This window comes from Gouania willdenowi, chromosome 14 (genome assembly GCF_900634775.1).
Source record: "Gouania willdenowi chromosome 14, fGouWil2.1, whole genome shotgun sequence".
Classification (NCBI taxonomy): domain Eukaryota; kingdom Metazoa; phylum Chordata; class Actinopteri; order Blenniiformes; family Gobiesocidae; genus Gouania; species Gouania willdenowi.
Window position 1 is genome coordinate 4,591,348 of NC_041057.1, and position 62,841 is coordinate 4,654,188.

Sequence of the window (62,841 nt, forward strand, 5' to 3'; positions counted from 1 at the left end):
TTTGTGTCTCATGAATAGATTTTTTTCCATAGTTTTTATAATTTCCGGTCATCTCCCACCTGGTGGGACCAAGACCAACCCTTGTATTTTCACTTCATGTTCTAGTCAATATTATTTCCATCATTATTATGATTAGCAGTGACGTGCCGTGAGCACTAGGGTTGGGTAGGCAGGGCGTTGCAATGACACCAATGACAATTTCATATGTTTCTGCTGACAAGTGTTAATCTAACAAAATCAACATTGTAAAACACCATTAAAGAAACAAACAATTATTCAATAGCAGCCTCCATACTCTCCCAACAAGATGTATCTCATGACACGGCAGCGCATCCGTTGTTTGTGTTGGAAACACAGAGAAAATGACAACAACAACAACTCAGAACAGACTCCGTGAGAAGCATCCACAAAGCCAATCCTTCCTTTTGTACCATTCACTGTAGAAAATACCGACAATTTTCTGACCTTACCTTTGCTGAAGGTCTGGTAGCTCAGGTGTTGGTCTCCCAGCTTTTAAAAGCTGTCGTTTTTCCTCAAAAGAAAGTTTCTTTATCGTCTCTAGCGCTATCATCCTGTCTGTAGTGTTATCCCGCCCACTAGCTAGAGAACGTAGCTGCAGCGGTTACGTGATATCAATTCACTAATGCACTGTGAACGTATACGTATGGCATTTAGCATAGAACGGTTACGTCCAAAGGCAGCTCTCTACGCTGCCTTTGGACGTAAATAGTTTTCATCTTGGGGATCTGACTGCATATGTGCAAACACAGGCTATGAGGGCCAGAGGCAGAGCAGCAATGTGCTTTTGGGAGAGGGTGTGGCCTCCTCCTCCTGCCTTACAGTGGAGTGAGACTGTGCATAGTGTACCAGGAAAAGCACAAAATGCTGACACTTTCAAAATTATAGGTACTGTAGGCTATCGGAAATTGAAAAATAAACTAAATTTATATTATAATTAAAACAAATAATCAAAAAATGAATTCACCCTTGGGTAGGCACTGCCTACCTTGCCTACCCTGACTGCACATCACTGATGATCATCATTTTTAACTAAAAAATAAACATTACAAAACCCCATGTTTTTGTTAATTTTCCACTTTCTCTCTCTCAAATACCCCCTGTAGTGCCATCGCGTACCCCCATTTGACAACCACTGGCTTAGTAGACTTCACACATTACATTAACAGATGATTAATATGAGTCTGCATTATAGTGTAATGTCACCATCAGCACCTATAGAGGATGTTGTATTTACAATAGCGCTCTTTATTCTTCTCAATGATGGATGCATTCCCACACCTAAAAAAAAATAATTCAATGTGGAAGTAATCCATTCCAAGTAATCAGATTACATTACAAAATCCATTTTTTGGCCATGTAATCTTTAACGGATTACATTTTGAAAGTAACCTTCCCAACACTGCATCCAATAAATAGAGAATATGGATTTTTGACTGAATACGAGTGCAGACGCACAATGATCACAACACTTAGTATTGGAGCAGTATTTCACGTCCAACAGATAGCTGCTGAATTTCAATGGATGGTCAGTTCATTTGGCATTCACTATTCTCTAATCAATTGGCTCAGTATAGCAGTGATTTGTGTGTGTGTGTGTGTGTGTGTGTTAAGGCAGGCGCTGCTTGAGCGGTCACTCTGCCCCTCGGGCGATGGAGTGTGTTTGGAAGGGAATGGATCCTCCCTCAGGAGAGCTGGGAGGAGAAATGTGTGAATGTCCCTACATCACTTTTTGCTGCAGTTTGTCCGATGAAAACGTAACCATACATAGGCAAAGATCGACGACGTCCGAGCACATACAGAGTCGTCACAATCGCTGCTCTATTCTTTAATGAATATGAGATCATCCATTCCAGTTGTCAGGTTCCATTCCCAGTTTACCTTGTTCAACATTTATGTCAGCATTGAGAAAAATGACCAATTTCAGCTTTAACGCAGGGAATAACAATGGTTTTTGTGTGTTTGTGTCTTCCTTTTATGTGTTTTTGAATTTATTAAATCTATTTATTGAATTTTGTGTAATTTTGTGCATTTTTTGGTCGTTTTTTTGTGTTTGTAGAGTCATTTTGTGTATTTTCGTAATTATGTGTATTTTTGGAGTCATTTTGAGTATTTTTGGAGTTCTTTTGTGTATTTTCTGGTTATTTAGCGTGTTTTTGGAGTCATTTTGTGTATTTTTGTAGTTCTTTTATGTTTTCGGACTGATTAGCTTGTATTTCTTGTTGTCCTTTTCAGTGTTCAAAGTCATCTGCATATTTTTGTTTTCCTTTGGTGTATTTTCATGTCATCATGAGTTTTTGGAGTCATTTTTTTGTATTTTTGTAGTTTTTTTGTGTTTTTGAACTCATTATTTTGTATTTTCAGTTTTTGGAGTCATCTTTGTGTATTTGTGTTTTCCTTTTGTGTATTTTTGTTTTCCTTTTAGTATTTTTCTATCATCTTGAGTTTTTGGTCTTTTTTGTGTATTTTTGCTGTCCTTTTCTCTATTTATTTGTCATTTTGAGTGTTTTTGGAGTCATTTTGTGTATTTTTGTAGTTCTTTTGCATTTTCTGACTCATTATTTTGTAATTTTTTATTTGTCATTTTCAGTTTTCTGAGTCATCTCTGTGTACTTTTGTTGTCCTGTGTATTTTTGTGTTATTAGTCATTTTTGTTGTCCTTTTGTGTATTTTTCTGTCATTTTGTGTGTTCTTAGTCATTTTTGTGTATTTTTGATGTTTTTCTGTATATTTTCTGACATGTTGTTCATTATGTGGCCCCTAGGCCACCAGTTACAGTTTTGTAAGCACGATAACCTTTAACATAAATTTGGGATCGTTGTTAAATTCTACATTTTACGGAGAACTTTAATGAACATTTCTTTGTTTTCTTTATTTAAGACATTTAGCTTGGAGCGAAGGTGGCAGTGTTTGGTCTGACGACAGAAACAAAGAAATGCATTGTTTCTCCTTCTAAAAATTCCATTATGTTAATGCATGGATAATTTGTGATTGTGTGTATTTCACAGTTTAACATCACAAAGGCGACGTCGGACCATTGGCTACCCCAACACTTTCAGCAGGGTAGTTGACATTTGGAGGACTTTAAAGGTTTGTCGGAATAGATTAGAATAAAAACTGATCTTAGATGCTGACTTACATTTGGAACTCAAGCAGTGCTGCATATTTTCTCGTAAAATCTGAATTTCTGCGCTTTGATACCAATATGAACGCCTACAAACACTTGTAGAAGTGATTCGCTGTGTTTGCTTGTCAAGCTGTTACAGTCAATTCTATGATAAAAAGCTTTTTCTGTTACAATGTGAGACACAATTCAGCAAAATGTGTATGTAATGAGGTAAAAGGTTCCTTTAGCTTTATCAGTGGGAGGTGATTCTTTACATCATAGCCTTGGCTGCCGAACAAAGACCATCCCTGGGTAAATGGGACGGTAAAAAGCTTTGGAGGAGGAGGATTTCACGTCACTTCACAGCAGTCGAATATCACCGTCACGTAATTATTTTTGTTAGTTTCTGAAGTATCTAAACAATGTATCGTCTTATCTGTCCACCAGGCTTTCCCAGCCGTCACTCAGACACATATTATTACTGGAGCAGCTGTTCCTACTGCGTCTCAACCATTTAAGCTACATTATACTCACAAACACAAACATCATGTCATTATTAGATATTCCTTCATTTAGAGCATGTATCAAACTAGAGGCCCGGGGGCCAAATCTTGACCTTTAGAGAATCCAATTCGGCCCGCAGCAGGAAGCAAAAAAGTCAGAGAAGACATGAATAATTGTGTAAATTACCAACTACATCTCCAAATTAACAAACAAATTTAATGAAACGTCACAATATTAGAAAAGTTCAGATTTCCTTATATCACATGATGGCAGTTGTTTTAATCTCAAATTGTTAAAAGAACTACATTTTTCCCAAATCCGGCAAATTTCTTCAAATTATTCCACAAAATTTCCCCAAATTACATAAAATGGTGTCATAAAAGCACAAAATAAATGTAAAGTGAGCATCCAACAGGGACTGATATGTGTCACTTAATGCTTTGCTATTATTAGTGTCCTACATATTCTATCATTTATTTATACCTCGAAGTGCAAACGAGAGCACAATAATGACAAAATTACTAAAAACTGCAGCCCACTCCAGATAATCTGCTCCGTATTTGGCCCCTGGACAGTAATGTGTTTGACACCCCTGATATCGGACTCATGACTCAGCAAAACGGCCTCAGGCTTCAAAATAAAAGTCAACAGACTCGACAGGCCGCCTCAAGCCGTCGAAAGTACACAATACACAATAAGTGGAAAAGCCTTTCTTTCCTTTTATCTTTTAAAAGTTAAGATATTTCAACATATTGTTGCATTAATAAATACATAGTTATATTAAACGTTCAAAAACTCACCAAATGACAACAAAATATACAAAATGACAACAAAAATGTACAAAATTACGCAAAATCACAACAAATTTACAAAATTACAACAACAATACACAAAATTACAACAAATTCACAACAAAAACACACAAAATTACAACAAAAATGCACAAAATCACAACAAAAATGCACAAAATCACAACAAAAATTCACAAAATTACAACAAAAACACACAAAATTACAACAAAAATGCACAAAATCAAAACAAAAAAACACAAAATTACAACAAAAACACAAAATTACAACAAAAATGCACAAAATCACAACAAAAACACACAAAATCACAACAAAAATGCACAAAAAGACAACTAAAAATCATTAAATGACAACTGTCTCTGTGGTGTGATGTGAATAAATGAGTTTTGATGATGGATGTTGCGGTTGGTGATGAAATTGTTTAAAAAATTCCACTGAACACAGACAGGTTTTGTTAAGTGTTTGTTAAAATGGATTAAAAACACCATTGAAATATTATCCAACATAAAGTCAGACACATTTAATGTGACTTCTGGTTGAATGTTGATTGTTGTAGTTTGATTCTACATGCACATCCACTCAAATCACAAGCACAAACAATAATATTTAGTGTATTTTACCAAAAATGTTTCAAAATCAGCACTAAAGTGAAACAAAGGCATGAGAGCATGTATATTTTACCTTGTGCTTAGTAATGATGATGCATAATATGATCCTGATCATTTAACTGGAGATCTACAATAGTGAGGGGGACAGAATGAGGGAATTTAACCATTTCTTCACGAGTATTGCCTCAGAGAGTTTGTAAAGCTCTTCTGGCTGACAGCTGTTTGAGATACGAGCACCTCATAGGAGCCGCACTCTGTGGCCCGTCACACATGGACGACTACAGCAGACACATTGGACTGGGACACTGTCACCCTCTGCAGAGCTGGTCCCAGTGGACGTGGATCTTTGAGGACATCCCTGTCAGTTGCTGGGTTAGAAGAAAGAGCCAAGAGAAGGTCCACAGCCAACCCTGGGAGAAACAGTCGAAAAAATATGGTTTCAGAAAATATATTTTACATCTTCAAATGAAACATATCTCATATATTTGTTAGTTTTTTGCTTTTGGTTGCATTTGGAGTTTGGAGTTTCTACTTGAATACTCCTTTCTTTCTGTTAATACATCAGGTTCATCGAGGCAAATAAAATATTTAATAATTGGTAAATGACAAACAAACACTAACCATGTGTATTTCACGTTGTATCTTATTTTATATTTTGAAAGTACGTCATTTAAATATTTCAATTGTCTTATTTATAAATCTGTCTGTCCATCTATCTATTTTTTATCTTTTTTTGCCTGGTCTACACATGTTGTCGATGGTCAACACTATGGAGTGGATTCACTCAATGTTTAGTGGTATTAAAACGTGTGCAAATGTGACTCCACGTGCTAATAAGGACTACAAAGCCCAGGGAATCAGGGAATTCCCAATGTGCTCTCAATCCATTTAGGGCGTTTCCCCCTAATGAATATGCATAGTAGGCGGATCTCCCAGGGGGAGCAGAAATATGGGAGGAAGAAATGCAAATATATTTATGCAGGGGGAGCAATGTGATTCATGAAATCTGGAACTGTTTGCGGTGAAAGAAGTGCAAACAGGTGCAAACACACGCAGAGATCATCGCTGCAGTAAATGTGCACAGAAAACACAGCGGAGATGAAAAAAAGGCTCCAGTTTTGTGTGTGTGTGTGTGTGTGTGTGTGTGTGTGTGCAGGTGTGAGAGAGAGAGACGTGGGTTCATCTCTCCACCGCCAATCACTGTCTCACACAGATGCACGCGATCAGCTGCGCGCATGCAACCATCCATCACTCACAGTCACATCCACGCACATTTCTCCATCTATCTATCTATCTATCTATCTATCTATCTATCTATCTATCTATCTATCTATCTATCTATCTATCTATCTATCTATCTATCTATCTATCTATCTACTGTATCTATCTATCTATCTATCTATCTATCTATCTATCTATCTATCTATCTATCTATCTATCTATCGACTGTATCTATCTATCTATCTATCTATCTATCTATCTATCTATCTATCTATCTATCTATCTATCTATCTATCTGCTGTAATTCATCCATTTTTTCATTAGTTTCCTCTACTAACACCTCCAATTCTGCTGCTTCACTTTTTTTATTTTCGCTTCCGCACACTCATGTTCACCCTCCATGTTCAACACAACACGTACAAAACGCTCATTTAAATAAGGGCGGTCTGCACCAGTTCTGCACGTGCACTAGTCATTGCTGCAATCCATAGTGAATTCCGTGCAGCAGGTGAAGTAACTGTGTCACTAAAAGATTTAGGGAAACAACTGAATTACTGCCCTTTATTTCAGATCTTAGTGACTCCGCCCCTCAATGTTGTGCTATCTTTTTCAGACAGCTATCGAGCTATGCATGTTTTATTATTGCAATTCAATCAGTACATTTATTTTGATACATAATTGTGACCATCACCAGCCCTCCCTAAGGAAGGGTAGGAAACACTTTAATAAAGGGAGAATAGAAAAAGAGAGGGCATTGTTACACCTTGGTGAGAGTGGAGGGAACAGGGGAGAGGGAGTTCGGGTGGGACAATTTTATGGTAAATGTCAGATATAAATTGGTAAAGCTGGTATATTCCACACTTTTTACATTTCTGACTGCAACCAAATGTTGAAACTCCAGCTGATGTGTTTGGCATCACTGCTGCAGGGTTGTTTAGTTGGTTGTTTGGATGTTTTCACACACACTAGCTGCCCTTTTTCACTGTGTTCCACTGCATCCTAATGGTGTAAAACTCCTACTTCGCCACTCCAACACTTTAAAGCGCTTCCTCTTGCCTGATCCCTTGATGGACTTTTCTTTTTCTCCGAGAGCGGGAATCGTGCTTCTCTCCGTGTTGAAAGATGCCAAACACCCTCACAACATTAAGTTATAATCCTATTTTGATGAAAATCTGTGTTTAGTTTGCTTTTAATGTAACATGAACCAGGGTGTCAAAACAAGCCAGGTTTTGCTCATCAGCCCGTGAAACATTTTGCCAAAATATCGTCTGAAATATTTGGAAATATAAACGAGTGGAAACGCCTTGGGGTTTGCGTTCGACTGTAAACAACTTTTGTTTTTGCTTTCTCTCCAGTCGACGAGTCAAAAACATTGTTTTACTGAATCAAGTGAGGTCTACACGTCCATGGATTTCTGAGACTTCTCATGGAGAAAGTTTGAAACCTTCAGCAGATGTTCACCATTGAAGAAAATTTTATATTTCAGTCTCTTTTCTTGGGTTTAGTCCGATTTTTCTTGGACTTTTGGCTGAGTAGGGTCTTGTGGTAACTTCTGAAAAAAAGTGGATTGAAGAGGGGATTTGATTGAGCTGAACAGGTAGTAATCAGCTCCCAGTGTCTTGTCTTCATACGACCAGTTGGGCAGTTTTTTTGCTTTTTTCTGGTAAGAGTGTGTTATTAACTGGGCTGATGGAGGGAAGGAAGTGGACATTTTGGGAAGAGATATATATATTTATATATATATATATATATTTTATCAAGCTGGGGATAGCTACTCATTTCTCTCTAATATTATGAAAAAGTTCCATATTTTTTGTCACTCATTTCAGATATATATGGAAGGTGATTAGTGCCACTGAGAAAAAAAACAAAAACCAAGGTGCAATTTTTGTTATTATTTTGAATGTTCTGAGAAAAAAAGTCAGAATTCTGAGATTAAAATCAGAATTCATAACTTGATTAAATGAATTAATTGAAGGGATTAACTTCTGTTAATTCAAACTAATGTTAATGTCATACATTGACTGACTCACAGTTAGAGGTATAAAGTGTACTGATATGTTCTACTCATATAGAAGTACTGTTGCTTGATTGAAATTGTACTCAAGTCCAAGCACAAGTAAGTAAGTACATAAAATACTGAAGTACAAGTAAAAAAAAAAAAAAAGCTGAATTTAATAGTACTCAAAGTAAAAGTTACTAGTTACTTTAATCCATAATGTTTATTTTTGGTAGTAAAGAAGTAAAGATCTCATGTCCAAACAAAACATTACACAACACGACTGTATAGAATACAAGGTTTGTCAAAATTATTATTATTTTTTTTTTTTAAATAAAATGACAACAATAAATTTAATTAAAAATAAAATTTTTCCCAGGCACTAAGTATAAATACATTTATGAACTCTAAAAAGGCTATGATGTGATGCATATGATGACTTCTTTTAAAACTTACTTAAAGCTGCTATCTGTAGTTTCTGAGAAACGTCTCTATGTCCCGCCCTAAACAGCTCCACTTCCTCCCCCTGCCTCTGCCAATCTACCAGAAGCCACGCCTCTACTTTTCTGCACACGCATCACGGACATAAGAAGATTGCATGGGGTCACATTGATATAGGTCTATGGGTCAGGTAAGAGCCAAAATCATATTTACCTGTTCGCTGTTGTGACGCGTGGCCTTGTTTACGTGAACAGTTCTGCGTTCACTTTGATTGACAGTCTCAAAAACAGGAAGTTGAAGCCTATTGGCTGGGTGCACTCGACAATCATTTCTATTTGTATAGGGGTCTATAGGACGAAGGAGGGACTTATAGACATTAATGTAATGACCACTGGCAGTAGACCATAATAAAAGACTAGTTAGGTATTTTTTTGCATTACAGAAGAATCATACATAAACATAAATTTCTCAGAAAATCTGGATATCAGCTTTAAGTACAAGTACAATTTGTGATTTAGAAATATACTAAAGTACAGTTAATCAGTTACTTTCACCTCTGCTCACAATCGTGCTTAGTTGATATTTAGAATATGAATAATATTCACCTGCTGCCGGATTGGTTGGATTTATAATGTAGCAGAAATACTGTATCACATCACTGTTTTGATAGCACAGATGTAAACATGACAGACAGCCAAGGTCCTCTTAAAGTAGATCCCCCCCCCACCCCCCCACCCCACACACACACACACACACACACACACACACACACACACACAGAGAGAGACACGCTGAGCCCCTGGCTTGTCCCCCTGCCCACTTCCTCTGCAGCCTATGGTGTTTCTGCTGTGGTGAGACGGTGCCAGCTCCCTCCCTCTGCTTCCCAGTGGGTTCCTGCCTCGCGGCATCTGTCAGGGCAGCTGTCTCTTCTCACCACTCTGCACTGCACCACACAGGCCTCCACACAGGAGCTATCGTCTCTACGCAACATATCGTAGAGACTATAGGACACATTAGGACTCAACTGGGCGTGTCGCATGGGTGGAGTTCGAGGTTCTTGCCATGAGGGGGGGGGGGGCAAAAGCAAAATCAGAAATAAATATACAGACCATCTCAAGATTGGCACCAACCACAATGTGTGTAACATAATCAATAATGCACAAATGATAATGTTGACTGCAAAAATGTTGACACGCCATTTAATGCTGTAAATACATGATAAAATCAGGCCGGTGGCTGCTTTCTGCTGTTTTTGCTGCTGTACCATACATGAACTGCTGGGTGCAGTGTCACTTCACCATTTACGTTGTGAAGAAGAATTACGCAACAGAAGAAGAACCAACCTAAAGTCTCAAAAGTTTGGGAGCGGTTCACTGAAAACTTATACTATACACCTGAGGTAGAACTAACATTATGTGACATGAAACTAACAGTAATATGTTAGAATTAAAGCAGTACATGTTCACTGTATTAAGAATTGTATTTTTCCAAATTATTTTGGGAAAAATGTAATGAAAAGTTTTGACCGCTAGGGGGTGCAATGGTCCCCTTGCCCCCCTACAAACTCTGCGTATGGCATGTCGTCATTTATTTACAATGCAAGGGAAAGTGGTATCGTACTGGAGTTTAACCCTCCTATTATCCTCAAATATTCATAACATATTTTACCCTTGGGGTCAATCTGACCCAAAGGATATTTGCCTCCAGAAATTTAATTTTAGAAAATTGTTGACCAAGTTTTTGTGTCAAACACTTTTTTTGTTGAATACTTAAATAAACACGCCAGCATTTAGCATAATGACCAATCTGAGCATTGATACAGGGAAGAACAATAAGTTCATGTTGTCATTTCATGTGTTTTGGGTCTCGTCTTGTTGTTTTTAGTGTATTTTCCTCTCATTTCATTTGCTTTTTGTTGTTTTTTTGTGTTCGTTTTTCTGTGTTTTTGTTGTTGTTTTGTAATTTGATAACTTTTCTCTCAGGTGGTGTTGGGTTTTTTCCGTTGTTGTTATGTCGTTATGTGTTTTTGGAGTCATTTTGTGTATTTATGTTGTCTAGTGTATATTTCTGTCATTTTTTAATGTGTTTTTAACTCATTTTATTCAATTCAATTCAATTCAACTTTATCTATATAGCGCAAAATACAACAAAGTCATCTCAAAGCGCTGAACAAAATATAAAGTCCATAGCAAAAAAGAAAAAAACCCAACATGATCCTTATGAACAAGCATTTAGTGACAGTGGGAAGAAAAAACTCAGGTTCAGAGGTAGCAACCATCCGCTTTGACTGGTTGGTTTAGTGAACAGAAGGACAAACAGGATAGGACAGAAGGATAGTCCATCCAAGTGTCCCAGACTAGTTGAGCAGCGAACCATCGATCAGTCCATCCGAGTGTTTTATGCATTTACTTCAGGGGGCCGCGAAAATTCAGAGTAAGGGCCACATGTGGCCCCAGGTCCGCCAGTGGCCCTTGTCTCTTTTATATGTTGGAATCAGGCTGAAAATAATACTTGCGACTCTGCAAACGGGAGGAGGAGGGAAAGAGGAGAAGGAGAGCGGAGATGAAAGGAGGAGGGGCCGCTCGGGTCCAGGTGTTCCAGAAGCTTCAGGAAGTAAACATTAGCAGCCGTAAGCAACGCAGGTGCTGAAAAATGATCCTTCACCCAGTGAGGCGAGGCAAAGCAAAGTATGTGCACGTGTGTGCGGAACAGGATGGTTGGGGGGGGGGGGCGGACTTTAAAATATAGCCGACAAAATCAGAAAAACATTTTGGACGAAAGAAAATGTGACAGTGAATGTGGTCCATGATTGTAGATTTGATTGAAATAATGGAAAACCCACCTCGCTGCGTCACATGCACACAGAGGTGAAAGTATTGGATTACATGTACTCACGTTACAACAATAGTGATTAATTGTAATTTTAACTTTAATAATTGAGAATGTAAATGTTATTGACTTTCAGGGGGAAAATAATACTTGTCATTTTAATTGTAATTGGATAAAATGTCGGTCAACGTAATCATATTTGAGTTGTAATCAAACATGGATAACTGAACATGTAATTGTAGTTTAAAAATATAATTGACCCCAACCCTGGGAGGCACCAGAGGTGAAAGTAACAGATTACAAGTTCTCACGTTAGTGTAATTGTACTTTTTTTTAAACCAGTAATTTTACTGGTACTTTATTACATTTTAAAAGTAAGTAATTTGTTACACTTCTACACCCAACAGTTGTTACTGAGTAAATTATTCTTTTTGCTTGTTATTTTTTTATTTATTTTGTATTTAATTCATTAGTGTTTTTTTATTATTTTATTTTTTTAAATAATAGTATATTTTGACAAACCTTTTATTTTATACCGATGCCTTTGTGGAAAATAAATAAAGTCCTCCCTTTCTTAGTTTATACATGAGATGTTTACTATATTTAATTGAGAAACTTTTTACATGTAACTTAGTATTTTATGTATGACTTATTTGTTTTAGTTGAGTACAATTTAAATCAAGGAACAGTACTTCTACTTCAGTAGGATATACACGAGGGACAAATTTCCCCCTTTATACCAACTGCCATGTTTGTACACATAACTCTTTACAGTTCTATGTACAACATACATACTGTATATTCTGCGCTAAAGTAAATAAACTGTGACAAAATTAGTGAAAAATTTACCCAAAACACATGTAATTTCCCAGTTAATGACGTTTAATTCAGCATTATTCAATAATTGCGTAGTTTTTTAGGTGCGTCATGGTTTAGTCTAAATTCTATTGATTATAATGTAGATTTGCATAGTGACACCTAAATATTCTGTCAAACTGCATTTATTTTTGTTAAAAAAAAGTTTTTAATGCGTCAAAAGATACTAAATATGTAGTAACTTAGTATTTATGCCTTGACTTTAATTTATTCCGTTATTCAAAGTGTCAAAATATCACGTGGTGCGACTGTCTGGCAATGACTACTGTTTTGAAAAAAATCTTTTTGAATACTCTGCCATTTTTTAGTAACATTATAGTCCTTTTTTTTTGGCCGACTTTTTATTTTATACAGATGCCTTTGTGGAAAATAAATTGTGCAAGATTTGGTCTGTTCCTTTTTAGGTTTATACATGAGATGTTTACTGTATGCAAGGGAACCGTGGCAAGATTTATTACCAAAAATAAACGTGGGGGGGTCAAAGTAACTAGTTACTTTTACTTTGATTGCTACTTAAATCAGCTACTTTTGACTTGTACTTGAGTATTTTATGTACGACTGACTTGTACTTGTACTTGAGTACGATTTCAATCAATGAACAGTACTTCTACTTGAGTAGGATACATCAGTACTCTTTACACACGCACACACACACACACACACACACACACACACACACACACACACACACACACACACACACACACACACACACACACACACACACACACGCACACACACACACACACACACACACACACACACACACACACACACACACACACACACACACATTCACGGTTAACGTGCAGAGGAACAAAAAGACAAAAACACGGCGTCTCAGCTTCATCCTGTCCTCCCCCTGGGGTTGATGGAGGGCCATCCAACACAGATGTAGCTCTGATTAATTGGACGCAGCGCATGAAAGTGGGTCTAAAAAAACTACCTGGTAATTTCCTCCCCCCCACCTTCCACATACCTAAATATCCCCCCTTGTCCTCCTCAAATTTGGATCACGTAAATCAGCAGGTGGGCTGCTGGGAGGAGGAATATCATGGTGTTGATATTCTGCCTGCGTCCGGCTCACTGGGCGCCCTACATAGCAGGCACTCCCTCTGGCAATGCTAGCCTTGGCTCTGGGTCTGAGTGCTGAAAAAACTGAGAGTGGGCTCCATGTGTGCACATACAGGTACACACACACACACACACACACACACACACACACAGAAATACATGCAGAGAATGGACTGCTCTTCACCGGCCAGCAGAGTGCATCACAGAAAGCAGTGGTTCTCAACCTTTGTTGGCTCTAGTACCCCCTTTTATCTTATTTCTGAATTTAAGTACCTCTTTGTCCGACTACAACTGTTAGAAAACTGTTTAAAAAACTATAACGCAGGGGTCACGGACCTTTCTCAAACCGTGAGCTACAAAGCTACTGAATAATCCGAAGGGCTACCAGTTTGACACATAGTACTACAATCCTATCTGCGAAATTTGAGCACATTTGTCTCATTGTTTCAGTGAAAATAAACAGAATAGTATTTAACTCTACTAAGGCTATGACTACATCTGTCAGCTGAATTTATCTTTGTGAGTTTGAAGCCAGATAAATCGTATTTTTTAGACGGTGTTAACTGGTGACTATAGTGCTGCTATTAGAACAGGCTTGAGTGGAAAGAAATATCCCAACCTTTTTTTGGATCTTGACCCCATTTTGATATCAAGAATTTCTGGTGACCCCAAGTGAAACATCAAAGGCAATCAGCAGAACTCCTCTGACGAAGACTGGCAGTTGACTCTCGAAAAACATTTTAGGAGATAAAACATTTCCTGAAAAACCTTGTCTGAATAAACAAAACCTTAACCTAACATACTACTAAAAATGACCAAATTAATCTTGCTGGAACTATTACATGGAAGTCAAGTGAAACATCAAAGGCGATCAGCAGAACTCCTCAGACGATGACTGGTAGTTGAAAGTCGAAACATGCCAAAAGATAAAAATAATTCCCAAAAAACCTTGTATGAATAAACAAAACCTCAACTTAACACACTATTAAAAAAAAAAGACAAAATTAGTTTTGCTGGAACTATTACTTGGAAGTCAAGTGAAACATCAAAGGCAATCAGCAGAACTCCTCTGACAAAGACTGGCAGTTGACTCTCGAAACATTTTAGGAAATAAAGCATTTCCTGAAAAACTTTGAATAAACAAAACCTCAACTTGTTGTTTCAACTTTAAAAAAGAATAATAATTCAAAAATTCAAAAATCAATTCATTTTTCCAGAAATTTCAGGCAACCCCACATGGGTTTTCGACCCCAAGGTTGAAAAACCCTTATTTAGTGGCTCCTCAATAGATTTATTTCTATAGTTTTTATCATTTCGCGTCATATCACACCTGGGGTATAATCAAGACTGACACTTTATTTGTTCATTTTCAACTCTCTCTCGCTGGGTTTTCATTACCCTTGGAAATGCACAAAATCTAAATAGTGCAATAAAAACTGGCAATGGAATTTTGAAAAAACACTGAAATTATGCTAAAAAGTGTTTACGCTTTCATGAGGAGGGATTTCAGACAATTTGATATTGAAATATGTCACAAAAGTGCTATAGAAACACTTTTTCTGCAAATACACGTCACAGGATGTGACGTACTGGGTCACATGACCGGTTCTGTCCAAGTAAACATGACAGAAGAGGAGGCTGAGACATTTCTAAGCATTATACTTTAAAATGATCACTGCCACATTAGACGTGAAACAACAAAGGAATACGGAGTGTTATGAGGAGGTTTGGATTGTCTGTTTTTCATGGTAGTTATGGTGTCATGTCATGAGTGCGCATCGTACTGAGATTGTATAAGCGCACATATGCGCACATGCGCACTACCAAAAAATTAATTTTTGCTAAAAAAAATGAATTCATTTTTGTTTATTTTTGTTTTCAAAGTAAACAAACACATATTTTATTTGTTTATTAGATTATGTTAGGGTTAGGGTTATAATCTCAGCATGGAGGTAAAGTCAGACCATGACACCGGGGCTCCAAAACAACGTTCAATGAAAGCACGTTCAAAGCGCAATTATGCGTTGTTGACATTCAGAAATATCGCTTTTATTTTGCAAAAATATGTAATGGAAATCCAGCTACTACTACTCTCTCACTCTTTCTGAAGTACCCCCCTGTAGTGCCATCACGTACCCCTAGGGGTACACATTTCCACATTGAAATACACAGAGAAAGCAGAACAGAGGCAGAGGAATGGAAAGACATACTGTATTTACCTTATTTTTCCACTAAAGCATGTGGATTACCCAGCAAAGCATAGGGAGGCTTTTTAATGAAAGCACAGGAAGGGGTTGAGCTGCTGCTGGCGTGTGTTTGAGCAGAGAGGATAAGACCTCTAGTGCCGGCTTTGCCAGCCGCCCCTTCCTGTGCTTTGCTTTTCTCATCTCCAAACGCCATTGTCATCCCGCCATCCACCACCCAACCTCTTCCCTGCAGAGAGAATGAAGTCCTTTGTCTGATCCACTACTGCCTGTGCTGGACTGGGGCCCATGCTGTGGGGGTCTACTGGTCAGCCAGCACCAGAACCGAAAGGAGAACCAAGATGAGCCCCACGCGGCTCTGGCAACGGCCTGGCTTTCACAGAACAACACAAGTCCCCAGTCACCAAATGCTGGGTGGAGAAAAAGAAAAATGTGCTGAACACTGAGAGACATCAACAGAACGCTTGGACAATGGCAGGGAAGGAGATGGACGAAAGAAAAACGCACTGACAATGTGTGGCCAAAAGCACGACAGAAAAACTGGAAATTTAACTCAAACTTTTGCTACATCAGAAATGGGTAACACTTAACTTCAAGTTTTATACAGAAGGCTAACTTTGCGCTGTCATTATTATGATATCACATCTGTCATTAGCATGAATAAGGTGTCATGAAGGCTGTCATTAAGTGTCGATCGTTACCCTAACAACTAACAATAACCAGGGCCGGTTTTGCCTCTAGGCAACCCAGGAGGCCGCCTATAAAACAATAATAATCACAATAATATTAATTTAAAAAGGCATAATAATAAACATGAAACACACCCTTTCAATCACTGTACATGTTTTCTCTTAATTAAATATTGATATTAAAAATCTGTAACTATACCTGCTGAGAGAGAGAGAGAGAGAGAGGGATGGGGAGGTGAAAAAGTTATTACTTAAAATATAAGTTTAATGTTAGGAAGGCTGTTGCCTGCAATGTAACCTATTGTCCAAATAAATTCATGTATAGCATTTACAAATAGGGCGACCGTGGCTCAGGGTCGTCTTCTGATCGAGAGGTTGGGGGTTCGATCCCAGTACCTGACTATGTGTCGAAGTGTCCTTGGGCAAGACACTGAACCCAAAGTTGCTCCCAGTGGTCGACTAGTGCCTTGCATGGCAATCCTGTCCCACTGGTGTGTGAATGTGAGAGTGATTGGGTGAATGAGCTGATGTGTAAAGCGCTTTGAGACTGTTTCAGTGTGGTGATAAAGCACTATATAAAATCAAGTCCATTTACCATTTATTTTACAATTATCCAGATGCAATGAAAAGGTATTTGCAGCCACAACATTCTATTATGTTATTTGTGTTACAGTATATTTTATTGTAATTTTTGATTGCACCGTTTTGCATTGATTTTGTATTTTGCACCATTGTAGTTGTTGTTCCTCCAGGACATTTGCACTATACCTGTAGGGGTTATAATGTATTATAGTGTATCATTCTAATTATTCTATAATTGTTGTATTTATATTCAGAATTGCATTGTTTTGACCTGCCCGTATCCCTAACCCAACTAACCACACGAGACCCCTCCACCTAACCCAAAAAGTGCCAACATAGCTCCAAAGGTGTCATAATTTAGCGAATGACACTCAGGGGGTTATGCTACAAATCTAGATTGGATTAATCTCCATTAGCTGCCTTCAACTAGCCAAACATTCCCTGTCAGACAGGAGCTGTGTTACGATCGTCGATCACCTCTGATCACAACACGTTAATTGAAACCAAGTGATTACAGCCTCGCTAGCCAGAGCTAAACCTGCTCGTGACCACGTTAGCCATTCAATATTATTTGCCATAGTGATTACGCTCCAGCGATCTTTGTAGTCCAGCACACACTGATTAAATCCCGGAAGTTGGCGCGATAAGAGGTAATCTAGATTTGTAACTTACCCCCTTAATGACAGCCTTCATGAAACCTTATTCATGCTAATGACAGATAATGACGGTGTAATGTCAGCCTTATTTATGTATAAAACTTCAAGTAAAGTGTCACCCAGAAATGATTTTGATTATATGTAGAAATACTGTATAATCAATGAATGTCTTGTTTCGACGAAAATTAGACAACTTCAATTTGTTATCAGATCAGTTTTCCTCTGTTGTATTCTACCCTCAGCTAAATAAACCTGTGAATATACACCAGTTTTATGTACCTGATCACCAGTAGATTTACTGGGCAGTTAAACTTAACCCAGTTCATCCTGGGTGAAGAGCAGAGTACACCTCGGTGAATTTGCCGGTGACTTGCGGGGCTTAAGTCCTTGCGTCTCCAGGGTTTCAGTGTGCTAAACATGCTAGCGCTAAAGTACCGGGAAACAAAGACCTGTGTATTCAGGGACATCTGTGGAGCAGCTGTTGTAGCCAAAGTGAATAATAAATAGCAACGCTTCATTCGACAGCAATTAATTCAAAACATTGAATCAACGTTGTCATTATGTACTTTGCAAGCCCCTGATTTTAAGTTATTTATTTACTTATATGTAGCCAATGGTACTAGCTATTGATGTGAATTGCCGACATTCATTTATCTCATAACAAAACAATATAACCATTTGGCCGCCTCGCTACACATGGTAAACGAAGATGCAGAACATTAGTGTAACCCAACCGCAAGGTTTTTGCTGACCTGCCACTAGCGGGAAATTATTTTTATTTTATTTTTAGATACCCTGCTAACAAACATCCACATGAACAGATGCTAAAGACCTGGCAAGGCTTTTCTTTAAAGTTTGTTTGGCGGTTTTTTTTTTTTTTCGCTTCCGTTCGTGTTTTGTCTTACTTCTGACTTGTTGTGTTGTTAATATGTTTAGTTTTTATTCTATTCTATTTGTCTGATTATATACGTTATTGTCCTTTCTTGTGTTTGGCGCCTCCTGTTTTATTTGTGCGTAAGTGCAAAGAGATAATGTAGCAGGGCCGTATTGTCTTCACACAGGTGAAGCTCATCTCCTTTATGGCTTCCCTCACTATTTAAGTAGTGATTATTGTTAAATGCGTGTCTTGCAGTTTCCATACTTTGTTATAAATTTAGATTTTGTTTTAACTTTTAATTAACTTTATATTAAGCACCATTTCTTCTATTACCTTTAGATTTTAGGTTTCCACTAAAAGTTGGCTGACTTTGAGTGGAAGCAAGAACTTATTTAATGACAATCAAGAGGTTTTAATTGTTGATTAATAAGAAATTATGTTCATGTCAGGCTATTTTACCAGTTTGGTGTTCAGTTTCAGTGTTTTTGTGTTCAAGAGAGACTGAAGGAACCTATTTTCTACAGTAATCTAAACTTTTTAACACTACTTCCTATATTTTTCTCTGCTTGTTTCTCTTTTTTTGCCTGCTTAAACAGTTAAATACCAGTAGCTCAAATGGCAGTGTTTGAAAGAGACATAATAAAGTCTAAAGACATGGATAAACTATCGGTCAATAGATACCAAGTGTGGTTTAAACTGTTGTATGAATTACACACATTATTTTATCATTTTCTGATGCTGCAGGTAAGGATTCTTTTCTCGGGGTCAGCTACAGTAGCTTTGAATGCTAAGCTGAGGTCTTTCATTGATTGCAAACAGACTGTTGCATTGTGCGTTTTTTTTTTTTTTTTTTTTTTTTTCTGGTAATGTATTGGCTTCTGTGCACCACAGAGGATTCCTCCCTCTCAGAAACACCTTTTATTTACACAAAAACAACAACAGCAGCAACAACAACTGTTTGGAAATAACTATTATCCTACAGAAGCACATGAATACAGACAATTGTTCTTTTAAAACTTGTGTATATTCTAATATGTGTTTTCACAGGTTTGTTAATTATGTTGTGAATCCTGATCAAAAAGTGTGTGTAGAAGACAGAGAGGGGAAAGTCTTTCTTTGTGAGGTCAGATTAGTGGATCGACTGCAGTGCAGCAGAGGAGGAGGAGGAGGAGGAGGAGCTCAATGTGTCAATAAGAGAGCTTGAACCACGTTGTTCTGGATGAAAGACTCGCCTCACAAGCAACAAAGCATCAACTCCACTAAAAACCTCTTTTCTCTAATGATGCCACCCATAACTCAGGTCCTATCATGTCTGGGTAACTGCGGAGGTCATTACAGCTCATGTTATAACAACACAACCTTGCACTTAAAGAAATTATCTGCATTGTGCTGGAAAAATACTAAGTTTATTACACATTGACCGCGTCTACATATTCCTTCCTATCTCCTTTCCTATCCACTTTTCCTCAACCCCCAGAAGTGTTTCAGTGACGGCCATGATAAGGAGCGTTCCAATTCTCTAAAAGCTAAGGAAAGGAGCCTTCCTTTATAACCTCCTTTAGCCTAGGATGCATCCTTTACCAAAGGAGACCAGATAATGCTGACCCACAATTCCTTGCGATAACAACATTTAAAGGGACCCGCTAATCTGAGAGTTCACGGAAACTCACAAAGACTGAAAACAGAACACAGAAAAAGGGATCAGAAACTTTTTTATCCACATTATGTTTTATTCAACATATTTAATTCACCTCGAAATGCTTTGTGCAGTTGTACATGTGTATGTCTACAACGTTATGTAGGCCTATATTTATATATGTTAATTTCTGAGTGGAAGGTGAGTGTGAGCAACCATTCGCAATGTGACGTTCTTTTAGTTTCACTTTTGTTACACGTAGCCTGATTTCCTTTGATTTACATTCAAACCTTGTGATATTTGAGATTATATCAGCAGTTAGAGGCACAGGGGAAAGTGTTATAAATGTGCTTTTTGTCCATTTTTATAAATTTGTAGTTTTTTCACCACAGCAGACGTCACTCACCTTCACCTAGTGGAAGTGCGTCTAACATGATTGCTTTTCCCTAACTCCTTTAGGAATTCTCCTAACACCTTTCCTTAACCCTGTGACGTTATCCACGGGGTTTAGGAAAAGTGGATAGGAAAGGAGATAGGAGGGACTATTTGGACCAGCCCCTGTCTGATGGTGTAGTAAAAAAAAAAATCATGATAACTTTGACAAAGTGTGCACTGACTGAGGCTTCCTATTGGCTGCTCTCCTCGCTCCAAAACAAAACATGACAACCATATTTCAGTTTGAAGTTATTTCTATTTATTATGTATTTACTTTTTTCATAGAGCCAAATTGCTGTATCAATACTTACAGACAATACATTATTTAACTTCACTTAGGGCCCCAATTTGGTCAGGGGTGCCCCTGCCAATTGGAATATAAAGAATAGAATAAACAGGAACATCAATAAGACAATTTTTCCTATTTAAAAAACAAAATTCTTCAAAACAAACTTTGTATGACAAGTTTTTTTGATAACATCAAATTACACCAGTCTACTGTACACAGCCCAGTTAGACATTTTGCTTAGAAAACTATTTAAAAACATCGATAGAGCATTATGATGAAATGAATGAGTGATAACACACATTTTAAAGAATCTCATTTTGTAAATAAGTGAATGAAACAGTATTTACAGCAATGGTTCCCAACCTGTTTTTGGATCTTAATCACATTTTGATATCAAGAATTTCTGGCGTACCCAAATACTTTTTTTTTTCTAGAATTAGTTTTTGATCTTGTTTGAGCTCAGATATTTATTCATTTTTACTGCATTTTAGTTTGACTAAATTCACAAAGTGAAAGTATAGATGTTTGGATGAACTACGGCTGGGCCTGCGGAACGTCTCCGCACCGAATAGCACATACAACGTTCCCGAGAATTCCGTCAAATGACTTGGTTTCACCCAGTGAAAAAAGGTCTCTTGACATCCGCTCATAGAATATCTGTGTCAAATTACAGCCCGATTCAATGAGCATTAACAGAGGAGTAGTCATTTGAAAAATGGGGCCCCCTGGCGCCCCTGTGGCACGTACAGCACAACTGTCACAATATTTGACTCACAAATAATTGAGAAAACAACTTTAATGGAAATTGCCGAAAAAAAGGGGGGCCCCTAATCAAAATTTGCGAGTAATAATCATAATCTAGTTAAATTACCTTTGAATCGATATATCACACAACTATGTTCCCATAAATTTGTAAATTACTGAAAATGGGGAGCGGGCTCCTGGTCCCCCGGGCCCCATTTCAATAAAAGGCCTCCGAGCGTCTCATCATATTCATCCATAGAGTATTCATACCAAACTGCATTCTGATCTAACGAGAACTAACGGAGAAGTATTCACTGATGCCCCTGTGACACGTACGGGGTAATGGGCCCCATTTATATATTGGTATGTGCCAATAATTTGGGACCACCAACCGTCATAATATTTGACTCACAAATAAATGAGAAATCAACATTTGTTTTTGTCTTTTCTTTTGCGGCCCCTTGCGTACACATCCATAGATTATAACCACCAAATTTCAGCCCAATCTATTCACGAATTACAGAGGAGTAGTGATTTAAACTAGTGTAAACAACAAGAAGAAGAAGAAGAACAACAACAACAAAGTAAGTGGCGTTTTGAGTCCGCTAGCCCGGCCTAAAAATAAAATAAATAACACTTCAAACATTTCAAAAGTCAATTTTAATTTTTCAGAAATTTCAGGCGGCCCCACATGGGGTTCCGAGTCTAAGGTTGAAAAACACTGTTTTAGTGGCTCCTGAATAGATTGATGTCTATGGTTTTTGTCATTTCCAGCATCTCACATCCAAGACTCACTCTTTATTTGTTAATTTTCCACTCTCTCTCTATCTCTCAAGTACCACCTGTAGTGCCATCGCGTAACCCTAGGGGTACACTTACCCCCATTTGAGAACCACTGCTGCAGAGAATGGACTGGCCTTATGAGGAGGCGCCAATGATTATGAGCCTGTGGTGGTGGTGATGTCTATTCTTGGCCGGCTGTAAAAGTTGGATTGGTCACAGCTTCAATCAGGGAAAACTGGCTCTGCTGGATGTGTGACTCAGGTGCTGGTGTTGCCCCCTAGAGAGGGGGGGGGAGTCATTACTAACACATGATGATGATGATGATGATGATGATGATGATGATGATGATGATGATGATGATGATGATGGCGATGATGGTGAGTCACATCATTTCCACGAGTCCTAAACTCTTCTTAGATGTGGCCCTTGAAAGCGCGTTGAACACGTTGTCCTCCAATCGGAAGACGGCAGGCAACAACATCCACGCATGGCAACACCAGCCCAACAACCATCTCCTAGCAACGAAGGTCCTCTGCCCCAGGAGGAATCTGGACGTCTCTGCTGTAGTCACACCATGCGTTTCCTGCAGGGCAATCAGCCCTCCTCTCATCTCCTCTGACTCGCCCAACCTATTTGTGCTTTTTCCAATCCCACTCTTCCATTCCAACTGGCTCGGACGTTGCACTTTTCCTGCCGCAAAAAACAAATGAAGCTTCCAAAAACTATAGTTTATAATAATCGAAACCCGCCTCGCAAATAGAAACAACAACAACAACAGCAGCAAAAGATGAATAGATATTTTCCATGATCATTAAACTTTGTCAGTAGTCACCAAGGTTAGGGACAATTATAATTGTAATCATGTAATTGATCATTATTTGCAATGATGACGTAAGGAAATTGTAATTGGAAAAATCTGTTGCTGTTGTAATCATAATGGAAATGAAACTAAGTTCAAATAATTTGTACTGCAATAGTGACGGAAATGATAAAACTGTCGGTTACAATTGAGTGTCAAACTCATTTTAGTTCAGGGGCCAAATACGCACCACTATGATCTCAAGTGGGCGGTAGATTATAGGCAGAAAAATGAGCAATGTTATCATTAATTTGCCCTTTGATGTATACGTTATTTAAAGTATGTAATACTGCATTCACACCGAATGCGTTACGAAATGTTCGTGCGTCCAGATTACATACAAAGTCAATGGCGGTGCGGTCCGATCCGCAGGTCAAGAGCGTTGGCCGTGCAAAAACGCTGTCGACTTTTCGTCATCTTCACAAATATTGAACTCCTGCGACTGTTTCGCATGACGAAAGCCAATCAGAGTCTTTGTTGACGTTGACGGCGGACCCCCGTCTGTTCATCCATTCAACCGTTGAGTAGAAGCTGTGTGTGACCACCTGGAGCTACTGTATATGACACGGCCTTTATAACCGGGATCGGACTAGGAAGGGTTTGGCGTGGAGGAGAATCAGCGAGGAGGTGGTAGCAGCAGGTAAAAGTTCTCTCTGTAGCACTGAGCTAGCATAGCATTAGTCGCTAATCACACCAGCTTTTTTCACTGGTGGTTTATGTTTATGAGAGGAGAAAAAGGAGCGCAGCTCCTCGCTTCAGCAGGCAGTGGAACTCACCAAGTTCGATGTGTTGCTGGTGGGCGGGGCTTCGCTTCAAACGCGCATATGAAGCGAATGGGGACATTTTTTGATCCTTTTCAAAGACTGAAATATAGGTGGAAAAACTGCTGAATGAAGCAAACTCTAGAGCACATATGTCAAACTCAAGGCTCGGGGGCCGAATCCGGCCGTTTCGAGCATCCAATGCGACCCACAGGAGAAAATAAAAATGGCCTAATAATACCTCAAATGCACCAACTCTACAATATTTTTAGGGGCTTGAATTTTTCCTTTGTTTATGTCACATGAATGCAGTCATTTTTAAATGCAAATTGTGAAAAAGAACTCTCAATTTTTCCACAAATCTTGCAATTTCTCACAAACAACTCCACAAAATTCCTCTATTAAATTACACAAAAAATGGTGAATTGAAGTGCATTGAACTGATATTAATAACTAGTGCATAATAATGTTAAAGTTGTTCTTTGTAGGGCCCACGTGAGGCCCCTGAACTAAAATGAGTTAAACGCCCTTGCAGTAATCACATATCTTATGATTAATTACGCCATATTAATTACGCCATATTAATAATAACGTAATTATAATTGATGTTGTAATTGAAAAACACTGTTTTTGCTGTAATCAGAACTGAAATATAAATGAGTTTAGAAAACTGAGTTTTTAAATTGAAATTTCTATAAAATTTCATGGAAATTCTACAGAAACTGTTCATTACAATGTAATGAAACGCAAAACTGGAGAAACATGTTACAGATCTAAGGCTTACACATATGTAGATCTTTTTTTTTGGTGTATTTTACTGCTAATTTAAGACATCCATGCGTCAAAAATCACCAGTTATGAAAGATGCTAACAGGAAGCTAACACAAGAGGAAGACGTTTTATGGATTTTTTTAAAGGCTCAGTCATGGTAATTAATTGTAGTTTAACTTTAGAAATTGAGAACATAATTGTAATTGACTTTCAGGGGAAAAATAATGTTTGTAATTTTATTTGTATATGGAAAAAATGCCGGTCACCGTAATCATGGGGGTGGAGAAACTGCTGAAGGAAGCAAACTCAAGAGCAGATGTGTCAAACTCAAGGCCCGGGTGCCAAATCTGGCCCTTTAGAGCATCCAATGTGGCCTGCAGGATAGAGTAAAAATGAAATTTTGTGTAAATAACCCAATAATAGTTTTAGATTTCAGATGTCAGTTTTAATTGCAAATTGTGGAAAATAACTCTCAATTTTTCCACAAATCTTGCAATTTCTCACAAACATTTCCACAAAAATATTATCCACGTAATTATTCCCAATAAAATCGATCAGCCTCGCCAAAAACTCTCGTGACCTTGCATGACTTTTCAGAGACTCCAACGTGTAGGGGTAAAAAAAAAACTGCTGAAGGAAGCAAACTCTGAAGGTGCTGCTATCATTAGCGTACTTTTCCTACTTCCTCGCCTCATCGCCGCAAACATCCATTCCCACAGTATTCCCATGACTCCTCCCCCCCCCTTTCCTTTCCCTGGAAAGGCCCAAACCCACCCTGAGCCAGGACGGCTGCGTTGGCGAGCAGCTCTGTATCCCACCTTCCTCACATCTGAGAACCTCTGTGAAATCCTAATCCCCAGAGCAGGGTGAAGCGCGGGCCCAGCTTGCCTGACCTCTCCGGTTGCCATGGATACAGCGCACTATAAATAAAACAGAGGGGGCTTTTTTTTTTTTTTTTCCAACCAGTTTGGCAGTGCTGTGTGGCCTGTGCTCACTGGTGGGGCTTATTTCTCTCTCCCTCCCTCCCTCAGTCACTCCTCATTCGACTCCCTTTTCATTCCTTCAATCAGCGTCTCGTCGCCTGTTTCTCTCACTCCCACTTTTTTTTGGGTTCTGCCATGTTTAATCAGAGCACCTGCAATTCCTGCCTTCAACAAGTCATTTATCTCATTAAAGAGTGAGAAAGTGCTCAACTGCAGCTTGTTGTTTTATATATATATATACATCTGGATAGTAGGCCCACACACACACACACACACACGTGCATCCGAAGTTGGTGGAAAAATAGAAGAGTGATTTTCTCGGGGGTGGCTGATAGGCACCAGAGCGTGCATGTGCATGTGCATGTGCACTGAATCAGGGCCGCGCTGCTGATTTTTTCGTCTGGCATGGCGAATCTCAGGAGGCTGGAAAATAATTTGGTCATGGCTGTGGGAGGTAGCTGGAAGTGGGAGGTGTGTGCGTGTGGGGGGGGAGGTGGAGGACGGTTTTTGACCGTCTCGCCGTGCTGAAAACATGCTTGACACTTCATTCCTTTCCAGTTAATGTGGAGTGGACTGCAGGATGTTAACCCTGTGCCTGCCTCTTGATTCCTGGTCTCTTTCTCCACTGATGCAACGCTCAGTATTCACAACATCTTCCACCTCCAGGAAATCAGTGATCCACCAAGAAAAGTTTCCCCACAGGAAAGGCCATAATAATCTAATCTCTCACCTACATTAAGTGAATGAATATACTGGGCCACAATGTGATAACGCTGCTGAAAATCTCTGTTATTCTACAATGTGATCAGTGCACAGCAGGAACTCCCTTTGTCTTGGACAAATGTGGAAAAGTGAGCCACGTTTAATGTGATAGACACTAAAGATAAGGCCGGAATCAGGAAGTATCCACAATGTTGACATGAGACTAAAGTCACAGGAGCTCGGATTTACCAGAATGTCATGGTGGTCATGGTGTTCCTTTACATAAAACATAAAGTTGATATCTTTATATCAACCATAATTAAACTCCACTACTACTTAAATTTGGAGTGCATCTACACAACTTTGGTACACTTTACTAGTGAAGTAAAAAGTGTCACTAGTACTACTATTAAGCCTTATATGCTTAATGAGGGGGAAGGAAAAGTTTGGAAGTCAGGCTTTCCATTGGCTTGTGAAAATATTACAACCAATCAGGAAGCTGGATTTGACTATAATTAGTGGTGGGACTAGATTTAGAAAATATTTAATTAATTAGAGGCTTTTTAATTCATTAATCTTGATGAATCTAAAGCAATCATGTAACAATATTTGACACGACATTTTTCCAATTTTAATGGATTTTGTTATATGGCTGAATCAATGAAAACAATAAATGAGCTTAAACAATAAAAATAGTGTTTATTATTTCCATCACTGAGCACTAATGTCCAATATGAATCAAGAAAATGATGATTGCATTGTTCACAAAGCACAAACTAAGCTGTATTCATGCTTTTTGGTATTTTTTGTAAACTTTCTAAAACTTAAAAAAAAATTGTTCTCCTGTTTCTTGTGTTGTGGTCTGTGTATCAGTATTATGGGTATACTGGGAACTGGTGCAATGAGAGAAGTTCAGCGCTGTTTTTAGAGTGTTATTTTTGTGTAATTTACGCATTAATGTCAGTTATAATCTCTTTCATCTGCATTAGGTCTACTAACCCTACTAGTGAAACGTTTTGCTTTACTAGTACTAATAATGGACTTAAAACAGTCTACTAGTACTCATAAACACAAATGTGGTTCTGTTTGGTTTTTTTCCACCGTGTCTGCACATGTCATCTTAGATCAACACTACATGAAGTGCAATCTTTTTATAACAGCTATGCATATTTTATTCTTGCAATGAAACAAATTTATTTATTTTATTGCATTATTGTGAGCATCACCAGCTCTCCCTAAGGAAGGGTAAGAAAAACTTTATTAGAGGGTAAAACATAAAAAGAGAGGGCAGTGTTACACCAGGGTGAGGGGGAAAGGAATAGGGAAGAGGGAGTTAGGGTGGGACAACAATTGTGGAATTTTGAACTTTTGAAGCAACTTCGAGTGACGCTGTGTCATGACATGAATTGGCAATGAGTTTCTATCTACGTCACAGCCCCGGTCGTCACGTCACTGAGGTAGAGGAAGCGATGAAGCTAGCAAAAAGCGCAATTATGTTCTAGCGATATATCACGGGCTATTTAAGCAACTATAGTCACTGAAGTCGCGTTCGGTGTGCACTAGTTTGCCAAAATCACTTTCTTCGTACTACTAATACACTCAAAATCAGACTAGTAGTAGTCCTAGTCAGGGTTGGAGTCAATTACATTTTTCAATTACAATTCGGTCTTCAATTATCCATATTCAATTACAACTCAATTATGATTACTGTGACGAGCATTTTTAACAATTAGTATACATTTTTTATTATTTATTTTTCAAGTTCAAATTAAATTAATCACAATTACTGAGCAATTGCTAACCTTATAAAACTTAAATCAGCTGTAAAATACACAAAAGAATATTATCATGCATTGTGTTTTTCATCTCTTGGTCACCTTGTTGGATTTTTTAAGTGATAAAATGATCCTCAAGAAAACTGACAGTGGCAAAAGTTGATATGAAATATATTTTATTAATTGTTAACTACGTATGTGTAAGATATAGAACTGTAACATGGTTACCCAGGTTTTTGCGTTTAATTCAGTTGTGAATGACAGTTTTTATAGAATGTTCATGCCAATTACAATTACAAAGTCAATTATCAGAACTCAATTACAATTCAATTATGATTACAACAGCAACATGTTTTTTTCAATTGTAATTACGTCATAATTGCAATTCATTATCAATCAACGATTAAGTAGTAGAATTAATAGACTTAATGCTAATGATGTAGGAGGGATTATAACCAAATCCACTTCTCTGATTGGTTGGAATATTTTCGAAAGCCAATAGTAAACCTGGATTTGCTACACGAATACTAGTGAATTTTTACTTCACAAGTAAAGTGTACTTGCGCACTAGTTAACCTAAAGTAAGTAAATAAACTCCTAATTTAAGCACTTGTAGAGCGTTATTGTGATTGATTTCATCTTTCTGTATACTTTGTTGTTCTGTGACATCATGTAAACTTTGACAATAGAAGTAGTTCCAGCAAGATCATTTTGTCTTCTTTTTGAATACTATGTTAAGTTGAGGTTTCGTTGATTCCGACAAGAACATTTTTATCTCCTGACATGTTTTGACTGTCAACTGCCAGTCTTTGGCAGAGGAGTTCTGCTGATTGCCTTTGATGTTTCACTGGACTTACATGTAAGAGTTCCAGTGAGATTAATTTTGTCTTCTTTTTGTATAGTGTTTTAAGTTGAGGATTTGTTTATTAAGACAAGGTTATTTAAGATTTGTTTATCTCCTGACATGTTTCCACTATCAACTCCCAGTCTTCGTCAGAGGAGTTCTGCTGATCACTTTTGATGCTTCCTTTGAAGTTTCACTTGACTTCCATGCAATAGCTTTAGAAAGATTAACTTTGTCTTCTTTCTTAATACTATGTTAAGTTAAGGTTGTGTTTATTCAGACAAGTTTTTTCGGTAAATTTTATATCTCCGGCCATGTTTCGACGGTCAACTGCCGGTCTTCATCAGAGGAGTTTAGTTTAGTTTTTATTTGAAGGGACAAATGCATAGAGACGTAAAGATCATAAAAGACAAAGATGTTCTACACCAGGGTTTTGCTAAACAGCTAGTTTCCATCTGTAGTCCCTGTTGTTCTGCTGGTAGCCTTTGAAGTTTCACTTGACTTCCATGTAAGAGTTCCATAGCGAGAGTCATTTTGTCTTCTTTTTTTACTTGTAGGTTAAATTGAAGTTTGGTTAATTCAGACAAGGTTTTTCAGGATTTTTTTTCAATCTCCTAAATAAAAATTAAAAAAAATCCCGGAAAACCTTGTCTGAATAAACGAAACCTCAACTTTGACGATAAAAATTCACTCTTTCAACCCCAAACCTCCAAAGCAATCCACACCAGCTCCGATTGTACAAAGACTGTGGTCTAAGTTTCCTCCATGTGCATGTGTGTGTGTGAACCTGGGAAGAGGGAGTTAATGCAGGCAGGGCTGTGGCAGTCCTTCTGCCCCTCAGCCAGATTAATCATGCAGGAGAGACACAGCAGGCCCTCGTTCTTTCTGCCTCAGGGCCAAGCTGTGCCCGCATGCTCTCCCTCCGTATCACATGCTCCTTCCTCTCCTCTCTCACTCTTTCTTTCTATGCTGGTGATGCTGTGGATGGGGCTGGTGTTGGACCATGAGAACTATACAATAGTTGTTGGTTTTCCATCTTTCCTCCAACACTTTCCCCCTCTACGAGCGTGAGTCGAGGCGTCCATCGTTTCTGTGAAAAGACGACAACAACAACAGCCTCTTTTTTTTTATTTTTTATCACCCATTAGAGGCCCTGACGACAGCAGTGGCCAGGCATAGTCGATGAAGAGGGGAAGTGTTCGTGGCGGAGGGGATGAGTGTTGGGGGGGGGGGGGGCATACCAGGGGACTCGCCACAGATATCTCCTGGAAACTGCTCGACGACGTCTCTGCACATCAGAGAACAGCCACGGCCATTGTTGGGCTTCTGAGAGACGGAGATCTGGGCGGCGCGGCACAGTTTGTCTGCTTCAGCGTTTTTCATCTTGTTGGACGAGCAATAGGGCTTTGTTTGCTGTCAGCCATAAAAAAGACTAAACAAAAAACAAGCCCCGACTACTAAACAGGTGTAAAATTAACCACAAACTTTAAGTTTGAAGCACACTGTAAATCCAAATAATTTACCAGAACTAAAAACAAATTGAGGCAATCGATTGACTTGTTTTTTGGATTAACGTAAACGTAGAACTCAAAAGGTTGGATCAGTGACTACTTGTACTTTTTTGATAACAGTTAAATTAAAGTGCCATATTTTTATTTTTAAATAACATAAATAAAGGACTTTATCATTCTTAGCATGTAATTACTAAATTTTATTAAGTTGTACTTAAGATGTGATTTTAAGTAATGCTTACTTATAAACAAATAGTTCCTTTGAACTTTGATTATAAACTACTTAATTACTTTGAACGTTTGGGTTTACAGTGTGTACTTGTGATAAAATCACTACAGTTGTAGAAAATTCACAATACTTTGGAAAAAAATCTTCTTTTTCAAACTCTTTGACAACTTTTTACAGATCACATCAAAGCAAACAGCAGACACCTCTGAAGAGGACTGGTAGTTGACAGTCAAAACATGTCAAGAGATCAAAGTAAAATTCCTGAAAAAGCAAATTGTCTGAATAAATGAAACCTTAACATAATATTTAAAAAAAAGTAGATGAAAATAACTTGCTGGAATAATTCATTGGAAACATCAAAGCAAGCAGCAGACACCTCTGCAGAAGACTGGCAGTTGACAGTTAAAACATGTGAGGAGATTAAAGTAAACTTCCAGAAAAAAAGTTGCCTGACTAAATGAAACCTTAACATAGAAGTTCATTTAGTATTACAAAAAAATGTAAAAACTGGTCTAAAACACGTTTATTAGACTCTTATACGCAGTTTATTTACAGGCCTATACTTTTCACTAAGTTTATTAAACACAGTGTTATTATTTTAGGGTAATTAAATAAATGTGCAGAGGTATAAAGAGTACTGATAAGTACTGTTATTTGATTGAAATTGTACAAGTAAATCATACATACAGTACAATAATAAAATACAAGTTAAAAGTAGCTCAATTACTGTAAATAGCACTCAAAATAAAAGTTACTAGTTACTTTAACCCCCCTTGTTTATTCTTGGTAATAAATCTTGCCATGGTTCCCTTGCGTACAGTAAACATCTCATGTATAAACCTAAAAAGGAAGAAACCAAATCTTGAACAATTTGAACTTGATTTATTTTCCACAAAGACATATGTGTAAAATAAAAGTTTTGTCCAAATGTACAATTGTTAAAAAGAAAATAAAAAAATACCAATGAAGTCAATTCAAAATAATAATAATAATGATTAAAAAATTAAAAAGTATAGTTACATTTATAAACTCTAAAACTGAGAAAATAATCAGCATTTAACGCTGTTTTGGCGTGGTACATCATGTTTAATCTGATTGGTCGTCTATGACGTGATGCATTTGATTGTTTTCTGGTCATTTCATTTCTTTTTTGTAGTTTCACCATGTTTCGTTAATCATTTTAAAATGAAAAATAATAATTCACTGAGTAACAGTTGGGTGTAAAATGACTGATTTATAAATATACTCAAAAAAGTACAAGTACCCAGAAAAGCAGCTTAATTACAGTAACGTGAGTATTTGTAATCCATTACTTTCACCTTTGAAAATCGTGTGACGCAGAGTGAAAGTGATTTGTTCTCAATCTGCAATGACAAATTTACATATAAAATATATAATGAATAGATAAATACAGGAAAGTACTTTTCACTTTTATTTTTAAAGAGGTTTTGACTGCTTATGAAATTTCCAATAAAGAAAAAAATTATCCCAAACTGACCCTGGTTCAGATATTTGCCGAGGGTGGATGTTTTTAAAAATCCATTACAGTCTCACTCTCACTAAACTCACTGATGCTTTCATGGCTCCATTATTAGACTGTAGGTGTAAAAGGAAGGATAATGCTGCGGGGTGTTTGGGTGTAAAATGTAAGTTGGTGATTTGTGTTGTCGTGTTTTTGTAACTCTGAGCAAACATTTTTAGTTTTTTTGCGAAGCTTATGGAGAAAAAAACCAAACCTAACCCTAGTAACTAAATATAAGGCTGTGTTTCAGGAAAATTACAGTTAATAATAATAATAATACATTTTATTTGTGGGCGCCTTTCAAAAAACCCAAGGACACCTTACAAACAAAGTGAAAATAGCAACAATAAAAACATAGAATTACAAAACAGTAAATATAAAACATAAAAATTAGAGATTTAAAAAGGTCGGTAACATTTTTACTAAAAGCCAATTATAAAAAAAAGAAGTTTTGCAGTGTGATGGATGGAAATCAGAGTGAGGAGGCTTGTTTGAACATGTGGGTTTTGAGACGTGATTTGAAGATGGTCAGAGTGTCAATGTTTCGGATGTCAGGTGGGAGGGAGTTCCAGAGGTGGGGGGGCAGAAGGCTCTGGACCCCATGGTGATCATGCGGACAGGAGGGATGAGAAGGCTGAGAGAGTTAGATGATCTGAGGGTCCGATTGGGTGTGTTTATGTGGAGAAGTTCAGTGAGATACGGAGGAGCGAGATTATGGAGGGCCTTGAAGGTTTGGAGGAGAGTTTTGTAAGCAATGCGGTGTGTGATTGGGAGCCGGTGGAGTTGTTGGAGAACAGGGGTGATGTGGTGGATGAAAGGTGTTCTGGTGATGATCCGGGCTGCAGCATTCTGAACCAGTGGTAGTTTATGTAAGGACTTTTGGGGGAGACCTGACAGAAGGGAGGTGACCAGAGAGTGGACCAGGATGGTAGTGCTGGATGAGGTGAGGGAGGGACGGAGGCGGTTGATGTTTCGAAGATGGAAGTATGCAGAGGGAGTGATGTTATTGATGTGGGTTTAGAATGACAGAGTGCCGTCGAGGACGACATCTCTTAACCTGAGGGGAGGGGGAAACGGAAGAGTTGTCGATGGTGAAGCTTTTTGATTTTGTGAGAGTGGATTTGGGACCAATGAGGAGAACCTCAGTTTTGTCACTGTTGAGTTTGAGAAAGTTGGAGGAGAACCAGGGTTTGATTTCCTGTAGACAATCAGAGGGAGGTTGGAGGAGGGGTGGAGGTGGGTTTGGTGGAGAGGTAGAGCTGGGTGTCATCTGCATAACAATGTTGTGTTTCTGCAATATATGGCCGAGGGGAAGAAGATACTGTAGATAATGAAGAGGACTGGACCAAGGGGTCAAACAACTAAAGTTGTGCTCAAAGGTTTGGAATCACCGTCAATAATCATCAGAATGTCAACAAAAGGAACTCGTGAAATAACTGACCATATGTGGGTTAATGACGAATAAGGATATCACCAAATATTTCATAAAATGGGCATCATCGGGCAAGGTTTGCATACATATTATGATGGAAATAAAAAAGACTTTAAAATCTTATATAAGACTATAATGTAACTGAATAAGGGCAAAAAATTAATTTGAATAGATTTAGAGTAAATTTAAAGATATTTTCATGGTCAGACAGTTGCATCACATGATATTTTGACACTTTGAATAACAGAATAAATGACAGAAGCAATTTTGTAATAACATTTAAACTCTTATCCTTTATATGTTAGTCCACTATATCAGTAACACATTTAGTCGACTGAAATCTCCATTTCAGTTAGTTGAATAAAATTAGGCTTTAACTGAAATAGTCCTGATGACTAAAATTTTACTTAAGCTAAATTGCATTTTAGTCAAAAGACTATGGCAAAAAAATAAATAAAAACCTATTAAAATGTGCTGTCAAAATAACACGGGTCAGAATATCTCATTTAAAAAAAATGATTTGCAATTTTATGTCATTAATGATGTTTTGTTTGCATTGAAGTCTTTACTGGGTGAACTGGTATTTGTTCTTTGGTTAAAATCACATCAAAAGATGGAGAAAGACAACACGGGAAACGTTTGAATAGATTCAATTAAAATGTTTTTTTCACGGCCAAACATTTTGACACTTTGAATAACAGAAATAATTACAGAAGTAATTTTGTAAGTAACATTTAAAAATAAATAAATAAAATACAGTGAACATGTAAATACATATTTTAATGCATTTTTAAAAAAAAATTATAATGTAAAAAAATTCAGTTGGACAAAATATCTACGCGTCACTATGCAAAATTACATTATAGTCAACGGGATTTAGACTAAACCACAACACACCTAAAAAACTACGCAATTATTGAATAACGCAAAATTAAACGTCATTGACCAGGAAATGAATATTGTTTTGGGTAAATATATCAATAGTTTTGTCATTTTAATATTTTTAGTGCACAATTATGTATGATTTACATAGAGGTATAAAGAGGACTGATATTTCCTACTCAAATACAAGTACAAGTGTTACATAAAAAAATTCAAGTACGAATAAAAAGTAGCTCAATTAAATAGTACTCAAAGTAAAAGTTACTAGTTACTTTCACCCCCATGTTCATTTTCAGTAATAAATGTTTCCACGGTTCCCTTGCATACAGTAAACATCTTATGTATACACTTAAAAAGGAGATATATATATATACACACATATATTCTGTATATTGCATTATGATACTGTCACTATAGCCATTTGATTGTTTTCTGGTCATTTTTATTTTTTGTTTCATGTTCATTGTTGATCATTTTAAAACAGAAAATATTAATTTACTCAGTAACGGTTGGGTGTAGAAATGTAACAAATTACTTTACTTCTTTTAAAATGTACTTAAGTACATGTAAAATTACTGATTTTACTTATAAAAGCAACTAAATCACAGTAACGTGAAATACTTTCACCTCTGGTTGAACAAAATATGGAATAAAAAAATGAATAAAATTAGAAAAAATAAAAAAACGCATGAATGCTTTGACCCCTGCCAATAAACGCTAAAAAAAAAAAAAAAAAGACTTTTAAAGGCACAAAGTGTACAAGCTTTATTGTGTCTTTGATTGCACCGCACAAACTCATCATCATGTTGATTACAAAGTGGTTTCCTGTTACGGAAGAAGTGAGCAACGTGTTCATGTTAAATATTCCAATAACAACATGTCAATCAAGCTGAAAACTCAATAAAAAGGTAAAAACCACACAAAAACAGGCTGTGAGCAGGAGAGGAAAAAAAAAAAAAAAGTCCTGGATTATTTGGCAGCAACTGTCCAACTTGCCAGGATTTGATCCACTGGGAGTGACAGATGAGTGCATTTGGCGCCGTCGTCGTCGTACACTGCAGGCCACTGTGAGACTGCAGGAGACACACACTATATTGCATTGTGATAGAGAAACCAACCCCGTACTATTTCCTTTTAGGAACCAACACGATCAAGGATGCAACAATTAGGCCGTCCGGGCTCATCGTGTTGACAAAAACCAGCAAAAAAACAAGAAAAAAGAAGAACTGAGCATCTGTGTGCACAGGCGTCACTGTAAACTGACAAAAAACAGTGATTGTGTAGTAAATACAGCATTGTGAAGAATGCACGCTGTGTAAAAGTCGACAACATGTGAGAATCAGTAATATGTATAAAAACAGTAAACAAAATGTATTCATTTGGCATTTCTTACCCACGTGTAACAGTTACATTCAAGCATTTCCATCACTGAGGTTTTAGCCAACGATGTTTGTGCGTGTGGGATTGTTCCGCGTTCTGTCCGTCAGCGACTTGGATTACCTGACAGTGGGCGTGGCCGTGACCCGTAAATGGCCGGGCTTGGTGGGGAGCGGCGGTTTGACGCCACCGCGCGGAAGCGTCTGCGAGGGGCCGTCCACGCTGAATGTTTTCATGAGCTGAGCCACGCGACCACGCCCTGCGACCGCCGGGTTACTAGGCCCCGGCTTCACGGCCTCGTTGGATACGATGGCCGCGTTCTCTGACAAATGAAAAAATAAATAAAAGAGAGGAATTAGCTGAGGTCAATTATTCAGCTGTTACTGGATACAATTAGGGTCATTTCACACTTCGGTCTCAAGAAATTCTTTTTCCAATTTAGTGAAGGTCGTATGTTTAGATTTTCAAAGACGAAGTCACAAAAAAAAAAAATAATAATAATAATAATGTTTTATATCCTAAGGAGGAGTAACTTTTATACTATAAATATAAAACAGAGAACAGACTTTTTTTTCTTGCATTCCCACATGTAGTTATGGGCTAGTAAAAATAGTAATTAAAAAAGTGTTTTTTTTTGGATTTCAAGAATCCATCAGCCAAGAACCAATACATACTGTATATGTGACTAATCATTAGTGATGTGAACAGTCTATGTTCATAGCAATAAGCTGATCTAATTACAGGGAGTTGAGACATATGTAAAGTAGTTTACTGAAGGCCAAAACATGTTCCAGACCAGTTCCACTATTGAGCAGCTGGCATGTCCACCAGATAGGATGTATAGCAGATCTTTGTGTATATTCTGAGAGAGTAGGTGGAGCTGTATTACTAAACCAAATATCAGTTTCCTATGTGATGTAGTTCCTGAGATATTGGAAGCTGAAAATGGAAAAAAATACGGAAGCACAAAAATCAACACATACCGCTCTCCTCACTAAATCTGAAAAAGTATTCAGCTGAATCAGCAACAAAAACTGGTTTTACATGAAATGTGTCAGAACTTCAACAGAAACTACAGAGAATAAATCATAGCCTGGGTTCAAAATGTCACACTCCGTACTACACACTACAAACTCATTGAGTACATACTGTTTACTGTATACTATAAGTATGATATAGATGGTGAGCGTTCCTACTGAAGTATACTTCCAAGTTTCCCAAGATGCATTTGGAACCTACGACGACAAAAACCTGAATCACACTGAGTTGATTCTCCACCTTTGAAAGTTCTGAAAACATTTAAAGTGAGAAAGTGACCAAGTAGAATATCAATTAGAGCTACACAATTATTCAAATTTTAATCGTGATCACGATTTTGGCTGCCACAATTAAATTAACCAAAATGTCTGCAATATTTACATTTCAAATACAGGCTCTGACCTCTGTAATAGTTTATTTTTTCATTTCTCCATCTATTTTCTGACCCGCTTCTTCCTTTTTTGTCACAGGCGTCTGCTGATGCCCATCTCCAGCTCTCATTGGGCGTTAGGTGGGGGTACACCCAGGACCATCGCAGTAAATTCTTGTGTTAATTTTTTTTTTTAATTATAATTCAATTTTAAAGCTTAACATTGCACTGTAAACTGTACATATTGTTTGTTTAAAAGTAGTGCAATAAAAACACAGATTTTTCTCTAATATGATATATAATTGTGATTATAATTATGATTACAATATTGATAAAAAATAATCATGATTATCGTTTTGGCCATAATCGTGCAGCCCTAATAAACATGTTACTATTTCATCCACAAAACACATTTTATTCCGACAGTTTTTCAGAGACCCGCCATCGTGCTACTGACAAAACGTTCTGTTCACTTCAAAACAAGAGCCTTTGCAAATTCAACCCAGAATTATCTTTTTAGTAAGACTTTATTGAATAAAAAACATCAACATTTATATTGTATATTGCCATTTTAAGAAAAAAATATTGATATATGAATTTTGATCCATATCTCCCATCCCTAGCCCTCAGATCAATCACATTTCTGTGGTCCCCGATGTGATAAAATCATCCATCCCTGACTTAAACTTTCAGTGAATAACGATGAGTCAGGATTCTCTGTTGCAGCAAACCTCCCAGAATCTTAAACGTTTACGAATAGATTGTGCTACTTTCTGGTTTTACGGCACATTAATAAAGCAGGATCTTTCCAGGCTTGTTTTCGTCACTTTTCTCCTTTTTTTTTTATTCGTCTTCCTTCATCCCTGCAGAGGTCATCCTTAGTAGAAGTGTAGTAGGGACACAGCTGGGTGCACTTTCTGTACGTGTGTGTGTGTGAGCGTGCAAGAGGGTGTAATTGGGAGAGGAATGGAGGGAACAGGAGTAACAAATGGGAGGAGGGGGGGAATGGGTGAGTGGATGGGTGGGGGGGAGAGATAGTGGGACGGCAATGGAGAACAGACAGACGCTGCTCAGACACCAGAAGGCATGAGGAGCCACATATTTTTAGCGTCATCCCCGGGGGACGGAGATATATGAGAGCACCCCTGTGCACAGCTAGACACACACACACACGCACACACACACACACACACACACACACACACACACACACACACACACACACACACACACACACACACACACACACACACACACACACACACACACACACACACACACACACACACACACACACACACACACACACACACACACACACAGACAGAACAAAGTGCAAACACGCACAAGCGTTCGCACACTCTCGCGGTTTCAAACGACACGCTCGCTCGCTCTCGTGTTGCACACACACACACATACTCACACACACTCACACACACTCACACTCCAGGGTCAGGGAAACCTTTAAAGCTCTTGATGCGTTTCAGGCAGAAAACCTAAAGTAGCCTTTGAGGTTCGTGTGTGTGTGTGTGTGTTGTTTTTATGTATGTGTGTGTTATTGTTGTTTATCCTCCACTCCCCCCCCCCCTCCCTCTACCTTCCTCTTCCTCTCCCCTTCTCCTGCCCTGTCTTCCTGTGCCCTCTGACCTGCGGATCCTGTGTTAATGTCCTCTCGCCGCGCTGCGTGGGCTCGCCTCTGATTGTCTCGTTGTGTTGTGCGGTCACCACGGAAACCTTGGATTGGCTCCAGCGATTGAGGCAGACACACATTCAGGCACGCACCACGCACACACACACACACACAAGGTCACCGAGTTTTTTTAGCCCAGAGCCTTGGTGCAGGTCTGAGTAGAATGCGTAATAAAGACAGAAGTAGAAGAGGTAGAGAAGAAGAAGAGGTAGAAGAAGAGGAAGAGGTAGAGAAGAAGAAGAGGTAGAAGAAGAGGAAGAGGAAGAGGTAGAGACGAAGAAGGATTGGGGCTCGGTTCCAATTCTTGTGTACGATTTATTAGGGCTGGGCAATATATTGAGATTCAAGAAATATATCAAGTTTTCTATTTTAGCGATGGAGAAAATGACAATATCGCCGACAATATATCGAGATATATCCTTTTTTTTTTTACTTGTTTTTATCAATACAATCACAGCTCAGTTTAATGGTTTTCTCAGTGCGCCCTAAACCAGACCTTCCCCTAAACAAGCCACACTACAGAACTCACTCACACGTGCTGTCCCTTAGAGGAGAAAAAGACTAAAGTGGCAGATATTGTGCAGCTTTTTGTTAATAAATGTGCATGTGTGGCATTTTTCATTAGCAAATTTAACCTATTGAGTTAAAAATATCAAGATTAATATCGTATATCGCCATTTTGAGAAAAAATATCAAGATATGAGTTTTGGTTTATATCACCCATAGCTCTATAATTGATCTCCTTAAAGAGCTCAAAAAGGGGGGGTTGTCAGTGGGTGGTAAAAAGTGGGGCAGAGGGCAGAATTCCGGAGCAGCACGTCAGTGAACTAAAGGGCAGAAACCCAACAAGGTGTAGGTGTGTGTGTGGGGGGGGGGGTTTGGGGCCCCTGTCACTTATCAGCCCTGGCTGAGCGTCGCCCAGGGCCAGAGTAGGGAAGCGGCGCTGGAATGTGTGTCCTTCCCTCTGAAGGTGAAGTGAGAAAAGAGGAAAGCTGACGGATGAGCGGAGCGTAAAAACACGCGCAAGAACACTAATTAACTAACAACAGAAGAACGGACACGCACGCACACACACACACCTATTCTCTGATCAGGAGCTACTCTCTCAAACCTTACAGCTGAGCTTTGTTTCTTAATCAAGTTAAACGCTCGACTTAATCATTATCATTTAACAACGCAATGATAACGTCCTTTTCATGCAGACAACACACTTTTTAATAGTCCAAGCAAGCAGTGAGTGTTACATCTGTTGGGATGGGATGATTTGCAAAGTAAAGCTGCTGGAGATTAATATTTTTAATCATATAAAGACATGTATAGATAGATCAATAAATCAAATATAATTTCTTATTGACATTATCAGCCAAAAACGGACATAAAAAAGTCTCAATATTGGAACAATAAATAGGAACAATTAAAATCAAGATAATGGGCATTACCAATTGTGAATGTGGTTAAATTGCTAAATATAGGCATGAAATATGGTGAAAAGAGGTTAAAAGTGATAATAATGGGTCAACATATGCGACATTAGGTGGAAAAGTGGTGGAAAGGGTTTATAAGTGCTGAACATGTCATGAAAGTGGAAAAATATGTAGAAAAGGCGTTGAAATTTGATGTAGAAGTGTCAGAAATGAGAAACATGAGCAAAAATACGACAAGAAAAAGTGATGAAAATAGGTTCAAATATGGCAAGTTTGGTGTAGTTGCAGAAAAAAGGGGAAAAATAAGCAAAAATGGGCTCAGATTGTTAAAAAAAAATTAAAAAAAATGAGTTTCTTGAGGACATCAGGCAACCCCCTCCCAGTGTTTGACGACCCCTGCTTTAGACGGATGCATAGAAATGTTTTGACAATTTTTATCGTAATTTATTGCGTTTTCCCATAAAAACTCTGCCAAAGTAACTTCCCAACACATTTCTGAAAGTTTCAGCAAAACAATGGTGGAGGTTTATTTTGGGATTACTCACAGAGTGACGTGATGTGACGAGGAATATTGGGAACAAACAAGAACGAAAATGGAGTACGTAGAAATAATCTACTTCAAGAAAATATCCAAAACATGTCTTTTGGAAGTTAAATTTAAAGATTTTCAAGTGTTCGAACACCATTGAAAAGTTTTTGTGGAACAGAATGAGTGTGGAGCTAAAACAATGTTCAAACATAATTCAGTTTAAAAACAGGAATAAAGAAATGATTCTAACAAGGTACAGGAATGAAGACGGGCTTTACTGATCACCTGTTGAGAGCTTTAGGTGTTAATAATCTATTTCTGCTGTTGAAATTCATCAATTTTTATTTTATTTTGTATTTTTTAAACTATTGTTTTGTTATCATTTTACGTGTTCAAAATAAAGACATCAGTTCATCAATATATCGTCTACAGCAGCTTTAAAGGACCATCACATCTATCCATTATTATTCCATGTTTACAGTAGGTTTGTATGTTTGACACATGTCAAATATCAAACACTAAAACACACAATGTAGCATAAATATTAAATATCGGTACGATATCAGCCTGGAAACGAATATTGGATTCATTTTTTTATTTCATTTAATCAATTGTAGAATACTGTAGATATTATGTTGAAGGTTAAAATGTATGTAATCAATTGGTTAATAATAAAAGGGTCAGTTGTTCCTCATACCTACTGTTGCTGACTATTGATCTCTGTTTGATTAACATCACTTGATCGAGCCTTTTCAAGTAATTGTTTTTTATTTAAAAAAAAAAAAAAAAGTAATAAAAGTATGTATGATTCATGCTGATATCGTATCGGATCAATAATATCAGTATCGGCCGATACGCAAGGTCGCAATATTGGTATCATATCGAAAATGAAAAAGTTGTATCAGGACATTCCTAGTGAATATAATAATTTTTTTAAAAAAGCTGATAATAATAGGAAGACATTCTGTTAACAAAGCCTCAGATAAAATCTCTAAACATGATTTGGAATGCATTTCTATATTACAGAATTAGGGATTATATCAACCTCTTTTTGGCTATATTTTGGATATTACAGCATCATAAAATCCTACAAACTGGTTGTATGTGTGGAAAAAAACAAAAAGACACTGTTTAATAATTCTAATGTAAACTGTGAACATTAAGTCCAGATCTGTGGTAGGTGCAGTTCTCCTCCAGCAGGGGGACTATTAGAAGAGGACTATTTATGTATGTCAGGATCTTTATTTTACAGTTAAGCTAACAGCCACTGGATGGTGCTAACTGGTCTTCATGTTGCTCTGAGCAGGTAAAACGTTTCTGAAGTAGAAGTTTGGAGCTACACACAGAAATACACTCAGTAAAAAACAGATAAACCAGATAAAAACAGTGTAGGCCTCATACATCAATAAATCAAAGATTATTTGCTTGAAATTGCCACTTAAAAGTTTGTTTTTACTGTGAATTCTTCACAACATTTCATGTGTTTTCACAAACTAATCATGGTAAGAATGAAGAAAAAATGCTTAATTGCATATGTCTACAGAATGGGTTTTCAACATTGGTGTACAGACCCTATTTGGGGTCATGAGACACTGGGAGGAGGTCGCTTGATATAGATTTTTTATAACAATTTGCGCTAATTTTTGCTTATTTTTTATCATTTTTCGGCAACTCCACCAAACTTTCCATATTTTAACCTATTTTCATCTATTTTTTTCTTGCCATGTTTTTGCTCCTTTTAATGCATTTTTGCTACATTACTCCCATTTCTCACACTTCTCCATCAAATTTCAATGCCTTTTCTGTACATTCTTCCCACTTTCAAGACATTTTCAGCACTAATAAACCTTTTCCACAACTTTCCCACCAAATGTCGCATATGTTGACCCATGACTGTCATAATTTTAACCTCTTTTAACCATATTTCATGCTTATTTTTGCCAATTTGACCACATTCATAATTTGTCATGTCCCTTATTTGCCAGTATTAAAGTAATTATTCCAACTAAATGTTCCAATATTGACACTTTGAACCCTTTTTACCACTTTTTGGCCACTAATGTACAACTTTTAACCTTTAACCCATTTTACAAAACAAGGATTTACATATATTTAAGATGGCTATATATTATCTATCTACAATGCAAGAAAGGTCTGTGTGTGTGTGTGTCCGTGGAGCGAATATCTCTCCGACGCAGTGTCTGATCGACCTGAAACGTTGTCAACGGCTTCCAAATACCCCGAGTGTGTGCATCCCTAATTTTGGAGAAATTTGGTCATCCCAAAACCAATTTAAAACCAATCTGAAATGACCAATCCACACTGTGGAACCATGTAAAACATTATTTTAGAACACTGATGATGTCATCAACAGTGACGTCATCGGTGTTCCAAGAATGTTCAAACTGATGTCATCAACAGTGATGTCATCGGTGTTCCAAGAATGTTCCAACTGATGATGTCATCAACAGTGACTTCATCATCAGTGTTCTATTCTATGCTAATGCTAAGCTAATGCAGTGCAACACTGTCTGTCTGTGCACGATAACTTGAAAAGTTATAAACAGATTTTGATGGAATTTTCAAGAAATGTTGATAATGGGTCAAGGAACAGCTGATTACATTTTGGTGATGTTCTGGCAACCAAAAGAAAATATATAGATATATACAGTGTATCCCATTCATTTTCCCATCCACACTGTGGAACTCCTGTTAATGTCAATATGAATACATACCTCCGACGGGCACTGTACTAGTGGCTCAAATAATAATAAGCTTCTGGATAACAGTGGATATTATTCAGATGAATAAATAAATGTGGTTATCACAGATTCATAGAACAATGGACCATCATTTTACTGACTTTATGGATGGACCCCACAAAGCTCTCCCCTTTATTCCCCCTTATAGATGGTCCTGTCTCCACATGACTGTTCTTCAATGTTCATGTCTGTGTTCAACCACCTTCAGCTACAGTGGGGGTCCCCGTTCTCTGGAACCATTATTTTGGGGTTCTTGGGCTGGGAAGGCACCAAACTTTTCCAACAATGTCAATAAATCGAGTGTTTACAGTGGAGATCAAAACTGCACTTTCAAGCAAATAATCTTGGATTTATTGATCTATGGGGCCTACGCTGTCTTTATCTGATCAAACCTGATCGTCTCCATTACATAAAACATTTCTATCAGTATTCATGGATGGTGTTTCATTCGCTCACCTTTCCTGCCCTGCGATCCCAGGCTCTTCTGCTGTTCCTGAGAGTTCAGGCTGCCCGTGGTCGCAGATGTTGCTTCAGAGTCTTTGAGCGAGGATGACAGCATGTCGGCAGCCAAACGAGGATTTGCGAGGCCAGATCGTGTGTTGACACAGCCTGGTGTCACGTTTGCAGAAGCCTGGAGCCTCGCGGTGATGGGGCTTATTCTGTGTGGGGGCCTGGAGCAGGAGGAGGGGGGCACCACGCCGGACTTCTCCTCAGAAGCACTGAGGGACTGCGGCTCGGCCTGAGGAGCAACAAAAAACAGAACAAAAAGGGGGTAATTCACATACTGTAGTGTTTGATTAACCCTACTGTTATGTTTGGGGTCAATTTGACCCCATTCAATGATTATTATTTATTTATTTTTTTCATATTTCATGACTTTTTCTAATTTGATGGCTACAATTGATTCAAAATGATCATGATGATATTTTTTCATTGTGCTGAACACATATAGCACTCATTGGTGTTCCTCTGGGGTCAATTTGACCCCAAGCTGTTTTAGCTGTGTAAAACTTGTTTGTGTGTGTCGTAAAAGTAATAATTTCTGAAAAAAACTGTACGTCTGCGTGCTGTCCGTGCCTTATAATTAGGTATTTCAGTCAATAAAACCCCAAAAGACAAAATCTTGGGGGTCACCCCCTCCAGCTCCAATCATATTGGCTGCCGCGATATATGGTGAAGCGTGTGCACGGTGCAAACTGGTTTTCAGTCTTGGACTAACTTTAGACTTTTTCCTTCTAGACAGGTCATCTAATGTTCCATTTTCCTATATTTTGTGCGCATTCTTTTGCGTGGCGAAATGTTTTACTGGACGTGCACGTTCAGCTCTCATGCTGAATAAATAAATAAATAAATAAATAAATAAATACACTTCCAGAGAGGAGGAGACTGGAAGGGATTATCAGATTTAGCCACGCCTTTCTGTCATGGTTCAAGATTCAAGTAGTGCAGCTTAATTTTGTAGAAAAGACTATGAATATTACTCAAGCAGAGAACAACAGTCAGCAACAGAAAAATTAGAAAAACAGGACCATTTATTATTAACCACTTGGTTACACACATTTTAAACCTAAATGTAAGAATATTGTACAAACTAATAAAATAATTAAACTAGAAAACCCTGAACATAACATAAATTAACCCAATAATAACAAAAATATATTTTTCTAAAGTGCAAAGTAACCATACATTTAAATTAAACATAATAATATTCAAAATTTGAATAGAATACATAAAAAATAACTAAAAGATGCTGAATAATGACCTCAATTAATCAAATAACAACAAAATGTGATTTTGAGTGCAAAGTATCCACTAGTTTAAAAATGTTATAGCTTTTTAATGATTTGGCCATTATAAAAAAAGGCTTTTTAGAATCCCTTTCCTCATTTAGATTTTTTTAATTTATGGAGTCTGGTTTCCTAATTTTTAACCACTAGTTTAACTTAAACATAAGAATATTCATAGATTTAATAGAATAAATTAAATAAATTAAAAAAGCTGAAAAATAACCTCAATTACTATAATAACAAAAAATATATTTTTTTGAAGCTTAAAGTAACCATCAATTCAAATTAAACAATAATATTCATAATTTGAAAATAATTCATAAAAATAAATTAAGACGCTTAAAAACAACCTCAATTAAATCAATAACAAAAAAATATATATTTTTGAGTGCACAGTAACCATCAATTCAAATTAAACATAAGGATATTCAAAATGTTAATAGAATATATAAAAAAATAAATTAGAAGACGCTGAAAAATAACCTAAATTAATCCAATAATAACAAAAAACTATATTATAGGTGCAAAGTAACCAATAATGTAACTTAAACATAAGAATATTCAAAAACGTAATATAATACATAAACAATTAATTAGAAGACGCTGAAAAATAACCTAAATTAATCCAGTAATAAACAAAAAAATATATAATTTTAAAGTTCAAAGTAACCATTAATTTAACTTAAACATAAGAATATTCAAAAATTCAATAGAACAAAAAAAAAATAAAAAAAATTGAAGACTGAAAAATTACCCTTATTGATCCAATAAAAACGAAAAAAATAAATAAATAAATAAGTGCGAAGTAACCATAAATTTAACCTAAACATAAGACAATTAAAAAATTGGACAGAATAAATAAAAAAATTATAATTAGAAGACGGTAAAAAATAACTTCAAAACCAATAAAAATAAAATTTATTTTGCAAAAGCGCAAAATAACAATTCAAGTTCACTTGAGTTCTTTTTTCATTGTGAGTTTTTATTTTTTATTTTGTGAGCTGTTGGATAGAAGTGCTGGAGCGGAGTCTGGAATGAACTGATTTTAGATGCAGGCCGATTTAATCCGATATGGGTTGTTTTTTTTTAGCTGATATTGAACTGATTTCCAATATCAATATGAGAACGGGACAGATCTATAAATAGAGCTGCGTTGAATTCACATTATTGAACGCGTGACAACATCACTGCTGGACCAGGGACGACTGCGGCCTGATCCATGAAGATTCTTCAAGGCATTTCCTTCTATAAAAAGGATCAGAAAAACGTAGAACCGAGGCGAGATGACGCGCCCAAACCTCCTGAGACCGTTCCACAATCCCATCCATCTGCGACTGACGCATTCTCTATCTCGGGCCTTTTTAATTCCCTGATCAAGTTCATCAACCATCTGTTTGAGGGCAGTCCAGCAATGCTGCCTTGCCTGTGATTCAGCTCTTTGAGCAGGGATTCACCTACACACACACGCACACAAACACACATGCACACACACACACACAGAAAGTAAAAAGAATGGAGGAGAGCGCGCTCCTCAGACAAAGCCAATCTGAAGCATTGATGGAGCCAGTGGGAGGACAGTTGTTCCCTGGAGAGAGGGAGAATGTGGAGGGAAAGATGATCTGCAGAGAGGCCTTGATGTGTGTGTGTGTGTGTGTGTGTGTGGACAGTTGTGTCTGACCAACCACACACACTTACAGCCAACAAGAACGTGCAAAAACTACAACCTCTGCACATAAAACATATGCAACGATGGCGTATTACAGCCACATTAGCATTTTAAATAATCTGGGCACTACCAGATTAAAGGAATATTTCAAGAATAAAGTTGGAATTTTACAAGAATAAAGTCGTATGTTTATAAAATTGTAATTTTATGAGATTAAAGACGTAATATTTCAAATTAAAGTCATTATATTTTTAGAATAAAGTTGTAATTTTATGAGATTAAAGTTGTAATATTTCTAGATTAAATTTGTAATATTTTGAGATGAAAGTTGTAATTTTATGAGAATGAAGTCGTATAATAATAAAATTATAATTTTATGAAATTAAAGTAGTAATATTTCAAAATTATAGTTGTAATATTTCTAGATTGAAGTTGTAATATTTCTAAATTAAAGTCGTAATATTTCGAGAATTAATTTGTAATATTTTGAGAATAAAGTTGCAATTTTATGAAAATAAAGTTGCATCTTAATAAAATTGTAATTTTATCAGATTAAAGTTGTAATATTTCTAGATTAAAGTTGTAATATTTTGAGATGAAAGTTGTAATAATTCTAAATTAAAGTCGTAATATTTTGAGAATAAAGTTGTAATTTCATGAGAATAAAGTTGTAATTTTATGAGATTAAAGTCATAATATTTCCAGAATACAGTTGTAATTTTATGAGAATAAAATTGAAATACAAACAGGATCTTGTCTGTGTTGTGGTCACTCGTGCGTCACGGAAAACGTGAAACATTTAGTGAGATTATATTTAGTGAGATTATATTTCTCTTTAGTTTTCTAGTTGGTATATATATTAAAACTAAATATTGCCTATGGCGACGACATGGATTGTGAAACTGAAATGTTGGGTTTGTTTTTAAAAATAATCAATGATGGGTTTCTAAAATGTTTCAAATACTTTGTTGTTTGGTTCTGTGGTTTTTTGTTAATTTATTTCCAGTAAAAGAGTTAAAAACATCTGATTTATCCAATGGGTCACACCAGGTCTGATAATACATTTATTTATAATTGTTTATCAGTCAATGCATATAAATGTAAAGTTTGATGTGTAAACATTGTGTTCAGTACCTTTTCTCCTGCAGCACGAGCTGATTGCTCACTCAGTGACACCTGTGGGTTCAACAGAGACATTACATCAGTGTTTCCGGCTGTGACGTCACACAGTGCAGTTCATCAACTCACCGACAGGGAGCGCAAGTTGGTCGTTTCTTCACATTTGTCCTGAAGGGAGAGAAAAAGCAGGTCATGGAATAAAAAATAAAGTACAGTGCTTAAAAGCTGGTTTCATATGAACAACATTATCACTGAACATTGTAAAAACTATTTATGATATTTGGATCCAAATTAGAGGTATTTGAAGAAACAAAACATGAAAAAAATGAAGCGTATTTTTGACAGCAAGTTGTTGGGAGTCATAAATGACTAAATTATTTAAAAAAAAAAAAACACTTTGTGTGTTATATAAAACAAAAGATTTGCTTGTTTACAATTCCTTGTTTACAATTTATTTACTTTGAGGCAAGATTGGAACTAAAACAAAGATGTCCGTCTGTTCTAGGGGTTAAATTGTGGAATAAAGTTGATAAAAAAATAAATAAAAAATTAGTGACACTGTTTATTTTCAGAAGGAAAATGTCACAATATATTTTAGAAAGTTATGTAAAGGAGTGGGAGAGTGTTTATAAGAGTATAAAGTATACTTTGTTAAATGTTGTATAAAATATACATAAATATAGTTGGGTTTTTTTGTTGTTTTTTTTCTGATTTATATTTCTTTGCTTTCATCACTGTATTTGCAGTTGTTTCACCCTGTAAAGTATATGAATTTCTTAAATATAATTTGTTATTAATATTACTGAGAAAGGTAACTAAAAGCTGGGGTACTTAATTTATTTTCTTTAATAAAAAAAATAAAAAATACATATTGTTAGCATCATATAGTATATTGTAGAAGTAATAATTTCTGAGAAAATCCTAAAGTTGGCGTGCTGTCTGTGACTTATAATTCATTATTTTAGTTAATAACTGGTAGTGCACGTTCAGCTCTCGTGCACGATTTCATGCACTTCCGTGAGGAGGAGGAGACTAGGAGGGATTATCAGAGAGGGGGGACGGGATTTACAGTTCGAATTCAGCCACGCCCCTCTGTTATGGTTCAGGAATCATGTAGTGCAGCTTTAAATCTAATGATTTATGCTGCGCATATTAGTATTTTTTGCTTCTGCGCGTTTCAGTCTTGTTATAAATGTTTAAATTGTGATTCATGTTTGCTCAACTGAAAAACATTAACTGAAATTTTGACGATGAAATAATTCTATTTTTTTTTTCCTTTTTTATCCGTCATTATGTACAATAATTCATGAAAAGCAGTGTGTATGATGATGTCAGTTATGGTTTCAGAGCTCCTGAAACCATCTCGTTCCCAGTGATTGAGCAGCTTTGGTTTAGAAAGTGTTTCAGGCCAGATGAGAACCATCCACTTGAGCTGTGTGTGTGTGTGGTTGCCATGACAACAGGGCACAAAATCTCCTTTCGAGATAGCGTGGAAAAAAAATGCGCCGTGCATGGATGGACGGACACACACACACACACACACACACACACACACACACACACACACACACACACACACACACACACACACACACACACACACACACACACACACACACACACACACACACACACACACACACACACACACACACACACACACACACACACACACACACACACAAAATGAGATTCTACCTGGAAATCACCCACTGGTTCCAAACCCTCACTGACACGTCTCACTTTTTAATGGACACGTTGCTTTTCAGCAGCTGGAATCTAATGCATAATGGACGTTTTTCTTTCTTTTTCTTTTTTTTAAACTACTCTGCAGGCGTGAGCAGTGAAAATGAAGTGATGGACGTATTGTGTTAGCAGCAGAAAAAGGTTGAATTCACAATCTCTGCCAGCGCCAGTATTATGATAGTATTATTAATACAGCAATAAACACATAAAACAACACACAAACCTTGAAATCCAGAGCGATGCCCGTCTGTGTTTTTGGAGAAAGCGTTTTACTCTCAGTTCTTGAAGGTTCTACACTTATTCTGGTCTTTAAGATGGTTTGATGGCTTTAAAGACACAATAATAGGATTGGGTCAGCTCTCTTTAAAAAACATTAATCAACACAAATGAACAAAGAACAGTATATTTCACACTCTATGACCCTCATTTATCAACAGTTCTACATTCAGATCTGAGCATATGACGAGTTTGACTACATTTTACGCAAACTGGTATTTATCAATTGTGACGTGATCGTACGCTACGATCAAATCTCACGTCAGGTCTGACCTCGTGGATGATAATCTGAGTGTGTGAGTTTGTGATACAACACAGAAAAATGTGAGTGAGGCTGAAAATGATTATTAAACAAACTTCAGCTGTCATTGGAGCATAAGCAGACACATTCTGAACAGATCACAATGAATTATTCAAACAAATTAAACACAATAGATAGAATTTTGTATGTTTTTTTAAAGGGCTTCGTTAATTTCGTGTACTTCCAAGATCTCTGCTGTGAAGTTCTACGCAGCGCACACAGGGGGGCAGACCTTTATACGGTGGCTGATGGGGACAAATGTGCTGCAAACACAGGAACTATACCTTTAAGCCCAGTTTTCACACTGTCAAAAAGCACATCATTTGTTTTCTTGCCAGTATTTGTTTGACCTCAGTGGGCGGAGCCTCTGAACCAGAAAGATTTAAGGGCGTAACATGTCAATGACGATCAAATGTAATCATTTGTACACTGGGATTGGTCAGATATGAATGTTTACCCCCCTTTTTCATGCAAAGTTGATAAATGTGGGCCTATATGTGCTCAGTGCTCTGAAAACATGACAAACTATTTGCCTATTCACAGATTTAATTGGCTTATTTTTATGAATTCAATATTTCAGTTCAGAAAAACAAACATATTTAAGAATAACAAAAATATCATAATATCCAACAATGATTATTTAAAATTCAGGATTTTCTTCATTAAACAAAAAAAAGCTGAAGCTGATTGTGTCGCTCTTTGCAGCAGCAACAACAAAAAGAACCTAATCCTGTATTATTGTGACACGCTGCACTGACTAATGTGGATGCAAAAACTAAAGCACATTATATATATACATATATACCTGTTATATGTACGCTACATATAAAGTCTATTTAGTAGGGATGTAACGATTAATCGTAAGGCAGTTAAAAATCGATTCATAGGTACCACGGTTCACATCGATGCTCTGAAAATTGAATCGCAGTACTTTTTTTAAACAGCAGAAGGCGCTATATATTAATCCTTCCAGAAGCGGACGTGACGGGCGGAATCTGCTACTATTTTCTTTCTTGCCGCCATTTACTGTTAAACATGCTCATAAATGATTCATTACCCCTTTAGCACCGAAAGAATATTTGTAATATTACGTGAATATCTGTAAAAGTCACGTTTTTCTATTAGCTCAGTCTGCTAGCGTAGCTTCTCTTCTTCACTGGTGGAATATCTGCATGACACTGGGTTACCAGCGCCTCTGCTGGTCTAAACAAATATCTGACGTAAATGCAGTAAAATGACTGTTTTTTTTTTGTTTTTTTTAAAGTCCAATTGTTAAGGCACAAAATACATTTTCGGTTGCACTTTTAAAAAGAAAAAGAACTATTATGCAGTTTTGAATTGTTTACTATAGAACCAGAATTTAAAATTAATAGGTTCCTTCTTCATTTGTATTATTCCTTTATGTATTTCATTCAAGATTTATTTTTAGTTAAATTGCATCATTTTGCATAGTTTATCAAGGGATTCTTTTGACAATGAAAAATAAAAGAAAAATAGTACCGTATTTTCCCCCAAAAAATAAAGGAATATTTTTCAGTCATTTGTCAACATTCCCATTTTGTAAAATAAATCGTGAGAAAATCGTATCGTGAACCCAGTATCGTGAATCGAATCGTATCGGGAGTTGAGTGAATCGTTACATCCCTACTATTTAGGATATTATTTTAGGATGCAGGGGGTTATTACTATGCACTGCTTTGTAGATTTGGTGTCTTCTTCTCTCCCATTCCAGAGCAGATGAACTTGGAGGTCAGCTCGTCCATTTCCCCGATCACCACCACAGCCACGTCTCCATCACGTCCCAGCAGCCAGTTCACGCTTTTACTGTTAGCTACAAGAAAATGACAAAAGCAATACACGTAAACACCATTGGAATTTAATAAATAGCTACAGTGGAAGTTAATTACAGCCTAATGATAATGTAGAAGTGAAATAATGGATGAAACTGGATCAATCAGTCAGGGTGATTCAGCCCATCCCAGCCTATAAAAACACTCAATACTCAATGCATAGGCAACTGTGGGCCCGGGGGCCACATGCGGCCCTCTATCCTATTCTGTGCAGCCCCCCAAAGTAAATGCACAAAATGACAAAAAGAATTAATAAAAAAAGCCGAAATACACACAAAAAAACCCAGCAAAAATACAAAAAAAACCTGAAAAAGAAAATATATATATATATATATATACATACATATACATATACATAATGACACTAAGAACACACAAAATTATAGAACAATACACAGAGAAGAAACACACAAAAATATATAGAATGACAAAAATTTACAAAAATGACAGAAAACACACAAAACATAAAAAATGATAAAATGATGGAAAAACACACTAAACAAGAAAAGTGATAGAAAAACAGACAACAAAAATACACAAACCCACTCACAAAATACACAAAATGACAATAAAAATATCCAAAAATGACAGAAAAACAGACAAAGCAAAAACAAAATACACAAAATCACAACAATAAGATACAAAAATGAGAGAAAACACACAAAACAACAAAAATAATGGAAAAACACACAAAGCAACAAAAGTGAGAAAAAAAAATACACAAAACCACTCACAAAATGCATAAAAACAAGCAAAAATACAAAAAGAAAACAGCAAAAACACACCAAAAATAAACAAAACAACAAAAACACACCAAAAATAAACAAAACAACAAAAACACTCCAAAAATAAACAAAACAACAAAAACACTCCAAAAACAGATACGTTTACTAAAAACAAATCACTGAAAAATATACATAAGAACAACAACAAAAATACACAAAGCAATGACAAAAAACACAAAAACCCTTTGTTCTTTTCTGTATTCAGGATTTATTGTTCTATTGAGATATCGTTTAGGTCAAAGTGTGTAGCAATAACAGTTATTACACATGGATTGTTTTTTAAATGGTAGCTATTAATAACTTCATCACAATCAGAAACAAAGATGTCCACTTATCACAAGAGGAACTGTTTGTCTCTTTTACACTTTCTACAGCAAATGGAGCAAATGCCAAAGTATACATAGAAGCATATACAGTATGTTCTAGCGTGTGTGTGTCTTGTAAAATAGAAATATAAACTTGCTGAGTCAGTTAAAAACACCATCACATGCATTGATGGTGAACTGGTTTTGCCAGTCCGCCCTGTAAATCTGAATCGAACAGTACATACCACAGAGCATACCTGGGTGAATGAGTTAACAAGAAGAGCTGACAGCCGAAACCACAACTAACACACACACACACACACACACACACACACACGAGTCCTGTGTGCTGAGTAAAGGTACATGGATTTAATGTGAACGTCCAGAGGAAACACAATGTTCAATGTAGGTCATAAACTTTCTCTATGTGACAAACATGTTGTCAACAACAAGGAGGTAAGATCATGTTGTTTCTGCTTCTATGTTTAAACGCTTTAGAAAAACAAAGATATAAAATCAACTCCCTCAAGTTATCTCACTTTTTTTTTTTGTTTTTTACAGATCTGAAATGAACTACGTTGTAGAGCAGAACAGGGAAACTGGCAACCTGGGGGCCAAAAACACAAAAATACACAAAATGAGCAAAAGATAAAACAAATTGACAACAAAAACACATAAAATGACTGAAAAAACATTTTTGAGAATGCAAAAAGTGAAAAAATAAAATAAATTAAAATAAATAAAAACATACCAAATGAGTATAAACAACACGAAATGACAAAACTACGCAAAAGGATTTTAAAAACAAAACAAAAAAACACAATTACTCCAAAAACAGACAAAACGAGTGCAAATATATACAAAATGAGCAAAAGATACAACAGAAAGACAACAATAACACACAAAACTACAAAAATGCACAAAATAACAAAAACATACAAAACAAAAAAACACAAAAGTGACAAGAATATACAAAAATATAAAAAAACAACAAAAATATACACAAAAAGAGACAAAAAGCAAAAAAAAAATACACAAAATGACAAAAACATACAGAAATGACAACAAAAACATTAAAAAAAATGACAAAAACAACAACAAAAACACACAAAACCACTATAAAAATGAATAAATCCATAGTTCAGTCCTGTATTAATGATCAGATTGATCAGTAATCTAAATAATAACATGATATGAATGTTGATAATGTGGCCCTCAGATCAAATGATTACATATTGTGGCCCCTACCGTGATAGAAGCTGCTGTAATTCATTTAGTAACTAATAAATGGGACTGAGCGATAATGAGTGACTGTTACTTAGTGATCAGTGTTTATTAAAAACACGATCATGTCAAACAAACAGGAAAAGTCTCATGAGCGCTTCAAGTTGCTGGGTATGACCTTGGCCTGATACCATCAATAAAACATTTAAAAAGTACAAACTTAGTGTGCAAAGCTCTGCAGATTAAAATCAATAAAACCTCTTTTTGTTTTTCAAACAAGTACACTTCCTGCACACTTCCTGTTTCTCGCTTTGCTAATTGTTTGGCTGAATAAATCTCTGCTCACTTCCTATTTTTAAACAGAAACTGGAACTCGCCACCGTTTCCTGTGCAAAGGGGGAAACAAGAGAGCATGTGACGAAGTCTTTCTCCTCCTAAGGACAGCTGCGCTGGTCGTTAATAGTGCGTCTCTCACTTTATAATGAGAGCTTTGTGATCAGCCGAGACGAGACGGATCACATTACTGTGCACTATGCAGTGTTAATGCACAGCTGCACACGCATATTCATTGACTTTAAGCCATTGTAGGAACTTTAACAACGTAGTGCACACTTCTCCTGATAGTTTAAAGTCAACTTCTGCAAAATAGGAACCGAGGACTTTCAGTAAGCTGTTAGTTTAGGGAACAGTAGTTTAAAGAACAATACAAAAAAATACACAAAACAAACAAAACAATGAAAACACACCATACAACCTCTAAAATATACACAAAAATGATAGAAATCACACAAAACAGCTACAAAATTTTTTTGTTCCTTCCTGAATTAATGCTCAGATTGGTCATTGTTATAAATGCTGACATAAATATAGTCGTCTTACACAAAAAAAAAAAAAAATATATATATATGTAACTATAAAGAAGAATACACAAAATGACAGAAAAACACAAAACAACAATGAAAACACAAAAATACAACAATAAATTACAATAAAAACACTGAAAACAGCAAAAAAAATATACACAAAACAGCAAGAAAAATATACAAAAATGACCAAAAACACACAAAACACCAACAAAAATACACAAAAGAACAATACAAAAAAATACAATGACAGAAAAACACACAAAACAAACAAAAACTACAATGAAAACACCATACAACCACTAAAATATACAAAAAATGATGACAAAAATGACAGACATCACACAAAAACAACTACAAAAATCCTTTGTTCCTTCCTGAATTATTTATTTAATTTTATTTATTTTTTATTATTTAATTCATACTCAGATATTATTATAAATGCTGACATGAATGTTGATAATATGGCCCTTGAATCAGAGTATGGACTATTACAGCACATATAATGTACAGTACAGTAGAGGAACTTAGTCACACGAGACAAAAAGGCAGACGAGCAACATTCTGCTAAATGAGTCAAACCAGTTTACACAAAGATCTGGGATTCTTGGATTTTTCACTCCGTGTTCTGCTTGCTTTGTTTAATCAGTAGTAGACAGTGTGAGACAAACACACGGAGCAAAACCAATCAGTTTGTGTTTGTCATGCTAAAGTTTTCAATCAGACACACATTCCAGGCATCGGCCAATATTTCACTTTTTTTTTTGCTGCGTTTCTCAAACGACACACGTGACAGGGAGCAAAACTGATCTAAAGTGAAGGTTGAAAACAAGTGTGTCAGCAGCGCTAATCATCACGCGACGACCCGTTCTAATTACGGGAGCTTCCATACCATAATTATCTTTGGAAAACACACTCACCGTGTGCTTGGAATATTTGAAGCCATGGCACCAAATCTGCTCGGCTTTATTAAACGTTAACACCATCTTTGATTGATAAAGATGCTGCAGATCATCAGTTTTTAATCAGATAAAGACGTATAGTGTATAAGCATCATCGATCAATAAATTAAAGATCATTGTTGTTGTTTTTTTGTTTTGTAAATAGTTGAATTTATTGTTTGTTTGCTTTGTTGTGTGATGTGTTCAATGGAATTGTATACTGCACTAATGAGTCAATAGCGATGGCTCTAGCCAAAGCTAATGGAGATCCAAATAAACACAAACAAAAGCTTTAAAATTTACAAAATTACCACAAAAACACACAAAGATGACAAAAAAATGACTCACACAACAACAAAATACACAGTATGACAGTAAAATATACAAAATGCCAACAGAAATACACAAAATGACTCGGAAAACACACTAAACAACAACAAAAACATGAAAGCAACGACATGAAAATGACAAAAAAATGACAGAAAAACACACAAAGCAACAAAAATGCACAAAAGTACAACTAAATTATAAAAAAATTACTTAAAAACACACAAAAACAACAATTGAAATACACAAAACTACAACAAAAACATACAAAAATGAAAGAAACAAATACAAAACAATGAGATAAAAACAAAAACAAATGTACCAAATCACAACAAAAATATAGAACACTGACAGAACAACACACAAAACAAAAACTGAAATGACACAAAAACAACAAAAATACACAAATCCTTTGTTCCTTCCTGAATTATTGTTCAGATTGGTCATTTTAAAAAATGATGACATAGCTGTAAATATTGTAGTTTACACAAAATAAATAACACGCTCACTGTGTACTTGGAATACTTGAAGCCATGACACCAAATCTGCTTGGCTTTATTAGACCATCAGTTTTTATCAGATAGAGACATATAGTGTATAGGCCTCATCGATCAATAAATCAATGATCATTTGAATGGAATAAAACTTTTAAATATACAAAAACACACAAAGATGACTCAAAAAACACACAAAATGACTCCTAACAACAACAAAATATACAGAATGACAATAAAATATACAGAATGCCAACAAAAATGAGCAAAATGACTCAGAAAATACATAAAACAATAACAAAAACATAAAAACAATGCCATAAAATAATGACAAAATACACAAAAACACACAAAGCAATAAAAACAACAACAAAAATACACAAAACTAAAACAAACATGACAGAAAACAATGAAAAAACTAAAATCAACAACAAAAATATACAACAATGTCAGAAAAACACACAAAAAAACCCAAAAATCATCAACAAGACGAGAACAAAAATATACCAAAAAAAGACAAATCCTTTGTTCTTTTTGCGTGGGGAAAATTTAATAATGACAACATATTTATGTTTTAAGTTTTTTAAATGCAACTACTTCAGTACGTTCACTTAGGCAACAATTTGTAATTTGCCAAAGAGTATCTGTACATTCTCTGGTTTCTTCTCCAGACAAGTATGACAGTGATTGATTTAACTCTATTTTTATTCTAGTTTGTTCCCAGTATTCCATGTGATATCTCCTCACTTTGCCAAACATTACATTTCGGCTGGACTCAGGTCTTTCCACGTGAGCCGCAAATCAAACATCACCATTGTTTGGTCTCAACTTTGAGTAAAAACACCACAAATGTGTTGGGGCGTCACTGTAGCAGAGTTTTGGGGGGCAAATCAAAGGAAGAATTAAGTAAAAACACTTCTAATGCATCCGTTTACAGGACTCCACATCCCACAATGCACTGCTTGGAACTTTTCCGACAATATTAAACAGAAATTGTTTACAATGGAGATAAAAATGAAACTTTCGAACACCAATTTAGAGCAAATTACTTTGATTTATTGATGGATGAGGCCCACATCTTACAACCTACCATCTGTCTCCAGGACTCCACATCCCACAATGCAATGCAGACAGATGCATGGAAGTGTTTTTACTTCGATATTACAGTGATTTATTTGTGTTTGCCCCCAATAACTGACAAAATAATGACAAAAATAGACAATACATTAAAAAAGGTAAACAAAAACAACAAAAATACACAAAATGACTGTGAAAACACGTCAAACAATGACAAAAATACATAAATCCACAATAGAACCAGAAAAAGTTCACAAAACAATGACAACAAATATACAGAAATCAAGCAAAAACAACAACAAAAATAGACAAAGCAACAAAATCACAACATAAAAATATACAAAAATAATAGAACACAAAAAAAGGACATCAAAACAAACTTTAGAGCAGCAATTTCAACCTTTTCCATCTTATTTTGAAGGAAATAAACTTTAATTTATTGATCGATGAGGCTTAAACTTTGTTTTTATCTGATAAAAGCAGCTTTGAGTCGATTTATTCTCTTTGTTAATTCATTTTGATGTGAAACGAGATGTTTGGATGATAATTTTGAAGTCATTTAGCTTTAACACAACTACTTCATCCCGACCTGTGCACGTGTTTCAGATGTTTAAAGCTCACATGTTGTTATACAAATAGAACGGATGAGTTTCTGTGAAAAGCTTTTGTCTGAAGTGTGACAGGCCGTGTGTTTGAAAAGCAGCTGCACCCAGACGAACAGGAAGTGAAGTGGTGTGAATACAAAAATAAAAAAAAGGTGAGCTTAGTACCTTTCCTGGGTTTGGTGCCGCACTCCTCCAGCTCCAGCTTGTCCTCGCGCTCCTTCCAGCGCCGCACCTGCTCCTGGCGCATTTTCAGGAACAGCGTCTTCTTCTGGTCCTCGTTGAGCGCGTTGAGCACGTCGGGGTCAATGTACATGTCCTTTAGGATCTGCTGCAGCATGGTGAAGGATGGGGGTGCTGATGTTTGGGCCGAGGGCAGCTGATGTGGGTCGTTTAAACACTCTCCTACGTGGAGCTTTGCTCATTCTTACACATGATTTCTGTACAAAACCGTCACAATACGAACAAATCCAAATCCTTCACACTGAACGAAGTGCTTCCTGTTTGAGTCTTCAGCTCATTTTTGGGGACGACCTGTGAGAGAAAAGCAAACAAAGTACTGAATGAATAAGTGTGTCTAATCATTACAAAAAGAACTACAATCCAGTTTCTACTCTGACAGAAACAGTGCAGTGGCACAAAAAGGAGGAGATTCCCGAGGAACTGGGGCAGTTTCTGTCATCTCTAAGCCCTCCTCTCCCCTTTCATTTCCTTTCTTCCCAACAAAAAAAAAACCCTCCCACATGTTGGAAAAAAATCCCCAGTAAAGACTGGGTCACAGCCCTGGATAGCAGGAAACAGTTGCTTTAACACAAACAATTGAAATGTAATGTGAGTAGTGGAACAATAGCTCGTCTCACACAGAAAACTACCGTATTCCACAGATGCAGATAAGCGTCTGCTGCGAAACACTTTGCAGCGCCGGAAACCCAAGAGACAGTGTGTGTGTGTGTGTGTGTGAGAATGCGTGTGTGTGGGGGAAAGTGTGAGTGATACAAAGCGGAGGGGAGTTTTTAAATTTGCTGGAGTACTCACAGTGGGATGTAGACAGCCGGTCCACAGCAGGCTATGCTAGTAACTACACTGAGAATCACACACACACACACACACACACAGACAGACAGACACACACACACACACACAGTGGCTGCGGCTCCTCTTCGTCTTTGTGTGTTTGACTGAGGCTGATGACATCACAGCATTCCACCGTCTCCCTCCCTCCTCCTTTGGTCTCCCTTCCTCCTCCTAAGACAGCGCTCAGAAAAAGCTAGCGCACACACACACACACACACGCACACACACACACACAAATTGTTGTGAAGCATTGCTTTAAAGATGTTTGAAGGTTGTCACTTTTTAAAAATGTTTATTTTATTTCATTTCAGTCAACTTTACTGTAAATGTATTTTTATTTATTTTATTCATTCTATCTATTTTACTTTAATTATTTTATTAAATTTAACTTTGCATATGTTTTTAAAAGTGAAATAAATTTTGTTTATTAAATTACATTTTTTCTTTACTTAATTGGATTTAGTTTTTATTTTAATTAAAATAATATTAACATATTTTTTCTTAACTTACATTTATTTATTTTTCAATTGTATTTAATTTTAATCTAGATTTAATTTAAATTTTAATTTAAATAGCATTTTTTTGATTATTATTTTTACTTTGGTTTATTCAGAGCCTGTAATGTTTATTTTATTCGATCATTTTAAACACATGAATAAAGCTCTCATTTCAAAAGACAACTCACACCATCATCATAATCATTATCCAATGAAAATAATAACAATGATGAAGATGATTACTATTATTATCCAAAATAAGAGAGAAAATTGTGTTTAGTCATCATAAACAGCTGCATCACAGTCTAATATATCAGTAGCAATCATCTCTAAAGTATAGACATTATGAACAGGAAGACTTTTCACTTCATGCATATTTTATTTTTTGTTAAAAGACTATTTGTTTTTCCAGCTTTGATTATTCATTTCAAATGAATAATCCAATTGTTAAGGCACAAAATACATTTTCAGTTGCACTTTTAAAAAGAAAAAGAACTATTATGCAGTTTTGCATTGTTTATTATAGAACCAGAATTTAAACTAATAGGCTTCTTCATTTGTATTATTCCTTTATTTATTTCATTCAAGATTTATTTTTAGTTAAATTGCATTGTTTTGAATAGTTTATCAAGGGATTCTTTTGACAATAAAAAAAAAAAATAAAAGGAAAATAGTACAGTATTTTCTATTTTTTTTTCCCAAAAAAAATAAAGGAATAGTTTTCATTCATCATTTGTCGACAGTCCCATTTTGTAAAATGAATCGTGAGAGAATCGTATCGTGAACCCAGTATCGTGAATCGAATCGTATCGGGAGTTAAGTGAATCGTTACATCCCTATTCATTGGGGATTTAAAAGTGAAAAGGTCCTGGGTTCAAGCCCTGGGGTGGACTTGAGTCCTTTCTGTGTGGAGTTTGCATGTTCTCCCCGTGCTGCGTGGGTTTCCTCCGGGTCCTCCGGCTTCCTCCCACAATCCAAAAACATGACTGTAAGGTTGATTGGAGTCTCTAAATTGCCCATAGGAGTGAATGAGAGTGAATGGTTGTCTGTGTCTGTGTTGCCCTGTGATGGACTGGCGCCCTGTCCAGGGTGTACCCCCGCCCAGCGCCCTATGAGAGCCGGACATTGGCACCGGCAGACCCCCACGACCCTGTTAAACGGGAATAAGCGGGTATGAAAATGGATGGATGGATGGCTTTGTTCAAATGAAGGTTTTCAAACTTGTGTTACAACGTCCAAAATGATCACTAATTATATGAATAATAATAAAAATCAAATTTTATAGGAGCAATTTCTTCTTTATTTGGGGAAATGTATGTAAACAAATACAAACTAGAACAATTGTTTGTCTATAAATCTATCTTAACCCTAATACATGAAATTTATTTAGTTTAACCGATGGTGCTTGGTTTGATAATATCAATGTTTGCACAATAACTTTATTGTTTTCTCCATAGTTTGCTCTTTAAATGTATATCTTACAACCATCTTAGATTAAGATTTTATGAGATATGTTATCCAGGAAGTGTGTTATCATCAGTATACAGTCATCTGAAAGATGTTAATCACAAATAAAATGGATTAAATGTGACCAACAATGATGGAAAAGGTAGTGAAATGTTTTTTTTTGTTTTTTTTTAAAAAAAAAAAAACACCAAAATTGGTTGAAAGTTGCAAGTTAGATTTTCAAAATCAAAATTTCAAAATGGTTCAAATTGTCAAAATTGGCTTAAAAGTCAGAACAATTAGTTTAAACTGGTAAATAAAGGGCATGGCGAATCATAAATGTGGATGAATTGGTGAATTTAAGCATGAAAATGTGGTGAAAAGAGGTTAAATGTGAGAATAATGGGTCAACATATGTGACATTAGATGGGATAAGTGGTGGAAAGGGTTTACAAGTGCTGAAAATGTCTAAAAAGTGGGAAATAAATGTGCAGAAAAGGCATTGAAATTTGATTGAGAAGTGGCAAAAATGGGTGTAATGTAAAAAAATGCATTAAAAAAAAAAGCAAAAATATGGCAGAAGAAATGATGAAAATAGGCTAAAATATAGCAAGTTTTGT

At 36.5% G+C, this 62,841-nt stretch overlaps 1 protein-coding gene across 1 annotated transcript; it reads right to left on the reverse strand.

Moving 5' to 3' along the window:
- Positions 1-35,390: 35,390 nt before the first annotated feature.
- On the reverse strand, positions 35,391-60,395 carry LOC114476246 (SH2 domain-containing protein 4A). Its single transcript, XM_028467634.1, has 8 exons — positions 60,240-60,395; positions 59,373-59,738; positions 52,423-52,567; positions 50,383-50,485; positions 48,543-48,581; positions 48,429-48,470; positions 44,298-44,580; positions 35,391-36,350 (listed from the first exon to the last, which is right to left on the reverse strand). The coding sequence occupies exons 2-8, from the start codon at positions 59,542-59,544 to the stop codon at positions 36,148-36,150; spliced, it is 987 nt and encodes a 328-aa protein (XP_028323435.1). The 5' UTR covers positions 59,545-59,738; positions 60,240-60,395; the 3' UTR covers positions 35,391-36,147.
- Positions 60,396-62,841: the final 2,446 nt, after the last annotated feature.

What these genes read in the sequence shown, in the direction of transcription:
- LOC114476246 (XM_028467634.1), bottom strand. Translation starts at nt 59,544, where the DNA reads ATGCTGCAGCAGATCCTAAAGGACATGTACATTGACCCCGACGTGCTC. An exon ending in CGGCACCAAACCCAGGAAAG is followed by an intron (nt 52,568 to 59,372) that starts GTACTAAGCTCA and finishes ATTTTCTTGTAG; the next exon opens with CTAACAGTAAAAGCGTGAAC. An exon ending in GGGATCGCAGGGCAGGAAAG is followed by an intron (nt 36,351 to 44,297) that starts GTGAGCGAATGA and finishes TTCATTTGTCAG; the next exon opens with AGAACGCGGCCATCGTATCC.